The following is a 70,346-nucleotide window of genomic DNA, read 5'->3' as shown; positions in this document are numbered from 1 at the left end:
TCTCCTCTCCATCTAAGACCCCAGGAGCCCCCTCTCCTCTCCATCTACGATCCTGGAGCCCCTCAACAGCAGCAGGCCGGGTCTGAAGCGAGTGCAATAGCTACTCCTCTTTGCCTTCTGTTTACAAAGGCAGCAATTTTCCACAGGATGAAAAAGGCTGTTCTCCCTCAACAGGCCTCGGCCCCTGCTCCAGTTGGTGCTCTAGCACACGAGCTAGCTCCCGGGGGCAGTCTACACTGGCCTGGCCTCGGGACCTGGGCTAGCCTGAAGACAAGGAGCCACCGACCCCCACCCACGTCACGTGCCTCCCTCCAGGGCCTGCTCCAGCCTCCACATCCGGACCCCTTCCACCATAGGGCCCTGGGTCCTTGGCTCTGCCGGGGGTGGGCCCCCCTGGGTGGGCTCCCCTCCCCACTCCGCCCTGACACCCCTCCACACCATACAAGTTCCCAAAAGCCCAGCCCCCCAGTCACACTCACGCCCCACTCACCAGCCGCCCAACTGGAAGTGCGCCTGCGCAGACGGAGTCCGGCGCTTGGAGCTCTGGAAGGCGAGGGCCTGGCCACGGTGGAACATAAACACACCCACCGCGCCGCGGGACTCTTTCAAATAGAACCTGACCCAGGGCCGGAAGTGAGGCCCGCGCGTTTCTGGGAAATGTAGTCCGGGACTGCGTCTGTCGGCGCGCTGCGCGGCTCTTCTTTGGCTCTGACTCCTGCGCCCCCGCCCCGCCCCGCCCCCGCCCTCGCCTCTGAACACCTCTTCTGCAGGAAGACTAAACGGTCGTCCTTGCAAAAAGTAAGAGGATGGTCCAATTTGGCTGATTTTCCTATCTTTGTTTTCATTATTTCTATCTCCTCAATAAGCACATCTGAACTGTGATGTTAGGCCCAGGTACAGTAGCTTCATTACATTGGTGATATAGAAATGTAGTTTAAGCTAAACTTCATTTTTCTTCTGCTTATAGTCCTACCATTTCCATCTTCAAATGCCTTTGGGATGATTTACTTAGTGGGTTATCTTGCCAAGATCTCTTTAAACTGGTTTCACCCTCCACTGCCTCTCTCTGCTTTAGATTATGCTACTCAAAATCATCCATTATCTTTCTTCTTCATATGAATTTACAAACACATTTTTTCTTTTTTTTTTTGGTCTTTATTAATTTGTTTACTTTTACAAACACATTTATATTATAATCCATTGTCAGTTTTAAGTCAAATGTTTGCTGACCAAGTTCTTTCTGGGTTCCTTGTGGCAATTAATTTACAATGTACAGTTAACTTATTCAGTTTCCTCAATTGTAAAATGGGGATAATAACAGTAACTACCTCACAGGATTGTTGTGAGAATCAAATGAGATAACATTTGTAAAGCACTTGGTACAGGAAGATGCTTAATAAATGCTTTTTCTCTTTTCCCCTCTTTCCCTCCTTCCCTTCTTACAAAGCTTAAACTACTAGATGCAATTATTATAGCCAATGTCCAAATTTCAAGTTCTTTGTAGTTTCTCCATTGCTCCATTTTTTATTTTTAATTACTTGTTTAAATCGAGGTTGTCGCTTCAGTTGTATACCATGCCTTTTTCTAATCTTGATTCTGATCTTAGTTCTGACGAGTCAGTAGTCTGACCATACACAGACAGATGATTCAGGGACAACTCCCATATCAATATCAAAATTTTTCTTGTCTGTTAAAATACAATCTATTTCATTCTTTTAGAGCCAGTTGGGTAACAGTGCTGGCCCTGAAGTCAAATCTGGCCTCAGACACTTACTACTGTGTAAACCCTGAACAAGTCACTTAACTATTTGCCTCAGTTTCCTCTCTATCAAATGAGCTGGAGAAGGAAATGGCAAACCACTCAGTATCTTTGCCAAGAAAACCCCAAATGGGGTCACAGAGTTAGATGACTAAACAACAACAAAATTTTCATTCTTTGCTCCATATCCAGCACCTACTAATTCTTTTCTTAAAGAAATGATCATGATATAGCTACTGCTGTCATCCACAGACCTTTGGCCTCTCTCATTTTTATTCTTTCTTTGTCTTCCCATATATTTTTCTCCAAATTCTCCTTTTCCCACCTTTACATTGATGTAATTGAAAATTTCAAGTTCTTTGTAGTTTCTCCATTGCTCAGCAATTGTCTTTTTGCAAATACTTATCATCAGCATTGTAAAATGTAATGAATAAATATCCAATGAAACAATGTTTCTTATTACCCCGGGAACATTCTAAAAACCAGGTGCTAATTAATTCCTTTCTTTGCCTCTTTCAGAAATGCCCATGGGCCATCCTCCAATTTAGCTGCAACTTCATTCTTCTGGATTAATTAACAAAAGTCCCAAATGGAACGGGAGGGGCAAAAAAAAAAATGTAATTGTGGTAGCCATGTGGAGGATGGATTGGAAAGGGAAGAGATTTGGGAAGAAAACAACCAGAAATGTATTGCTGTAGTTCTGAGAGATGATGAAGGTCTGAGTTAAGGTGATGGCTGTGAGTGGAGAGGAGAGGATGCTCGAGACGTGGAAACAGAAAAGACAAGATTTGGAAACTAACGGGGCAGCCGTGAACGTAAGTGAAGGATCAAAGAAAGCTTGTGGTCCTGTGGACACGGAAGCAGAGACCCTAGAACGGCATGCCCCCAGCAGCGGTCCCCGCTTCCGTCACCCTAGCTCTGGCCACAAACACAGCCCCGACCAGCCCTGCAGACGGCCCCTTCAGTGCAGCGGACCCTGGGCTCCCCATTGCAGCTGGGAGGATCCAGGTTAGCCCTGCCCTCATCAAGCCCAGTCTGCAGACACACTTGGGGTTTTGAGGGGGGAAGGGGAAAGGAAGGTTGCCGTGCGCCAGAGGCGTCCCACAGCCACTTCAGACTCCGGAGTCTCGTGCTCCAAACTTAAAGGTAGGTGGAAGAGACGCTTAGCCTTAGGCATCCAGCCCTGAGCTTGCGCAAAAGTATACCTTCACTCCCTCTCCTATTCCGATCCTTGACTACATTTCCCAGAACCTCTCGGGGGCTCAACGCTAGCTTGGGACTAGCGTACTTCCGAGCCCAATGCATTCTGGGAATTATAGTTTCCGATTCACCCTGCGCTTGCGCAGTTCCCAGTGGGTGGGGCTTTTCGTTCAGCAGTTAGGTTTTTTTGGGTGGACTCGCCCCGCGAGTGTTTGGTGATTGTGAGAATAAGTGTGTGAACGGCAGAGTGTGAGCAGGGATGGGAGGAGGCACCGCGGGCCTGGAGCCAAGGATGGGAGGAGGGGGTCCGACCTTGAGCTGACCTCGGCGAGGCCGCGCCGGGGCCCGGGAGGGGGCGGTGGCCCTAAGCACGCACTACCCCCAGGGAGGACGAAAAGACTGGTTCTCCTCCGACCTCACCGGAGCCCCCGGGGTAGCTGCGCCCTCTTTGACAGATTGATTTATTCGTTTTTCTTTTACAGATGAGGAAACTAAGGCAGAGCCCTGAGTGACCCACCCAGAGCCAGCCGCAGCGTGTCTGGGGTGGGATTCGCAGTCGGGTCTGCTGACTCCCAGCCTGGCTCTGTGGGCATCGGGGCATCGGGCCATCTGGCGCGCGGTCCGCGTCCCCCAGAAGGGGGTGGGAGATGGCCAGGGTCTGGAAGGACCAGCCGAAGGGGTCCCGTAAATACGGCCCCATGCGCCTAGAGACTAGAGGGCTGTCTGAGAGGCCAGGCGGTGTCAGGGGCGGAACTCGAACCCAGGTCTGCCCGCCTCAGAGGCTGGTTCTGTCCGCTGTGCCCCGATGCGCTTCTGATTCTGAGATGACGAGACCTGAGGCCACAGGGCCTCCCTCCAGAAGGGCCCCAGTTGTAGTCTGCTTCTGATCGGTGTTGGGATGGGCCCGGGCCGTGCTCCAGATGGCTTTTTAGGGCTGTTAAGCTGCAGATGAGTCATCACTGGCGTAAATAGGGAGTTTCTGCCCCAGGAATCCCCCCTGCTGATGAAAGCACAGTTAGAGGCTTCTGAAGAAATGCTTGGCAAACCTTCAGGATGTGTCTCTGTAGTCATTAGCCCTACTGACCGTACAGAATTGTGCGGACCTAACGGGAGGATGTATGTGAAGTATGCTGTGTGTCTCTATTAGCTCTGAGCCTGAGCAACTCGGACCTTTCATCTTCCTCCTCATTTTATTCTACTCGTGAAAATGGCCCCCAAAAAGGGCACAAGATTGGTAGTCACTTGATTCTGTGTGTATGTATCTCTCTGCTGGCCTTCCCTTTTCTCTGCAAATGTGTTCAAATCTTCTCCATCCCCTTCACAGTTCCCTTAATTTGTCATCCTATATCTCTCCTTTTGGCAGCCAGATTCCTAGAAAATGTTGTGTATTGTCCCTGCCTAACTTGCCATCTCATTTCCGATCTCACCCCCCAACTGAAACTGCCCTTTCAACATCACTTCTCACCACCTAATTACTAAATCTAATCACTTTTTCTCAACCATTCTTCTTGGTCTGCAGTGACTTAGAAAACCACAAGTTAACATTATCTGTGTTGTGTAGTATTTTTATTCATTTTGTTAAATATTTCCCATTTACATTTCAGTCTGGTTCTGCCTGACATTCGAAGGCCATGGATTTGTCACTTCTGGCCTGCAATATTAGATGCTGACTACCCCTTCTTCTTGAATAGATAACTAAGTAGAAAAAGTATTTACTAAGCACTTAGTTTGTACCAGGCAGTGTGCTAAGCACTGGGAATACAAAAAAGGGAAGATGGTCCTTTAAGAAGCTTAAGTTCTAATGGGGAAGACAAAATATAAAGGGGAGATGGAGGATGTAGGTGCCCTATCCTCTCTTCTCTGGGATTTCATGACCCTGCTGACTGGATCATAGAGTTTGTGGAGGAGAGTGAAATGTGAGAAGTTGGAAAAGGTAGAAGGGGTCAGGTCATAAAGAGACTTAAATGCCCAAAAGAGGGGTTTATATTTGATCCTAAATAAGGAGGTAATAAGGGGGTTTTGGTGTTTATTGAGTAGGGTGTGTCATGGTCACACCTACACTGTAGAAAAATCACTTTGGTAATGATATTGTTCTCCTTTTTCAATACATTGTAAGCTCTTGTATGACTTGGAGCATAGTAGTTTGCAATAAATGTTTTATTAAAGTTTTATTGATACCTTTTTTCCTTTAGTAATTTCCTGACATATGATACTTCTCCGTGAATAAAATCCTTCCTTCTGACAAACAGAAACTAGCTAAGTTATACCAACCAACACAGTAACTGGGTTTTAAAAAGTAGGCAAATGTTTCTTACTAAAGTCCACAACCTCATGTAAGTGTTCTTGTCCCCAGCATGTTGCACAGTGTCTGGTACAAAATTATTAAATACTTGTTGAATTGGAAACCCGTGCAGAAGTGTTTTTCTTCAGCTGCCCTCCAAGATCAATATTTGTGGCTGTGTTAAGAGCTTGTTGAATGACTATCAGTTCAGTAAAACTCATTTTTTGTACCCATTTGCATATCCAAGGAAGTCTGATTATTTGTATAGTGGCTGTGTAACTGATAATACGGGACTGTCCTTCTTGGTCACTGTCTTGTGATTGATCTCCGTTCTGCATGTAGATGAAGGTCAATGCTAGAGAACAAGAATCAGTCCTAGGAGTAAACATGCTGGCCCTAAGATCCTCCAGTACAGAAACTGCTGAAAAATTTGCTGCTGGGACTACATTAATTTACCCATTCTGACTGAGGAGACAAGACTTGGGAAAAGTTAAAACATAAGGAAGGAGATGGCTGGAGTATTTGGGGCTAATGTTTGAGGAGAGAGCTGAAAAGTACAGAAATGATGCAGGAATACGTTTATTGTGAGGAAAACAAGATGATTACCTGGGACAGTATGTGAAAGACTTGTCAAGATGGAAGATATCAGTGTACATACCAGGTCCTGACTACTTTAGCTTCCTCCCCCACATATGCACAGACAGACCAGGGCTTTCTGGACTAAGCTGCCATTTCCCTCAATACCACCATACTGTATACACTATAGAGGTACTTTCCCAGGATGGGAAAAATCACTCTTCCTGTTCAATCTGGAGAATGCAGCAGTTTTTCACAAGAAAGGTTTAGTAAGAAACTAAGGGAAAAAAACCCTGCTAATCTCTTCAAAAGAAATAGGTAGAGTTCTGTTGCATATTAAGAAGGTGTACTCATAAAGAAATCCAGAAACCAAAAATGAGAAGCATCTTTGTCATTACCAATGAAGGGGGAAGCAAATGCATTCATTATCAGCATACTGTATACCACCTGGATAGAAAATAGAAATAGGACCTATACTGAACTGCTTATCTTCCTAGTAAGGGTGGGTGACAAGGGAGGAAGGGAATGCATCTGGAATTCAAAGTTTTAAAATCAAACATTCAAATATATATATATATATATATATATATACTATTATTAATACTATTTTACATGTAATTGGGAAATAAGACATACAGGCACTGGGGCATAGAGATCCACTGGAAAAGTCGAAAGGCGCATGGGAGAGAGCAGATTGGAGGAGGGGATATCCTGTGGGACTGCTATTTTGGGGTGGTGGGTAGGGGAAAAATGGGGAGAAAATTTGTGACTCAAAATCTGGCAGAAATGAATGATGTAAATCAGAAGTTAATAAAGCATTTGAAAAATTAAAGGGATGAAAACAACAAAAAAAGTAGAAATAGGGAATTTGAGAAACATAATCCTAGCACAAAAGCTGGATGTTGTAACAGGGAACTTCAGTTATCTGGATATCTGCTGGAATTCCTTGCCAGCTGCAGAACTGCTAATAATGTCTTGACTCACCATAATCAATGGAGAAATTAACTAGAGGAAATTCTGTACTGGGTCTCCTACTACTGAGCTACAATGAACTGATGGAAAGGATGTGGGAACCTTGGGAGAAGTGCCCACTTCTGCAGAGCTTGTGATAGAGAAAGAAAGTACAACTGGGCTTATAAGGTTTGATGTGTAGTCAAGATTTGAGGGCAGCAGAGTTTATAGGAATAGGTAGCGTCCCAAGGACTAAATTTATCAGGAGAACTCTGTCCAGAAAGGACAGGGAACTAAAGACAAATTCAAAAATTAGAAAGGAAAAAATCTTCCAAAGCAGAGGAAAAATGGGAACTGTTATGAGGAGACTTACGTGGGTGCATAAAAAACTCACCGTTACATTTTTTTCCCTTTTTTTGGTTTTTAATATTTATTTTTGTTAAATTTGAGTTTCTCTGAAAGTGGATAGCATCTTCCTTCATAGTTTCATAGAACTTCATAGTTCCTTTGTAGTTGATTTGAGTATTCATTTCAGAATAGCTTAGCCATTCACATTTATTCAAATAATATTGCTGTTAATGTATGTCTTCTTGGTTCTGCTCATTATTTCTTAAAGCACAATGGTATTCCATCACAATCATATGATGTACACCTGTGACCTCCAGGAGTAGTTCTAATTGTTAAGATGTTCCTTGTGTCTACTCTAAGGCCACATCCTTGGAGTTTTCACCCATTGTTCTTGACTTTGTATTTGGAGCCAAACACAGGTGTCTTTCTGACTTCTCTTTGCCTAATTAAACATCCTCACTTCTTTGAAGTGATTATTAAATGGCATGATCTCAAGACCTTCATTTGCCACCTGAGAATTTCAAAATTTGAAGGCATCTCAGAGGCCAATTAGTCCAACCTGTGTCTAAAGAGAAATAAAAGCTGACTTCTGGACACTTTCCACCTTGTCAGTGGTCTTTCTAAAATGGGGTTCCCAGAACTAAACACGGCCCACGATGTGGTCCAGCCAGAGTAGAGAGAGGAAAGCAGCATTCTCCCTTCCTATATACTAATTAGCACACCTCCTCTCGTGCATCCTGAGATTGTATTGCCTTTTTTGATGGTCCCATCACACTGCTGACTCCCTGTATTCTACTAAAACCTCAACATCTTCAGATGAACTGCAGTCTCTCCGAGGCTCCCACCTTAAACTTGTAACATTGAGATTTTGGACCCACGGGTAAGACTATTTTACACGCGCCCCTACTGAGTTTCCTCTTCTTAGACTGAGTCCCGTGTTTTCACTTTTCACAGACCTTTTGGATCCTGAGTCTGTGCGAGATGCTGGTTATCCTGCTCAGTTTTGTGTCATCTTTAGATCTGATAAGCGTGTTTTCTGTAGAGACTGGATGTGGGATTTCTTTGGTAGGAGGCACTGCCTCTTGATGCAGCTCAGCCCTCTCTCTGCACCCAGACTTAAAGGAGTGGCCTAGAGCAAAAGTGTCCAATGCAGTGAGACCTGAACCAGATTAAACTATAATTGGGAAATGTCTAACAAAATAAAAAATCCAACATAGACTGTGTCGGTTTGTAGTTTTTTAAGTCATTGTGCTGCACAGGGATCCTTCCCTACTTGAGTCAGACACCATTTCCCTAGAGCATTGAGAGGTCAAGTAAAGTCAGAGGTAGAACTTGAACACAGGTCTTCTTGGCTTGAGTCCAGCTCTCTGTCCATTTTGCTATGCTCCCTTTGTTCTGTTTATGCCTTTCTGTGTGATAAAGATGTTAAGCAGCACACATTCACAGTTTTATTACTGGGGCATTCCACTGGAGACCATTAATAATTTCTCCATCTATTCAAATATTTTCTAGTCTACCCAGCTGTACATGTAACTTCCCAATCTCGGGAGTCTACTGGAAAAGGAAGTTAGTCTGGCATGCCTCTGCTGTGAAGGAGCTGAGCACCTGGCTCTGAGTCTCTTTCCTAAATATCAACTCTCTCTTTGTTCCTATCAAAGTCAGGCTCAGGGGTAGCTAGGTGGTGCAATTAATAGAGTGTCAGAAGTCAGAAGGACCTGAGTTCAAATATGGCCTCAGACACACACACACACACACACACACACACACACACACACACAAGCCTAGCTGTGTGACCTTGGGCAAGTCACTTAACCCCAATTGCCCTACCTTCCCCCCTCCAAAAAGCAAAAAAAAAAAGTCAAGCTCATTAGCTTTGTATGTAGTTTGCAAACTCTGTTCTCTTCTTTTTTTGAAAACAGGGACTTCATTTGACCTGACCTTTGAGAGATCACTGCAGTCATGCCTCAGCCATCACATCTTCTATTCCTTTCCTCTGGCTGGCGTGTAGTTCCTCTGGGCCTCATGACTTAAATTCATCTAAGGTTGTAAGTTTTTTTTCTTACTTTCTATTTATCTTGGGTCTTAACTTTTAGCCTTTTTTTTCCTTTCCCATCAAATAAAATTTCCCAAAGAATCCAGCAAATGAATTCCTCACATTTCCTCAGTGTTGGAAAAGAACGGAAATATTTTTTCTTCATTAAATGAAGAGGTGACTGAGGTACCAAAGCCTCTCACATAGCACATGGGGAAGTGCCATAAATTCAGCCCATTCTTCCACTAGCACTCTTTCACTTGGAAACTGTTATGGGTAGAGAGAGGGATTGAGCCAGGGGTCCTTGGGAACTAGAATGTGTGACCTTTCAGATTCAAGGCAGAGGTTTGTCTACTCCTGGACTCCATTTGACCTCACCCTGGAAAGGACCATGGGACTCATTTTCAGATGGGGAATTCTATTCTGATTAATTTGGGGAGCTACAAAGCAGGATTTATTTCCCTTATAACATCTTTCTCCTTCAGTTCTGGCTTCTCAAGACTCTTCCCTTTCCCAAGAAAGGAGAAACGAGGAGGAGTAAGAAGAGGAGGGAATGGCGTCTGGGGTCTTGACAACTGGGTCCCAGGTGAGCTGGGCTGTTTTTCTTTTTCCACAATTCCATCTCACTTTTCCAAGTGTAGACACATCTTTCTTTTTCCTCTGTTATTTTTTATTGGCCATGTTCCATTCAGAGACCCAAACTTCAGTTATTCTTCTTTACATTTTTTGAATAAAATAAGGTTCATTGAATCATAGAACTAAAGCCACCTTAGAGGTCATCTAACATTAACTTTAACCCAGCTTTCCTTATCATGCATTAATCCCTTGCATGCACTTTGTGGCCCAGCCACACTAGCCTTCTTACTGTTCCTCCCTGGCTTCTCTGCCCAATGGTCCTGCAGGCCACACCACCTCACCTCCACCTCTTAAGAGTCCCTCAATTCCTTCAGTGTTTACATGGAGTGTCTCCTCCTACATGAGGGCCTTTATGATCCCCACCCTTGGCAAGTACCCCCTCCAATTACTTTATATTTTGTGTATATATGTACATGTTGTTACTGCCTAAAGAATATAAATTCTTTGAATGCAGGGACCATTTCATTTTTATCTTTATAGGTACAGTGCCTGGCACAAGGTCTGTTCTCTAAACAACTTGATTGATTACTGTAGTTCAGTGCTGTCATTTGCTAGATGAGAAAAGTGAGACCCAGAAAGATGAAGGGACCTTCCCAAGGTCACAGTGTTGGTCCAGTCCAGAGGAGGGATTCAAAGCAAGGTCCTCTGACTCCAGATCCAAGCTTCATTCCACTATAAGGTGCTGTCTCACCTATCCCTGATGTGTCCCTTAGAATCTAAGCTCCCTGAATACAGGAATTGTTTCATTCTTTGTGTTTGTATCCCCATCCCTAGCCCAGGGCCTGGAACCCAGTGGATGTTTAATAAATAAATTCATGTTGATTGTGGGATTTCTTATTCATTGTACATTCTTTGTATTCCTTAGTATACCAAAAGTGCAAAATTATGTATTTAGGAATACTTTCATGCCCCTATGGCATTCAATTTTAAAGTTTTATCAGTGCCTTTTAGGTTTAGGCTAGAATTACTTCCTCATATGCCCCTACCACCCCAGAAATTTCCTTTGTGACAAAGAAAAAGTTAAGTAAAACAGAATCACAAAGGAAAATTATCTGAAAGCACACATAATATTCCAAAGACTTAGTCCACCACTTCTTTACCAAAGAGAAGGTATATTTTGTTGGATTTCTGGAAGTAGGATTGGACTGTCTATCTAACCTAAGTTCTGGTCTTTTACTGTTGTTTTCATTTACATGATTTTAGTCATTTTTCCCACTCAGTATCGGCTCATACAGTCTCATGTTTCTCTACATTCCTTCTAGTCCTTGATAATTATGGGGCAGTAATATTCCATTATCTTCATATACGTAATTTGTTTATTCCTTAAGCACAGATATGACCATGTTGTTGTTGAGTCACATCCAACACTTCATGACCCCCATGGACCATAACACCCTTCTGTTCTGTAACCTGAGGGACTCACTTCTGATTCATATCTTTTAGCATTTAAAACTGTCCATGGGGTTTTCTTGGCAAAGATATTGGAATGCTTTGCCATTTCCTTCCCCAGTGGATCACTTTTTGTCAAAACTCTCCACTATGACCTATCTGTCTTGGGTGACCATGTGCAGCATAGCTCATAATTTCTTTTTTTTTTCCAAGAAAAAAAGCGGTTATTTTATTTTTCACTTAATAGCATTTTATTTTTTCCAATTACATGTAAATATAGTTTTCAGCATTTATTTTTATAAGATTTTTGAGTTCCAAATTTTTTTCCCTCCTTCTCTCTTCTCTGGCACATGGTAGGTACTAATAAATACTTGTTGATTGGTTAATTGGTTGGCAGGACCTGAGAATTATGCATGCACTAGTTAGTCAGCAAGCATTGATTGAGGACTTGCTATATGTCAAACATTCTGCCAGGCACTGGAGCTACAAATAGTCAATAAACATTTGTTAGATGCTTACTGAGCTGAGCACTGGAGATACAAAAGGAGGCAAAAGACAGCCCCGGTCCTAAAGGAGCTCACAAGCTAACAGGCGAGACAGCAAGCCAACAAATATGTACCACTAAGCTATCTACAGTACAAGAAGGAATTAATCAACAGAGGAAGGGCGCTGGAATTAAGAGGGGTTGGGAAGGGCTTCCTGTAGGAGATGGGATTTTTTAAATTTTAATTCATTTTAATTTTATCATTTAATTTCAGATTTAGCGATGCTTACCCTCTTCATTCCATTAAAAGAAATTGTTTCCCTTGAAATGCTTGGTATTTTGATCTTTTTGCTATTCTAAAAAGTGATGCCTTAGAAGATTGGTGTATTATACTAAATATGTGATTTAGATAAGGTCATCAATTTTTCTTACATCAATATGTCCCTATATCACTTTCCAGTGGTTGAAGCTTTCGTTTATTTCTGTAAGGAGGATTATATAATCAAATGTATCTATCATTCCAATTATTTTAAATATGCCTGAATATTATTTTTAATATTCAACAACACAAAATAATATATTTAATAACATTTTAATATGCCTATAAAATACTTTTCTATTTAGCTCATACCCCTTTCCAAACAAATCCTAGTTTTTTTGCTGTCAAAAAAGTGCTACTATGAATATTGTGTTATGTACGAAGCCTTTCTTGCTTGCTTTAATTTCCTTTGGGCACTTGCCCAGGAGTAGGCTCTCTTGAGCTAAAGGGTATGAATAATTTGATGACTTTTTGTTTGCATAATTCTAAGTTGTTTTCCAGAACGATTGCACCAAATTACAGCTCCACCATTAGTGTTAATGTGCTTGTCTTTCCTGAGATCCACCAACAGTGACTATCTCTGTCTTTTATAGTCTGACTTTGCAAAGATTGTAAAAGGCAAGAATAAGCTATGTCGAAGGGGCTGTGAGAAGGCAGGCACATGAATGGAACTATGATTTATCTTAGTCTTTTGTAGTTAGAGCTATACAAGTACCTTATATGTCTTGGCAGGTTAATTCCCAGTTATTTTATGCATATTAAAATTATTTTGAATGAAAATTTTCTGTGGTTCCTATTAATACTGAATGGAAGTGCTAATTTTTACGGATTTATTTTGGATCTTGCTACTTCACTGAAGCTATTAATAATCTCATTTAGTTTCTTTGCTGATACTCTGATTTTTTTTTTTTAATAAACCATCACATCTGAAAAGTGGAGCAGCTAAATGACACAGTGGACAGAGCTCCAGGCCTTGAGTCAGGAAGGCCTGAGTTCAAATGTGTTCCAGACATTTGCTATTTGTATGACTCTGGAAAAGTCACTTAACTCTGTCTTCCTCAATTTCCTTATCAGTAAAATGAGCTGGAGAAGGAAATGGCAAACTACTCCAGTATCTCAGCCAGGAAAACCCCAAACAGGGTCACAAAGAGCTGGCCACTACTGAAAACGACTAAACAGCAGCAGCATCTGAAAATACAGATATTCTGGTCTCCTCTTTGCCGACATTCAATGCCCAGGGGGTATTCTTCCATTGCCCCTAAATTTATAGTGGTAGAATTATTTATATATTATAAAGTTTGGTACCCAGTAGCTAAGTCTTCAAGAAATATTTGACTTGAAATACTGCAGACCTTTAATGTCATGATGCATCAAGATGGTACAGCAGATAAAGCACTGGTCGTGGAGTCAGGAAAATCTGAGTTCAGATCCAGCTTCAACACTTACTAGCTGTGTGACCCTGGATAAGTCTTTGCTTCAGTTTCCTCAAAACTGTAAAATGGGAATTATAATAGCACTTACCTCCCAGGATTCTTATGAGGATTAAATGAGATAATATTTATAAAACTACTTAGCACAGGGCCTGGCAAAAAGTAGGTGCTGTATAAAATGCTTATTCCTTTCTCCCTTCCCTTTCCCTCTACATTTTGCCAGTTTCATGTACCCCTCAAATTCATTGTTGGGGATGGTCCTTAGGTGTGCAAGAACATATTTTAATCTTTCAGAAATTGCTGACATTCCAAGATGTGGCCATGGACTTCTCCCAGGAGGAATGGGGACAATTAGAGCCTGCTCAGAAGGACCTGTACAGGGAAGTGATGCTGGAGAACTATGAGAACTTTGTGTCCCTTGGTAAGGAACGTTTCTTTCTCATGAGTCATCTGGGGTCTATTTTGGGGGGTTTCTCATGAGTGAATTTCAACTTGGCATGTAAGTATATTCTCATGAATAGATGCGAGATGAAGAGATTTCTAGTCCTTTGATTACAAGAGATAGAGCGTTTCTGTGCCCTCTTTCTATATGATGGTTCTTTGCTTCATACTACTGGAAGCTTACAGAGCTGCATTAACAGCAAAATATTTGTGCTGCTCCTAATGCTAAAAAACTTCCCACCTGTTTATCCAGAGCAAAGATTCTCCACTTGCAACCCAGGACAAGTCCTCAAACACATGAAAACTTTTCTTCTTCTTAGCAGGAAGTGTGTTAAGGCAAAAGAATTTTCTTTGAGCCAAAGTCAAACTCTCGGACCCACCCCCATACACGATAGAATCAGAGTGCAGACAGTCATCCTCAGGTTTGTGATACTACCCTTGGGGATCCTCCTAGGATCCCTTCAATTCCCTAAATAGAAAGGGGGGAAGGCGGAATTCTGGGATGTCTGTCTCTCGCATGGTGCCCTTATTTCTCCATGATCAGTGCTTATAGTTTCCAAACCCGATGTGATCTCCCAGTTGGAACGAAGAGGAGCACCGTGGTTCAGCACACAAGCCCCAAGAAACCCTCATGTGGGTGAGTGAGCCCAGGCAGCTGGGAAGTTGTGTGAGCAGAAGCTTAGCTGGTTGTCTCTGAAATATCAGACAGAGAGGTTTCCGTAAACATCAGCAGGCCCATGGAGAAGAGCTGTTGCTGCCCAGCTTCAGCTCCCTCCCAGTGACCCCATCGTTCACCTCACTTTACTTTAGTATCATTTTTCTGACATCTCTCCCCTCATGTTTCCTTCCAGTCGCTAAGAAATAGGGGGAGGGGAGAAGATAAGCATTCACATTGCTTCTGCTATAGCTCATTTATTCGGCACTACAACCCTTAGAGGTAGATGCTGTTATTCTCATCTTGGAGTCGAGGACACTGAAGCAAACAGAGGTTAAGTGACTTACCCAAGGTTACACAGCTAATGACGGAGGCTGGATTTGAACTCAGGACTTCCCAACTCCAGGCCCAGCATTCTAATCACACACACACACAAAAAATTTAAAAAGCTAGGTTTTTACAATACCAGAATTTATGTCTAGAATAAAAATTGTGTTTATTCTCACTACAGTTTAAATTGCCTTTTGCATAATTTATTACAAATTGGGAGAGGAAGCATATCCACAATTCTAATAGACTTTACATACTACATGGGTGCCACGATTCATTTTAGAGATTTTAAAGCTATGGTTTTTGATAATATTAAATAAATTTTGTATAAGCATTCCCTTCTATAAGCTGTATACTTTACTACAAGATTTCTATGGAGCACATTGGTCTTCAACTCTTACTGACCTTCCAATGAAACTTTCCTCAAGAAGGCAACTTCAGTTTTGTGAAGTGAAAGTCAAATTCTTGTCTAGACCCCCAACTAAAACTTTGGCTTTGGTTTATCTGCTAAGAATGTTGACTTTTGCTAGGAAAATTTTGAATAAACATATTCTTTCTTGTAGGAAATGGCGTACCGACTATGTATTTTGAATTGGAAAGAGGTATTTCTTCTCCTTGGTGTTAACATTTCCACCTCTGATCTGGATCCCATCCTTTCCTATGGCTTCCCATGATTACTTTCTTTCTGCATGTTAAATCTCTCCCTCATCCAGATTTCCCTTTCTTCCACTTTCAGAGAGTACAAAGATCACATAATGTGAGAGTTGGAAGGGACCTTCCTTAGTGCTCATCTAGTCCACCCAGATATGAAAGGAATTCTCACTTTAGCCACATCTCTCTTCCACTTCGAGGCTTCCAAGGAGGAGAAACCAGCCACCGCTCAAGGCAGCTCCTCCCGCTCAGTGTCACCCGGGACTACTCAGAGGGTTTTCTTGATATCAGGCCTAAATTGGCTTCCTCTTACCCTAATTACATTTATTTTGTTAGAGAATTAAATCCTTTTAAAATTCTTATAATTGAAAAATACCTATTTTATCTTTTGTGTTTGCCCTATATCAGCCATAGTTATGAAAGTCAGTCCATCAGTCAAACATTTATATTTATTAAAAACGTTCTACATTCCAGGAAATGTGCTAAGCACTGGCCATATACTGAAAAACAAAAACACAGTCCCTGCCTTCAAGGAGCTCATATTCTACCAGGGGATACTATAGGTATATGTGTATATGTGTGTACATCTATATGTACACATATACATATATACATGTGTGTATACCTATACATATGTGTACATTTTATATATAATTACATATGGGGCCTGTTGGGAGGGGATGCTAGGAAAGGCCTGATGTAGAAATTGGGCTGTTAGCTGAATTTTGAAGAAAATGAGGGAAGTCAGGAGGCAGAGGGGAGGAGGGAAGGCCCTCTAGACATGGGGGACAGACAAAGAAAAGGCACAATATCAGGAAATGAGGTGTGTTGTTCAAGGAACAACATCTCTGCATTGTAGAGTGGGTGGAAGGGGAAGTAAAGCGTAAGAAAACTGGAAAGATAGTCAGGGAGCAGGTAGTGAAAGCCTTTAAAAGCCAAACAGAGGACTTTTAATTTGATCTTAGAGGCAATAGGGAGCCCCAGGGGTGTATTGAGTAGGCGGTGCATCTGCATAGTTAGACCGGCACTTCAGGAAGATCACTCTGATAGCCTAGTGGAGGATGACCTGGGGTGGAGAGAGACATGAGGAAGAAGAACAAAGAGAAGGCCGTTGCATACATAGTCCAGATGTGAAAGATGAGGACCTGTTCTAGAGTGAGCATCCTAGAACGTCCGAGTAGAGAGAAGGGGACATTAATGAGGGAGATTGTGACAAGGCTTGACAGAGGAGTTGAGGATGGCACCAAAGTTGGGTGCCTGGGCAGCTGGGGAGATGCTGATGTCCTCAACAGACACAGGGAATCTGGGGAGAGGGGAGGTACTGGGAGAAAGGATAATGACAGTTCTAGATGTCTGAGTTTAAGTGAGTCTATGGGACGTGCAGTTTGAAACGTCCAATAGGCAGCTGATGATGCAAGAACAGGAGTCAGGAGAGAGACTGAGGCTCTGTGCAGAGATCTGGGAATCAATCATCTGCAGAGAGATGATCTTTGAACCTACAGGAGCTGGTGAGATCACCAAGCAAGAGAGTGGAGAGTGATGTTCTTAATGTGATCCCTTTGGCAGTCTAGTGAAACCTGTAGACCTTTCCTCAGTATAATTTTTTAAAAATCATAATTGAAGGAAATGATAAGTTCCATTTGAGGTTAGTAAAATTAATGGTTTCTTCTCCCATCCCATTCCACAGACCCCTGGAAAGCTATCCATGGACCGCCCCCGCCCATCCGGGGGTCTCGGTATAGAAGGAGAAGAGAAGAGGCCCAGGACAGAGCTTTGGGGGGCACTCATGGTTAGCAGTGTGACCTGGGTGGAGATCCAGCAAAGAGACTGAGAAAGAGAAGTCCACCAGGCAGGAGGAGAAACTTGAGAGAAAAGAGATACAGGAGCAGATAATGATTGATAGTGTCGAAGAAGCAGACAGTGGTTAAGAGACTTCCCAGCTAGTAAGTGTCTGAGTCAGAATTTGAACTCAGGTCTTCCTAATTCTTGGCCAAGTGCTCTATCCAGTGTACCACCTAACTGCCTCTGAAGCAGGAGAAGAGCTAAGAGAGGTGGTTGAATAAGTGAGGGGTTTGAGGGGACAAAGAAGTGAGATTGTTTGACAACAGGGAAGGAGTCAGTAGTTAGGGAAAGACTGAAAATTCAAGAGGTACTGATGTCCTCAACAGAAACAGGGAATCTGGGGGGAGGGAAGGTAATGGGAGGGAAGATAATGAGGGGTGACACTAGGCAATCTGCTGGAGAAGATGGCAGGGGAGGGGATCAAAGGGACACACAGAAGACTGGTCTTGGCAAGGAGGAGGGCCGCCTCTGTGTGAGACAGGGGAGAAGGGGGAGACTGGGAGGTCACCCCTGGGTGATATGAGATCAGAAGCAGGAAGAAGAGGCAGCAAAAGTCTCAGTGTAGGGGGGGGAGGGGCGGGTTAGGGGGATTCCTTGGGAAGTTTCAGTAGGAGTGAGGTTTACAGGAGCTGCTCTGAAGACTCATCGTGTTCTCATTGTTTTTGGTGTCAGAAAAATATGTTCTCCTGGGCTTTGTTAGTTACTTCATCCCTGGCCAAGATCCTGTGGTCAAAAAATTCAAAACTCTTTCCCAAATCCTTTCTTCTTAACCAAGTACTTACTTTCAATTAACAGGTTTCATCCAGGACCCAATTTCACATTGTCATTTTCCAAATGTACCTCTCTTCTTTGCTTTCTGTTAATAGCACCAATCAAAACACTGCCAGTGCCCCTTAGTTCTTGAGTGTTTTTTTCCCCAGAATTTCATAATCCCTAATAATATTTTCTTGGTTCCTATTGGGAAGTACCAACTTTCTCCACATGAATCACCAGTAGTGGATAGTAATCATGTATTTTGACATATTTTAAGGTCACCTATGACTTCTCAAATGCTTGCCCTGGTAATGCCATAAACTTCTCTATTGGGTTTTTTTTTCTTCTGCCTCACACTTAGAATTTTTCCCAATTGCTTGTAAAGATAGTTTTCAGCATTCACTTTTATAAGATTATGACCTCCAGACTTTTTCTTCCTCCTTCCCTCACCTCCTCCCTCCCCAAGACAGCAAGTAATCTCATACAGTAAACCTCTCTATTATTAATGTCGTTGGCAAATAGCCATCTTGTTACCACCTCGCTAGGGAGCTCCAGTAACCATAGCTTCTCTCCTAGCCCCCTGCTGTTTACTGAAAGCATGCAGGTCTACATCCTCACTCCTACCATGAGAAGCCATGACTATGATTCCCTGCAATAGCAGAAGAGCATAATTATCTATTATTGTTGTCCTCCCTCGTGCTCTACTCCTGAATATCTTCTACCCTCAAACCTCCTGACACAGTTGAAGAATACAGGTGTATTACTTCTTCGGCTTCTTTTCATGTTTTTATCTTCAAACTCTCCTTCCATTTTTTTCAAGGGAACTCTTATTCTCCATTAACCGATATAATGTATAGGTAATCCTCAAACCCTTGGACCTTTTCTAGGAGGGAAACCCAACTGTACTTTGAGTATAGGTTGTAGTACCTGGCTATGCCCAAAAAGAAAAACTGTATGAGTTCCCTGTAGAATTCTTAGTGCATTCTATACTTGCAGGAGAGACTTCTTAAGTCTTGACCCCTTTGTCTTTCCTGTTGGCCTCCTTGCAACCAGCTTTCACAGTAAACTGTTCTGAGGTTTGCATGTTGGCAAGGCCTCCCTTAGGGCTTCCAGAATGAGGCTTTATATATTATGTGGCTTTTTTGTAGGGCTAAATGATTCATCAAATAGGCCCCTCCTGCCATTGCCTGGTTTTCTAGACATAACAGTTTGTCAATGTCTTCTTTAAAATGTGCTTTCCAAAACTAAACAAAAAACTAACTGAGTAGGACAGAGTATAATAGTAGTAATAGTAGACCATGTTTATCTCTTATTTTACCCTAAAATGTATTGGACTTTTTAGTTTTCACAACATACTGTTTGTTTATATTAAGACTAAAATGTCTAGGCCTTTTGAACATGACCTACCACCATCTCAGGTGACTTCCATCTGATATTCAGTCTCCTGCACTCAAGTTCAAGTCTTTACATTTATGTTTCTTGAATTTCACATTGGACTATTCTTCCAGCATGTTGAGATGCTTTTTTTTAGAAATTTAACTTAGACATCTAATATAGTACATATCCCATATATCTTTGTGTCATCATAAAATGAGATCATTTACTCGTGTGATTTCCTTAAGTTTCATAAATAAGGTTGAGAACAGAATTCTAAGGCATAAAACTAAAAAAATTAGTAAAAGTTTACAAAACTCCATATTATTTTTTTGTAAGAGAATTTAACTGGCTCAAAGTATGCTGGCTATACTATCAGTCAATTTATAACTCTACATCTTATCTACAGATATATAAGGGACAGAATGACTTGCCAAAACTAAATATCCAGTTACTAAATTAAATATTTAGTTATTAAATCTCTTATCTATCAGTTCAGAAATCTTATCATAAGGCAGCTAGGTGTCACAGTGAAAAGACCGCTGGGCCTAGAATCAAGAAGACCTGAGTTCGAATTCAACCTTAGATACTTACTAGCTGTGTGCCTGAGCAAGTCACTTAAACCTCTATTTGCCTCAGTTTCCTCATCTGTAAAATTGGGCTGATAGTAGCGCCTCCCTCCCAAGATTGCTATGAAGATCAAATTAGTAATAATTGTAAAGTGCTTAGCACAGTGACTAGCACATAGACACTTTATAATTGTTAGCTATTATCAGTAAAGGAAGTTTTCTTTTTCCTAGGAAGAGCAATGGCTGTTGGCTTTTTTTCTTTCAGATTCCCTGATTCAGAAGAAAGGCACAAAACAAAACAATCAACTCTAAAGCAGGTTATTTCTGTAGGAGAATCACTGAAAGAGCAAACCAAGGACGGTTCTTGGGATTGTGATGTCAGGTTAGAAAGGCAACAAGGAGGTCTTAAAGGAGAAGGTCTCCACAAGATTGGTACCTTTGGAAAGAGCTTCAAACAATGTTCGTACCACAGGATGAACCACAGGAGAATCTCCTTATGGAAGAAACTCTGTAAATATAATAAATGCACGAAGCATTTTAGTTACTACTCAAATGTGAATCATTACCATAAAATGCATATTCAAGGGAAACTTTGTAAGTGTCATGAATGTGGCAAAACCTTTAGGATCAATTTATCCTTTAATCTGCATAAAAGAATTAATGTTTTAGGAAAACCCTATAAATGTGTTCAGTGTAGGAAAATTTTTAGCAAGAAAGGACATCTTAAAACACATAGGATAATTCATAATGGCAAGAAATTATCCAAATGTAATGAATGTGGAAAAGCCTTCAGCAGTAATAAACACCTAATTCAACATATAATGATTCATAAGGCAAATAATCCTTATAAATGTAATGAATGTGAAAAAGCCTTTAGCAGTAATCAATACCTAATTCGACATCAAACAATTCATAATGGAAAGAAACCTTTTAAGTGTAGTGAATGTGGGAAGGCCTTCAGCCAAAAGGGAAACCTTAAAATACATATGATAATTCATACTGGAGAGAAACCATTTGGGTGTGATGAATGTGGAAAAGCCTTCAGAAGTAATCAATACCTAACTCAACACCAAACAATTCACACTGGAGAGAAACACTTTGAATGTCATATATGTAAGAAAGAGTTTAGGCAGAGTTCATCTCTTATGCAGCACCAGAGAATTCATACAGGAGAGAAAACGTATAAATGCAGTGAATGTGGGAAAGCCTTTAGCCGTAAAGAAAGTCTTAATGCCCATAGTAGATTTCATACTGGAGAGAAACCTTATAAATGTGATGAATGTGGGAAAGCCTTCAGCCGAAAGGGCAGCCTTCATGCACATAACAGAATTCATACTGGAGAGAAACCTTTTCAGTGTAATGAATGTGGGACAGCTTTCAAATGGCGTGTACATCTTAAGAAACATAAGACAATTCATACTGGAAAGAAACACTTTGAATGTAATGAATGTGGAAAAGGCTTTACACATAGCTCATATCTTATGCAACATCAGAGAATTCATACTAGAGAGAAACCATATGAATGTAATCAGTGTGGGAAAGCCTTCAGCCAGAAGGGCCATCTTAATACACACAAAAAAACCCATGCTTCAAAAAAACCCTTTGAACATAAAGGTTGGAAAGCCTATAATCATCAACTAAACTTTATGGCTCTTAATAACACGCACATGCAAGAGAGATCCTTTGAATGTAAAGAATGTGGTGAAACCTTCTCACACAACTCATCCCTTAAGAAACATTACAAAATTCACCCTCAAGGAAAACACTTTAAATGTAATGAATGTGGGAAAAGCTTCAGGCATAGAACATACCTTATGCAACATCAGAGAATGCATAGTGGAGAGAAACCTTATGAATGTAATGAATGTGGGAAATCTTTCAGGCAGAAAGGGACCCTTAATACACATAAGAAAACTCACACTGGAGAAAAACACTTTGAATACAATGAATGTGGAAAAGGCTTCACACACAACTTTTATCTTATACAACATCAGAGAATCCATACTGGAGAGAAACCTTTTCAGTGCAGTCAGTGTGGGAAATCTTTCAGCCAGAAGGGAACTCTTAATACACATAAGAAAACTCATACTTGACAGTAATCTTTCCTGTGTAGTAAGTGGGGAAGATTTCAAATCGCATGGGCACATTAAGGAACATAAGGTGTTTGATAATGAAAAGAAATCCTTTAAATATATAAAATGTGTAGAAAAAGTGTCTGGAACGAGTACAAATTACCGTAAATCAGAGTTTTCATATGGGAAAAAGTATTTTCAGTATAATAAACGTTGGCAAACCTTCAGAGGAATAGAAACCTGGGCTCATAAGAAGAGTCATACTGAAAAGAATACCTTTGTAATGAAGGTGGGGAAGCCTTTACCCCTTCTAAGAAAATTCATGCTGGAGAGAACTTTTTTTTAATGTGTTACATTTAGGAGAACCTTCAGTTAGAGGAAATACCTACAGAATATTAGATAATAGAGGATCAAATGGGATACTCTCTGTAAAGTACTTAGCACAGTGCCTGGCATATAGTAAGTACTATATAAGTGATAGCTATTACCATTAGTGAAACTTCATCTTGATAATGCTGGAGCTCACACAGATGTCTAAAAGTGGAGGGAAGCTTCATAAAATTTCTTGTTAAATACTTTGGAATTGAGATGTTACTTTTTTTTCACCAGCATAAGTATTGTTTGTTACTTGTCACTCTATTCATGTGTTGTGAACAAAGGTAGAGAATACCACATAACCGTTCTGACGGGGTCTGCCATCAATTTATGTCACACAACCTCAAGTGGTCCCTCACTGCTGCCAGGAAATCCTCCTATACCTCCCTTATTATGTCACTATCCCACTCCCCACAGCAGCTCTTCTAAACCTCATCTTTCTTCTAACCTCACACCTACCCCAAGGCTCTCAGCTGAGAACTTTGCTTAGTATTTTACAAATAAAATTGAGACCATTTGCCAAGGGTTCTGGGGGGAGGAAGGGGGGGGCCCCAAAGGTAATGTGGTTTCTCAGAGACTATCTGCTAAAGTATGTGAAGCCTTAGGCCTCAGTTAGGTGACCTTGGGGGAAAAGCAAAACTCTGGAAATACCCTTGTCACCCCACCTGCCAAATAAGGGAATGTTAACAGAACAGCCAATCAATTTAAAAGATTACATGAGGAAGGGGAGGGTTGCAGTTTTCGGCTATATAACCCAGCTTTCACTTTTGTAAGGCTGCCTCCTCTCCCTGGATTTATTTTCCGGTGACTGGACCTCCTGCTTCTCGCAAGATTCTAATAAAACTTTGTACCTTCACTTTGAGAGGTCTCTGAGTAATCAATTTGGGTTAGGGTCTCTGTACCCCACACAGTTCCATTTTCTCCCTTCTCCCTCATTTTACATCACTCAGTTGCCTTCTGACACTATGTCCTCCTTCACCCCTTACGTGAAGAGGAGGCCTTACTCCTTACCAAGACTAACCCTTCTAGATGCACAAGGATCCCATTCCATCCCTTCTTCCCCAACAGATTGCCCCCTCTGTAATCCACATTCCATCACTTATTTTCAATATCTCCCTCTCTATTGGCTCATTTTATACTACTTAAAAGCATGCCCATGTCTCTCCCATGCTCAAAAACCCCTCACATCCTTCCATCCCTGCTATCATCCCATGTCTCCTCTGCTCTTTGTGGCAAAACTCCTTGAGAAGACTATCTACAATAGATGCCTCCACTTTCTTCCTTCTCACTCTCTTCTTAATACCCCTCACGATACAGCTTTTGACCTCACAACACCACTGAAACCATTCCCTCCAGTTACCAGTAATCTCCTCTTTATCCAGCGCAAAGGCCCTTTCTCAGTCCTCATCCTTCCTGACCTCTCTGCAGCCTCTGACACTGTTGATTACCCTCCTATTTGAATGCTCTGTTGTCTCTAGGTTTGGGGGACACCAATCTCTCCTGGTTCTCCTATCTAACCGATCACTTCTCAGTCTCTTCTGTTGGTCCTCATCCAGGTCACACTCACTTATTTTAGGTATCTCACAGGGCTGCATCCTGGATACCCTTCTCTTCTCCCTTTATATGGCTTCACTTGATCTCTTTGCCTTCTGTTGGTTCACTTATCATCTCTATGCTGATGATTCTCAACTCTCTCTATCCAGCCCTAACCTTTATGCCGACCTCCAGTCTTGCCTCTGCACTCACCTTTCAGACAACTTGAACTGGATGTCCAGTAGATGTCTTCAATCATCTTTCCTTCTAAACACTTCCCCCTTCCAAACTTTGAATACCACCATTCTTCCAGTCCCTCATCCTCCCAACCCAGGTATGGTCCTCAACTCACCACCATATTTCACCCCCCTGCCCCCAATACACAATCTGTTGACAAAGCCTAGCAATTTCACCTTTGTAACATCTTTCATGTATGCCCCTTTCCTCTGACACTCACCATTCTAGTGCAAGCCCTTCTCACCTCACACCTGGATTATTGCAATGACTCAATGATGAGTCTGTCTGCCACAAGTTTCTCCCTACTTCAGTCTATCCTCCATTCAGCCACTGAAGTCATTTTCCTAAAGAACAGTTTAAACCATGTCTCTCTCCTACTCAATAAATTTCAATGGCTTCCTGTTGCCGCCAGGATCAAATACTAAATCCTTTGTTTAGCATTCCAAGCCCTTCATAATCTATCTTCACCTCCCCCCCCCATACCTTTCTAGTCTTCTTACACCTTATATTCCCCCACCTTCCAGCCCCACTCATTAATCCAGTGACACTAGCTCCCTTGCTATTACGTGGACAAGGTATTCATTCCATCTCCCTGCTCTGGCTGTTTTTCTTGCTTTTCTCTATACCTAGAATGTTCTCCTTCCTTGTTTCCACCTACTCACTTCCCTGGCTTCCTTCAGGTCCCAATTAAAATCTCATCTTTTACAGAAAACTTTTCCCAGCCTCTCAGTTCTAGAGCCTTCCCTCTTTTACTTATTTCCTATCTATCTTGTCTATAGCTTGCTTGTACACAGTGTTTGCTTTTTGTCTCCCCTATTAGATTGTGTATTTCTTGAGAGTCGGCACTATCCTTTGCCTCTTTCAGTATACTCAGTGCTTAGCACAATGTTTAGTACATAGTAGGCAGTAAATAAATGTTGATTGATTGACCTTTCATTTAACCTTCTGGTAGACAACCCCTTTCTGTACTTGATGGTTTTGGTTCAAGACCTGCATTCATGGACCCCTTCTATCCTTTATCATTAGCCTCATCTTGTCCAGATCACCAGCCCTAGATAAATTCAATCATTGAAGATTTAAAACAGAAACCTAAGACCAGAAACCAAGGGGAAACTTTTCAATACATATGTATATATACTAGGGACTAGATTGCAGTATACTGAATGAGGCATAGATAGGCATGAACCCGCAGGAGGCAGCTCACAGAGCTGCTTTGACTGCTTCTGGGGAGGCTTGTGGATCACCATTGAACAGGCTCATTGATTCAGAATGACAGCAATCCTTGGGTTGTCCTTGCTCTCCTATTCTGTGAAGATGGCTGAAATGCTAGAGGAGGCTGCATCAAAGAAAAATCAGAGCAGGAATTTGTTTTACTTGACTATATATTTGTAATGAGTTTTGCTTTTCTTGGTGGAAATGGGGGAGAGAATTTGGAACTAAAAATAAAATAAAATTTTTTTAAAGATGAATGAGATGTGGGGAGGGAGGGAAATGGTTCAGAACTTAAAATGTAACCAAAAAAAATAAAAATTTTAAGACGGATCAGAAAAAATTGGCCACAAATCTCTGTCTCTCTGTCTCTGTCTCTGTCTCTGTCTCTCTCCCTCTCTCCTCCTTTTTCCCCTGAACTAGGTAAACAATATGTTTGACTGATTAAAGTAAGCTTGTTAACCCATTTTGAGTTGCTTTCCTTTATCAAAGCAGATCCAAGAACCTGTGAATTCAGCCACCCTGGGGACACTTGGGGCACTTGCTGCTACACCCCCATCATGCAGTAACCTCTCCTTCTTTGAGACTTATTCAATCCATATCTACCACCCAGTCAAAATCTGGATAGCTTTTGTCTGTTGATCTCTAAGATGCCCCACCTCCCCTCTGCCACCCTCTTTCTTCAATGAGTTCAGTGCCTGGCTCAGTCTTCTCTCCTCCTCAATTTCTGCCCTAATGCTAGGGGACTTACATATTGATACTCCCTCAAACTCCCTAATCTATCAGTTCTTCAACTTACTCATGTCACGTGATTAGTACCTCTACCCCACATCAGCTACATACAGAGATGGGCATATCTTTTATTTTTTACATCACCTACAAATATATCAGAAACTCCCTTACCTGGTGACAATCTATTGCTATTCCTCCTCTTCCTCTGCCTTGCAATGTAAAACCCTGTTCTTTGGATACCCCATGACCTCCAATCCCCTGACTCATCAATTATTTACTAAACTATCGCCTTGCACCAGCTACATTCATCTTGAGCTACGCTTCCCCATCTTGAGCCCTTGGTGGTCCAGTTCAACTCCACACCTTCTTCTTCTGGAGTCCCATCCCTCCTTATACTGTCACCAATATTGTCCTACTAGGCCTCACCCTTGGCTCACTCCCAGCATCCACTACCATGGCTCTTACATATATACTGGTAGAAGCTGGAGAAAACCAAGAAACTGCGACCACTAAAAATTCATGTTACCTAAACTCATATGGGCCCTAACTTCTGTAAAGCAATTCTTTTACATCTCCCAAATTAACCTACTATCCTATCCACTCACCACAACAGCTACGCCAAACCTTTTTACCAATTCTCGAACCTCCCATGGCTCCCCATCCCACCCCAACTCAGTTGACAATGTTGCTTCATATTTAACTGAAAAAAATTAAGAACATTTACCTAGAGCCTTCTCTTCCCCCTTCATTTTGTATCACTCAGAAGTCTTGTCCACTACCTCCTTCACCCCATCACAAAAGAGGTGCCCCTTCTCCTTGCCAAGGCAAACCCTTCTAGCTGCACAAATGATCCCATTCCATCCTTTTTCCTACTGATTGCTACAAACTGCTTCATGTTTTTGTTCTTAAGTCTCCACCTTCTAGGAAAGTATAGTAGTTTTTACTGTTTAAGTCTGTCAGTGTATGTCTATAAATGTCATGTTAAACATTTCTTTTGTTTGAAGGAACTAAATAACTGTCCCATACCTGATTTTTATTGTACATTGAGTATCATTCTACTCTCCCTCCTCGTCATTTTGAGAAAGGCTGCTTACAGAAAGATTTTAGTTTAGACTTGAAGGAAGCCAAGGAGGTCAGTAATCAGAGCAGAGAAAGGAGAACATTCCAGTTATGGGGGATGGTCAGAGAGAATTCCTGGAGTCAAGAGATGGGGCATATTGAGGACCATGTCACTGGATCAAAGGATAGTGGTATAATCAACAGAAGCAGAGGTAGGGTGGCTGTAAGCCAGAGACAAGAATTCAGAACAAAGGAATCGAGGTAGTAGATACAACTTCACAACCACACCCCAACTTGATGTTCTTGCCTTCAGCCCTCTCCCATTTGTTTGCTTGGGAGACAGGATTTTGAGGTGCTGAGGAGAACCTTGGTGCCTCAGACCACACTACTTCTGTGGGATTTTTGTGGTAGAGACCCCTGGAATAAATTGTTCACCATAGGATCCCTTCAGTGGGTTAAAGAGAGTTACAAGGGTTTTTCTAAGCCTATGTCAGATAAAGACTTGGGACAATGATGTGGTGACCTCAGAAAGACTAAAAGCTTAAGTTCTAATCAGCTATGCTCTGTGCTAAAGAGCCCATTTTTCCTATGAAGACTTCAGCTACATCTCAGCAAATAGCAGTGGAGAGAGGCTGTAGACGAGCCATAGAAAAGCAGCACACCACATAATGGGAAGTGGTAGGAACAACTTTCCCATAGGAGAACAAGGGGGATGCAATGCCAAGCAGGGGCCCAGCTAGGTCAAGCGGGGAGCAAACCCAGAAGACGCTGGTGGCCTGGCAGCTTCACAGGTATGACATGCCCTTCCATACGTCATCCACATGGTCATCTCACCTAGACTTTGCTCCAGGCTTATGGGAAATGTTCTATCGTGACTTTTCTTACCCGGCTGTTTCATTAAATATCTTTTCTCTGAACTAATTATGTCTTCAAGCTGATTAGTTAATGTAAACATCAGCAGACACTTGTAAACTATCGCTATGAGTGAATGTGAACTAACAGAGTACCTTGAACTCGAGATAGCATTTCGGGGGGGGGGGTCTATGTTCAAGTGAGGTGCCCCCAGGTGTATTTCATAGAGAAGCAAGTGGAGGGGTAGGTATTCTGCAATTATGGAATACTAACTTTGATGTGCTGAGTATAAGTGAAGCAATTCAGCAGGAAGTTGAAAACATTATTCTGGACCTTTTGGTGAAGATTAGGGGTGAAGGGATAGATGTGGAAGTCCTGATTACAGCAATACTGAAAACCATGAGAGTGGATTATCAGAGGTATCACACAACCCAAAGGCTGCAAGAAGCCAGCAAAACTCCCATGTAAAATCAGAACCAGAATAAAATGTTATTGAGAAATACTTAACAAAATATGTATACAATAGTATGTAGATGTTAATTTGTGGTTCTCTAAGTCAATAGTTTCTATTTGAGAATCTGCAAAATTTGAGATATTTGCAGGAATAAGTTTCTATTTGAGTTTGATGTTATTGGATTAGATCACTAGAAAGAAAATACAGAAAATGAGACCAAAGACAGGTCACACATCAGGGGTAGAAGAAGGATAATGGTCCAGGAAAGCAGAAAGTAGAAATGGGGGGGGGGGAATGGTCCTATGTTGAGTCCAATGGAGAGGTCAAGAAAGATCAGGACAGAAAAGAGCTCACTAGAATTTAGTGACTTTGCAAGGAGATGTTTCAGTAAAGTGGCATAGATGGAATCCAAAAGTACAGGAGTCAAAGGATTGATTAGTGGAGACAGTGGGAATAAATTATGCTTTCTAGAAGTTTATCAGCCAAGTGAGGGAGAGATAAACTCCATATGTTCAAGAAGCAGCAGGCTTAAGGAAATAATATTTTAGGATGAGATGAGTTTATTGTGGGCTGGGAGAAAAGACAAACAACATTGCCTCCTTCCAGCCCCCAAATCCAGCATTCAGAGTCTAGCAGCAGGGGAGTCTTGAATAGAAGGAAAGGGAATATGGTGGAGGGGAGGCTTCCAACAGGGAAGGGGGGGGCGTTGGGGGAAGGGGAGCTATCGCTGATCTTCCTCCTGTTTACCTCTCCTGGTCAAATCCCAAAGTTTGGCTATTCTGTCTGCCCGCTAAGTGCCAGCAGCTCTGCCGTCGCCAGAGGGAGCTCTCTTTCCTCATTTGCTAAAGCTCCTAGTACCAGGACCTGCTCAAGGAATAAACAGCCCAAATTGTGAGTTTCAGAAGCTTGGCTCCTCTGAGACCTCAGTACATACCGAGTTGCTTTGCATACTCCTCCCAATAAAGGTAGGTCCCTTCAGCTCAGGAGTCTGGATAAAAAGCCATCTCAGTTTCTCATTAACTCTAGCAGCGCTGCCTTTGAAGATGGTGTCCCCTACCCAGCTCCTGGGTTTGTTACTGGTCTGGATCCCTGGTAAGAGACAGAGAGATGGAAGGAGAGGACGTGGGAGGGAAGCAGACCCAAATCCCTTGGCCTCTGTCTGAACCCATAGGGGAATGGTAAAGGGAAATAAAGAAGGGAAGGAGAAAGAGAGGGAAGGAGAGAAAAAGGAAGAGAAGGAGGAAGGGAGGGAGGGAGCAAGAAAGGCAGGGAAGGAGGGAGGAAAGAAAGCAGGAAAGAAGGGAGAGAGGAAAGAAAAGGAGGAAGGAAGGAAAGGAGGGAGGGAGGAAGAAAAGGAGGAAGGAAAGAAAGAAGGAAGGAAGGAAGATGAGGTTATATTGACAATAAGTGCTCTGAGCTTGGTGGACCATAAGAGAATGAGAAGGTATTGTGAGGCTGATTTCATTCTGAATCTTCACTGTTTGGATGTGTTTCTGATTTCAGACTCCATGGGACAGATTGTTGTGACTCAGTCTCCAGCTTTGGTCTTTGCATTTCTGGGGGAGACTGTTAACATTACCTGTAGAACCAGTAAGAGTGTGACTGAAGAGGGAGGCTTTCATTCCCTCCACTGGTACCAGCAGAAGCCAGGACAAGCTCCTAGACTGATCATGTATGGGGCATTTAATCCCGTCTCTGGCCTCTCACCCAGGTTCAGAGCCCATTATGATGATCTCTTTGGCGATGATTTCACTCTCACAATACTGAGTGTGGAAGCTGAAGATGTTGGAAATTACTATTGCCAACAGGGTTTTAGTGGCCAGCACCACAGTGTTTCAACCCTGGACAAAAAGCTCCAGACCAACTTATTTGCTGTCCCACCTGCTTCCCCTTCCTCCTCTAAAAGCTCCAGCAGGTCTCCAGGGAAAGGCTCTCAACTTTAAGTCTTAAGCCTTTCACAGCTGTCATTGCTGTTGTGTGCTTTAGAATGTGGTAGCCATCATCACCCTAGTCCTAACTCCAAGCTCCTCCTCATGCTTGGCCAATGAGGGCAGAGCCAAATCTAACTCCCCCAGGATCAATTTTCTTGGGGTACGTTGGACTCACAGTCCCCAGGAACAGAGCTGAGGTCATTTCTCCTAATCCATTAATAAAACTGAAGCTTTATTTCCCAACCCTGCCCATTCACACTATTGACTCACATTCATTTGTAGTCAGATGTAGTGCCTTCACCCCAAAACGTAGATCTCCCCAAACACAACTCCAGGTTTGAGGCACATTGTGGGTATAAGTCAGCATCCACTCAAAACCATAACTCACAACCCACCAACCCACCTCCATCCAAAAGTAGGTGCTTAAAAATTTTTGTTAGAGGCAGGTAAGTGGTGCAGTGAATAGAGCACTGACCTGGAAGTCAGGAAGACCTGAGATCAATTCCGACCTCAGACTCTTGACACTAGCTGTGTGACCTTGGACAAGTCACTTAACCCCAATTACCTTGTCTTCCCCCCTCCAAAAAAAAAAAAAGTATTTGTTGATTGTGAGGTCAGTTTCATTGCCCTGAACAATGGTTGGCTCTTCCCCAACAGTCACAGACTATGCTGAGAAATCTGTGACTATGGCCCATGCTTACATATTATGTTTCTGGTTTTCAACAAATGTGCCCAGCTCCCATAAAACCATTCAAGGTTTTTGGTTTTTAAATGGTGTCAGGAATAGGGGTGGTCAATATTTTCACTCCAGAGAAAAATCAGAACCTAAAAGATTTCTAGGAGTCCATTAACAAAGGACGGAAACTCAAGGGGAAGTCAAAATAGCCGATGAACGATGCACACTTTTCTCTCTCTGAAGAATGCTACTTTTCTTCGAGGGTCTTCCAGCCATGCTCAGTGCCGTGGCGTGGTTTTGATTCCCCTCGGAAGGCAAATAAATCTGAAGTGGTTGGTTGGTGCACACCATAACATTCTCAGGAATCTCTCTCACAGGAACCCACGATGTTTCCCAAAGATTGACGCGGCCAGCCTGTCCTGCGGGGTGGGCTCGCCTGGATTTAAAAACTGACTTCCCCCAAATAAAAAAAAAAAAAAGATGCCCTTCTAAACCTAATCTGCGTTATTAGCGCTTTCTCCACCAGTCGAGCCCTCCTTTGTGGGTAGGCAGGTCTCTGGATTTCCAGGGTGTAAATGCCACCCCCGCCCCACGCTGGCTGCATTTGAGCTCCCCGTGGGTGTTTCCACCCAGCCCCGCACGCGCTGAGGCCTAGATGATCGCGGCGGCAGAGCCCTCGGATCTTTTCGTTGGACCGAGCCTCCTCTTCCCGGGGTCTGCCCCGAGTGCTGGGGGCGGGACCGAAGGGAAGGAATCGTAGTTAGACGCTCCCAGGACCAGGTGCGGTGCTGTTCGTTCAGGTTTTCAGCCGTGTCTGACTCATGAGCCCATGAGGGTTTTTTTTTTTTTTTTGGGGGGGGGGGGGGGGAGGGAGCAAAGATACCGAAATAGTTTGCCATTTCCTTCTCCTGCTCATTTTACAGATGAGGAAACTGAGGCAGACAGGGTGAAGTGATGTGACAGCGAGGCAGGACTCACACTCACGTCTTCCTGCTTCTAGGTACAAAATTCTATCTTCTGCACTGTCTAGCTGCCTCTGGCATCACTCACTGTAGATTTGTGTATCTGTAATGGTGGAATATCTACCTGGAAGGGACCTTAGAGATGAAATACGGACATTTTTTTGCATTCAAACCTTCATATGAGAAACTACTGCAAAGTCAAGTCAAATCAAGAAGCAGTTATTATGTTCCTACTATGTGCCAAACCCTTTGCAAAATACTGGGATTCAAAACTAGACAGAAACAATCCCAGTCCTCATTACAATCTAATGTAGGCAGCAATATACAAGCAATTATGTACAAACAAGATATTTCCAGGATAAATTGGAGAAAATCTAAGAGGGAAAATGCTAGGATTGAGGGGAACCAGGAAACACCGCCTGCTTGCGGAAGATGGGATTTTAACTGAGACTTGAAGAAAGCCAGGAGGCAGCAAGGAGGAGGCAGAGTATTCTAGGTGTGGGGACAGCTAGTGAAAAGACTCAGAATCAGAAAATGGAGTCTAGTTGCAGAAACAACAAGGCCACTGCCACTAGATCAAAGAGACAGATCAGGGAGTAAGATGTAAGAGGACTAGAAGGGTGGGAGGGGGCTAGGCTATGAAGGGCTTTGAATGCCCAACGGAACATTTTATATTTGCTCCTGGAGGCAATAGGGAGCCCCTGGAGTTTCTTGACTGACGTGATCAGCCCTAACTTTTAGGAAAATCGCTTTGTTGAGTGAATGGAGGAGGGACTGAGTGGGGAAAGATTTAAGGCAGGCAGACCCACCTTCAGCTGTTGCTGTAGTCCAGGTGTGAGGTGATGAGGGGCTGCTCTTGAGGGCTGGCAGTGTCAGAGCAGAGAAGGAGGTGTATTTGAGAGATGTTGCAAAGGTAAGATCGACAGGCCTTGGCACCAGCTTGGATATTGGGGAGGGGGATGAAAGACAGTAAGGAATCCAGTAAGAGACTGGAAGGATGGTGCTGACCTCAACAGGAATAGGGGAGGTAGAAAGGGGAAAGGTTTAGGGGGAAAGTTAATGAGTTCAGTCTTAGATATGTTGAGTTTAATATGTCCACTGGACATTCAGTTCCAGATGTCAATCTATCTTCTAGGTACAAAATTCTATCTTCTGCACTACCTAGCTGCCTCTGGCATCACTCACTGTAGATTTGTGTATCTGTAATGGTGGAATATCATACCTGGAAGGGACCTTAGAGATGAAATATGGACTTTTTTTGCATTCAAACCTTCATATGAGAAACTACTGCAAAGTCAAGTCAAATCAAGAAGCAGTTATTATGTTCCTCCCATGTGCCAAACCCTTTGCAAAATGCTGGGATTCAAAACCAGGCAGAAACAACAACCCAGATGGCTCTGGAGGAGAAAATGAGGCTTGTGACTTTGCCCAGGCCTCCCTCACTTAAATGCAATTCCCTTACAGGTCATGGCATCACCCTCCTGACATCATGGTCCTCTTCCAGAATGAAAGACATACAACAAGAAAATCACAGGCACCATCCTCAGCTAAAGAGGAGAGTGGAGGTGTGGGAGGCTAGAGGAAAGAAAAAAAATTATTGGTATAGCTTCTGTGGAAATTAATTAGGAAGGGACAAAAACATTGCCTTGCTGTAGTGAGCATCTACTTCAATTTTGATAATATGAATTTATAATGTATTCAGTTGGCACAGTTGTGTCTTTCTCTGTTTGGCAGTATGTGAGCAGAAGAGGAGATGAGTATGTAATGAATAAATGCAATAAAGGTAAACTGAGGTAACACTCTGAGTAAAATTAGTTTATTAACAGTGATGCATATAACTATTTTAAAAAAGAGTGAGTCAGGGGCAGCTAGGTGCTGCAGTGAGTAAAGTGTCAGCCCAGAGTCAGGAGGACCTGAGTTCAGATCCAGCCTCAGACACTTAACACAAAAAAACTAGCCATGTGACCTTGGGCAAGTCACTTAACCCCAACTGCCCTCCAAAAGGCAAAAAAAAAAAAGTGGGTCAGACTGGCCACCTGTAATGGCAAACAAAATTGTACTTAGCTCCTTGATTCAGTTTTTCCAGTGTCTTTGAGCCTTGCCTGTGATTATATCAAGTGAAAGGGGCCTAAACATCTGATCCAGGAATCAGGCTGTCCTTGATAAGTTAGCCCTGGGTTTTCCAGTGGCCAGTCCATACTGTTTAGTCCTGGTTTTCTCTGTGATACAGGTGTAAATCAGAGCTTGCCTGATATCCTGAAATCCAGGGCTCTGCCCTGTTCTGGGATGTTAGCCAGAAGGTGTTAACTCACCCATACATTTTAGATACTATTCATATGGCTTGGAAACCAGCAAGGACAAGATTACCATCAAGGCCTACTTGACATCACTGTCTGGCATCTTGAAACTGAACAAAGCAGTATTAGAAAACTTAGTGACCTATAATTACCTTCTTTGTTTCATTACTCTATAAAAACCTTACTCATGGTATCAATAAATGGAGTGCATTGATGAATCTCACTTGGCCTATGATTTCAAGTCACACTTTCACAGTCTTACCCATCATTTTAGAGCTGGCATAAGAAATCACCTAAAGTGAACCCTACAATCAAGTCTTTGTTAGAAACAGAACCTTTGAAGCCCACAGTGGGAGGAATTTGCCAAAGACAGGAAAAGGAAGAACATAAGAGTAAGGGTGGAACAGGAAAGAAGAGAAAAAATAAAAGCTCAAGCTGGGACTGAGCAAAACTAGGAGGAAGGACAGCTATGGTGCTGGCACTCTGTTTTGTCTGTGTTGATTTCACAGGCAGAAAGTGAATTGATTATGGCGACAGCAACACGTGTGAGTATTGTTGTAACTCTGCTAAGCTTCATGTGTGGAAGTGGACTGGGAACTGGGAGCTGCCTACCTGTGAATCCAGGTGGAGGATGGGTGAATTCAAACAAGAGCTGGGAGCATGGAAGAGGGACCATGGAGTCTGGGAGTCAGCCTTGATTCAAGATGAAAGGACCTCTACTTGGATGCTTAGTGCTCACTGACAAGGTTAGACAATGTGATCTAGGGGTAGGAGACCTTTGTACTTTGTACTCCTTAAGGATGATTGAGTTAAGGATGATTGGAAACCAGTCTCCAATCAAGATGAAAGGAGACTTTAGATGGGCGCTTTAGATTGATTGATTCAGATTGTGACTTACTGAATGATATCTTTTGTTTAATAATATGTTGCCACTTTAGTAATAAGTTGTTATGTTGTATCACTGAATGTTGTACTTTGGTTTCTGTGAATGTTTTGCTGTTGAATAGAGAGTTTCACTATATTATGTGATCACAACCTTAAAGTTATTCACAGCTGCAGTCTTCAGGAGAGCTGCTTGTGCTTGGCTTTACAGCATGGTCAGTAAGGCCAGTAGCCCCAATGAGAAGGAGGGGCCTTCTTTATTTTCATGCAGGAAGGGAGGGTGAATGAGTAATTTAGGAACATTACAATTGGCTGTACAAAGAAAAGTGGGTTGGCATTTAGGTCTGACTAATCGTGTGTGCCCTTCAATGATGAAGGAATGTTAATTGTTTTGTGGGACTCATTTGCCTCTTGTAATCTTTGTTAGGAGATCAGTACCATCTGCTGCTTGGAGGGGATAAAATCTCCCCCAATTTCACAAGAACAGGCAAGGACAGACAATACGTCTTTTGGGGGATGGGACCCCGTTGCTTGGGGCTTAGGGACAACAGGCAAGCGTCCTAGGGTCTAACTGCATGAGTGATATTATCATTCCCTTTCAGCCATACCTTTCAACTAATTTGGAGGGAAAACTACATTCCTGAGCAAGGTGAGTTTAGGCATATACAAACTAAATTATAAAAATCAATACAGTGAAAATCTTTTTATCTTTTCACACGTGGTATGAATAATCCAGGGCTGAGGTTTGTCCAGAGAGGAACACTTAACAGGACAAGGGGTTTGAGAGTAGAGAATGGTGTGGAGCCGAACTGAGTCCAAAGAGTTGAGTTTGGGGATGGGAGGAAAGTGAAATCAGAGCAGAGCTAAAAGTGCTGAGGAGGGAGGAAGAACGAGATATAGGGAGAGATGAAATGTTAGGTTATGTCAGGGGGCTTTATTAAGGTCATGTAATACTTGTGGGTGATGGTGAGGTCCAAAGTGTTTGACTGGGTCAAGTGAAGAAAAAGGTAGATCATGGCATTTAAGGAAACTGAGGAATTGGGAGGTTGGGGAACTTGAGGGAAAATCAATATCGATGTTGAAGTCCCCTGGTATAAAGCCAGAATCTGGGGAAGAAGAGAGGACAATGAGTCAGATACTGAATTCCTTAAGAAAAGAGAGCTGGTACCCAGCAGCTATCAGGATGTGGATTGGTTTTAACAGAGTGAACTTCAGAGGAAAAAGAAATTATTAAGAGTGATGGAAGTGGAAGGAGGGAGTGAGGAGGATTCTCATTTTTTTCTTCTAGGACAGTGTGTTGGGGGTGTGAGTGAAGGTTCACACAGTGCTGGAGAGGATGGCCAGATATGTACAGTTGTTGGGGTGACCTAGATCTCAGTGAAGGCAAATAGACAAAAAGAGCATAAGAGAAAGGTCCAGTGCCATGGGCTGCTCAGTGTCCAGCACTTAGCATGATCCGGAGACACGAATAAGAAATGACCAGGCCATGTGGGTAGTTCAAGGAAGAACAATGAACTCCATTTATTGGTTCTTAGGACAAGGTTTTTATAGAGCAATGAGACAAAAGAAGACTCAAGTATTCTTATCGTTATCTTAGCCTGCCATATCCTGGAAGTAGCACGGAATAGATAATGTGATAAGGATTTGTTATCTAGGAGACTAAAGTCTTAGGGTAAGACCTTTGACCTAGGCCTCAGGTACCTGCTAATGCAGCCGCAGTCATAAACAGACACAATTGAGAGCAAACTTCAAAGCCGAAGCTGCAATCCTCAAAAGACATCACGTTTAGAGCTGACCACCCAAAGATACCTGAGTGCAGAATCAAATATTTTAACTCTTAGTAACTAAAATCTTGGGGTATAGCCTATTGGTCTCAAATAACATCTTGATAAGTGTAACCCATAACAAAGAACTCAGGAGCTAACTTAACAAAAAGTTGCATCTCAAAGAGGTCTTGGATATTAAAGTCCGCTCTCATTGGGTAATTGTCTGAGTCCTGGATCAGGCCTGTTTGGATCCCAACAGTTCAGAAAGAAGGGAAGTTTGCTTGCTATAGAATGGTAATTCCAGTGAGCACAGTGGAAAAGGTGTGTAGGGTTGGAGTGGGACATCATTGGGGTAGGGGAGAAGATGATGGAAATGGGAGAATGGAAGGTGGGGACTGAACATAGTTTGTTCCTATATATAATTAATATGGAGGGGAGGGTGATGATAAGGAACACCCCTATAGAGGGAGAAGAAGAGAAACAGGTGGTGGGAGATTGTTAGGCATAATGGGAAGGGTGAATGGCCAATGAATGATAAAGTTCAGTCTCCCAGTAGAGTTATTGCTGAGGGTTAGGACAACCCAGACTCACGCACCATCCAGTGTCCTCTGCTATTCAGGAGAACTTGGCTTTTGTTTGGCAAAGGACCTAGAGAGAAAAATGTCAATGAGAGAAACTGATCATAATCCTGAATGATAATAACACTCTAACATAACATAACATAACATTTGAACTCTTTTTCTGTCTTCTGCCAAAAATAAAGTAGCCAATAACTTCTTGAGTTGCTTTCATGGAAATTCCTCCTATATAAGGTGGAATAATAAACAAGGAAAAAATCCTATTCTGGATCTAGTTCTCATCACCAAAAAGGACTAGACTACAAATGAGGATCCCCTGATTCTTCTCCCATTGTCTGAACCAATAATGACAATCCCTCAACCTCCCAGTTCTTTTGTATTAGGGAGGTAACTGTATTTCATGCATTGTATACCTGGAGAGAAAGGATATGATAGGAAAAGAGTCAGGTTCACATTAACTAGTGGTTGTAGAGAGAGAGAGAGGAGAGGATTTGTAAACCAATATTCCATTAATGGCCTGCCTTTTAAGTAGTAGTGCCTAAAATGTAGCCATCATTGATTAAAAGTGATTGATGTGATGTATCGAATTAGAAGAAATGCATGTTTTGCTTAGGGTTCAGCATAGGAAATTATTTGATTAATTAATGATTAATTAAGTTGACCTCGAGCAATAAAATAAAATTATTTCTGTCACACAGTCTAGTGTAAAGTAAGGGAGATGATAAATAGATCCTCAAAAAATATCTGACAGTTATTCCCCAATTGATAAATGGTCAAAGGACATGAACAGGCAGTTTTCAGAGCAAGAAATTAAAGATATCTATAAACATATGAAAAAATGCTCTAAATCACCATTTTGGGGGGAGGGCAATTGGGATTAAGTGACTTGCCCAAGGTCACGCAGCTAGTTTTTATGTTGTGTCTGAGGCCAGATTTGAACTCAGGGTCTCCTAAATCCAGGGCCAGTGCTCTATTCACTGCGACACCGAGCCACCCCTCTAAATCACTATTGATTAGAGAAATGTATCAAAACAACTCTGAAGTACTACACCTCACCAGTCAGATTGGCTAAGATGACAAAACAGGAAAATGATAAATGCTGGAGAGGATATGGAAAAATTGGAACACTAATGCATTGTTGGTGGAGTTGTGAATTGATCCAACTATTTTGGAGAACAATCTAGAACTATGCTCAAAAGGCTATAAGTAAGTACATGCCCTTTGACCCAGCAATACCACTTCTAGGGTTGTATCCTAAAGAGATCATACAAGTGGGAGGAAGACCCATATGCACAAAAGTATTTATAGCAGCTCTTTTTTTTTGGTGGCAAAGAATTGGAATTCAAGAGGATTCCCATCAATTGGGGAATGGCTAAATGAGTTGTGGTATATGAATATAATGGAATGCTATTGTGCCATAAGAAATGAGGAGCAGACAGACTTCATAATAACCTGGAGAGACTTACATAAACTGATGCTGAGTGAGAAAAGCAGAACTAGGAGAACACTGTGCACAATTACAGACACATCATATTTGTGATGATTGACTTTGATAGACGGGGCTCCTCTCAGCAATGCAAGGCTATAAGGCAACTCCAAATGACTCATGATGGAAGGATATCCACATCCAGAGAAAAGAACTACAGAATTTGAATGCAGATGGAAGCAAACTACTTGCTCTCTCTTTTGTGTTTAGTTTTGTTTCATTCCTTTCTCATTGTTCACTTCATTGGTTATAATCCCTTTTTACAACCTGACTAATGCTTAATGCGAAGGTATTTGTAGAGCCTATATCGGATTGCATGCCACCATGGGCAGGGGGAGGGGGAAAAAATTTGGAACTCAAGGGACTGTGGAACTGAATGTTGGAAACTAGAAGTAGATAAACAAATTTAATAAAATCAGATTGGGGGAAAACAAAACAAAACAAAAAAAAAACTTGACATCAAAAACTCTAACACTTAGTGCTGTGAGAACCAAACCCTGCATGTTGTACCAACTGCATACTTCCTAATACCCCCTTTGAGGAACAGTCACTGGGTAAACAGGAAATTTTCTTTAGTGTATTTCAGTAATTGCTGCCATTCTAATATATGACTGTGGACTTTATCCAGGAGGAATGGAGACTGTGGGAATCTATTCACAAGGTCCTATTCAGAAAGCTGACATTAAGAAATTATGACTTAATAAGGAAAGCTTTTCTCTCATGATATTCTGCCATTGGGGCATCTTTGCATTCTCCTTTCTTAAAGGTTGGGAGATGTCTGAAGTGCTTTGCAGAAATTTGAATGGGCATAACTTCTTATTAATGAATATAATGTAGAAAGACTCCTAAATACCTTGGTGCGAAGAAATATATTGTCTCTGTTCCTTTCTGGTTCTTAATAAATGTTTATTGACTGACTAATACAGGAGAGGAACTTTTTGAATGTAATGAATTTGGGGAATCTTTCTATACCAATTCTGCCCTTAAAGTACATAAGGAAATTCATTCCAAAGGATGAACTGAATGTATTGAAATTGGGAAAAGCTTTAGCTGGAGGGGAAATCTTGATGTGGGGAGAAGCCATATTCATGTAATGAATTTAGAAAAGGTTCTCACAGAGTTCAGGCCTCATTTGCCATTAGAGAATTCATTCTGGAAAGAAACCCTATGAATGTAATGAATATGGGAAAATTTTCAACTGGAAAGGAAGTGTTGATTCACATAAGAGAAATCAAACTGGGGTAAAACCATATTCATGTAATGAATGTGGGGAAGCTTTCAAACATAAGCAAACTTAATACATAGAAGAAATTTTTTCTCAGGAGAAATACTTGAAATGAAATAAAGAAGGAGGAGTCTATTCAGAACCCAAACTTTAATATGCCAATATAATTCAGAGAATACAGAAACCTTTAAAATTTTAGCAATTCAGGAAAACTGTGCAGTTCATCAGTTAAAAGATTTGAAACAGGTCAGAAACCCTCTGACTAGTGGATGTGGTAAAACATTCTCCTAGAAAGAAAACTTTAAGACACACAAGAAATTTCTTACTTGAAAGAAACCAAGTTTACTAGAATGTAATTCACATGGGAAAGCATTCACATGGTGTGGAAACCTTAAGGAATTTTCGATGGTGCTGGAGAGAACCCTATGAATATATCAAAGCCTCATGAGAAATCAAGATACATTATACCACAGCATAAGGCAAGTAAAGACTAAATGACTTTTGTGGATAAAATGTGTACACACACTTTGAAACACTATTAAAAACCTTGAGAACTGTAAGAGATTTAATACTGGAATGAAAAGTCCTTTGAGGCTGCCTAATCTTCAATACACAGAACAATTGTCACTGCAGAGAATTTTTTAAAAGATGTTTTTCAGAAGATAATTCATACCAGTGAAACTTCGTAATTATGCATGATTTTTTTTCTTTTTAACTTTTGCAAAATGATTTCTTTGCCTCCCACTCTAATGGTAGCATTATTGAAATTAGGGAGTCAGTTAAGAAGTTACTCCATCCTGAGAACTTCCACTTCTCAATGTCACTGTCGTCTTTATGTTCATTATAAGAACCAGTTCTCTATATTGCTACCTGTCCATCAGAGGTTTCCCCACATGCAATAGGCCCTCCTACTTGAGACCACTGAGGGTCTTGCATGTATACTAAGGTAAAGAAAAGACTGTCTTCCGTCTTGACTCATGTTCACCAGCTAGATTTTCCCTCAAGTTCTCCAACCTCCCAATTCCTCAGTCTCCTTAAATGACATGACCTACCTATTTTTTCACTTGACCCTAGTCAAACACAGGGATGGTCACTCAGGAATGATTGTCAGTGAGATCAGGCATGCTTCCCCCGGACAGTTAATGCCCTTAAATTTTCAATTAACGTCTTCAATATATTGGGCAATTAACTGCCAATATAATGAAATTGTTCATTAATAAATTCTGCCCAAATCACTGATAAGGAGTGATGTCAGAAATGCCCAAATCATGTTGCTGCTGAAGACTTATCCTGTGACCCTCACATACATCCTGGTACTTGTATTAGCCTGAAGAAGACTGAAATATTACCGGCCCAACCATAAACAATTAATATCGCTCCAGTTACTGGTTTTCCTTTATTGCTGTAAAGTAGCAGCTATGTGGTGCAGTGGATGGAGTCAAGAAGACTCAGCTTCGAATTTGGCCTCAGACACTCAGTAGCTGTGTGACCCTGGGCAAGTCACTTAACCTGGTTTGCCTCAGTTTCCTCAACTGTAGAACGAGTTGGAGAAGGAAATGGCAAACCATTCCAGTATCTCTGCTGAGAAAACTCCAAATGGGGTCACAGAGAGTCAGACATGACTGAAAAAAAGTAGGCAACAACAGCAATAAAAATGGACTAGAGGTGCAGAATGAGGCATACATTTTTAGACAGGGACAATGTATTGATTTGTGTTGCTTTAATATAATTTTGGTGGAATGGGATTGAGTTAGCAGAAAATGATAAAAACGCTCACCCTCCCCCTGAAAAAATCATCAATAAATCACTAAAAATAAATAGAAGAGGGCACAAAACAGGGCAATTTTATTAGTTTGTTATACATATATTTCAAGTATATTTTTCAAAGCATATTTACATTAAAATTCTTTTTTGTTCTTTGTATATTGAAATGTTTGCTTTTGTGGATGACTGATAGTCATAATAAAAACAAAAAAAACCATCCAAAAAAAGAACTATCCTGTGTGGGAGGATTGTGCTCCTTCTCTGGAATTACAGAGGAAGGGGATCTGGGTGGCTTTGGCACTTGACTTCATTTTTCCATCCAAGATCTGACTGGCTACATTTCAGATAACTTCAGTAAATCACAGTGGATTGTACACAAGTTGCTTGTTGATGGTTTTCCTTTTTACCTCTTATTATCACAGAGGTAATACTACATATCTTTATTCAGAGAACATTTGCTATTAAATGGTGGGGAATGAGTAGGAGTACATGATTACCTCTTCAAATCTTGAAATTATTCTCCTCAATCTAGGACACAAAGGTCCCACGAATTTCTTGGGGAATGCAATCAAAATGACAAAATCCTCCTCAACTGATAAAGGTTACCTTTTCTCATCTTTCTCTTCAGTGGAAAACAGAATCCATTATACAGTTACAACATTCAAAACTACTGATTGCCTAGCAACTGGATGAAAGAATGTGTTGTTTTCTTCTAAGGCCAATAGTAGGAATACATTTTTTTTTTCTTTTTGGAGGGCAGTTGGGGTTATGTAACTTGCCCAAGGTCACACGGCTAGTTTTTTTTTTTTTTTGTATTAAGTGTCTGAGGTCAGATTTGAACTCAGGTCCTCCTGACTCCAGGGCTAGTGCTCTATTCACTGTGCCACCTAGCCGCCCCCAGGGATACATCTTAATCTTAAGAAAAAAGTGTTGTTGTTGTTTTTTTTTAATTTTTATTCAATTTATCTCAACAAGCATCTGGTAATCCTATGTTAGGAGTGAGTAGCTCTTCCCCTTTAAAGCATGACCTTTCACTGGACACCATCACATCACCAAAATACAGCTGAAAATGGAGTAAAGAATGGTGAAAAGGTGACCAAAGTCAACTCGAGCCATTTTGAAGATGCTGTGCAGCTAACAGAAGAAGGCTCCTCCCAGTCAGAATAAGTTAGAGAATGTCCCCAGGTCCAGTCTCCAAGGCACTGTCATCATGATTCTCCCAGAAGGCCAGGGTCCTCTCTCCCTAGCATCCTCCGCATGGAGATCTGAAGGGCGTGTACATGGGCCAGGCTTCCATTCCACAAGGAACAAGAACTGCCTACAGAACTCTGAATCTCCACTACGCACAACTGGTTGGGTCCTTTGTATATTTGCAATTGAACACGGGCAGACCCAACACCATTCCACTCCTGTGTGTTTCTCCGTGAACTTCTCTGTCTCTCTTTAATGACTCACTGATGTGTTTTTCTATCACTTTTTTCAGTATCACTACCACTCTCTCATCACTCTCCTAGCAAGCGTCAGAACGCAGTCCCTTAGACAGGTACCATCCCAGCCCTGGAGCCCAACTGAAGACAGTGGGGCCAAGAGACAGCCAAAAGTCCTTTGGGGGACTTCCAGTCCTGGCTATGCAGGGCCATGAAAGCCCTTCCCTGGACCAGGTGTGGTCCTAAATGAACGCACGCGCCGGCTGCGCCTGAAAGCGAAGCTCGCGTTTTAAGCCTCAGTCTGCCCATCCCCCCTCTCTCCCCAAAAGGGGGAAGCTTGGGTCGTGCGATGGCGTCATGGATGGGTCCTCCCAAGTGTTTCATTAGCTGTTTTCCCTTACAGCCCCAGGTCATAGAAAGCCTTCCCTGGGTTCTGCTGGATTCACTCTGAGTCAGTTCATGCATTCTGAGAATTCTCGGGATTCGTCCTTTCCCTAGCTTCTCACAGCACAATAATATCACATTGTATCCATATGCCATGCTTTGTTCAGCTATTTCATTCCCAGCTGGGTGAGAGGAGCAAGGGAAGGGAATAAGCCTGTGCCCAGCACTTTGCTAAGCCCTTTACAATCATTATCTCATTTGATCCTCACAACAACCTCGGGAGGGAGCTGCTGTGATGGAGATCCATTCTGCGGATGAGGAAACTGAAGCAGGCAGAGGTGAAGTGACTTGTCCAGGGTCACCAGTGTCTCGGGCAGAATTTGAACTCGGATCTTCCTGACGCCAGGCCCAGGTGCTCCATGCACTATGACGTCACTAGCTTCCTACTGGCTGTCTACCTAATTCGTGTCCAAATCAAATGTCGCTTTTTTCCATGGTGCCCTTTTGATCCCCTTTATAATTTTCTCCATGTTTTCCATGATTTTTTCTCCGATGCACATTTTCAGTCCTGGCACACTTAAAATGAGCGGGTTGCTTCCGGACTCCATTTCCCAGAATCCTTGGGAACGAGGGTGGTTGTTGCTGTTGCTGTTTTGATTTTAAAGAGGGCCAGATTCCCAGAATCCGTTTCCCTGAGGTACAGTTCTCTCAGGACCTTAGTCCCGCCCCCCGGTCTTTCCGGCTCCGCCCCATTCGTCTTCCCTGTGCATTCTGGGAATCGTAGTTCGGCGCTCACTGTAAGCAGCCCCCGTTACCGTCCTCGGATTAGGATTAGAGTTGGACTTTTTTTTTTTATTGGAGTGGGGCGTAGGGGGGACAGGTGAGTGAGCGGGGCAGGAGCGCGCGTGCTCGGACACTCTGACCTCCTCCTGGCCGCAGGACCCTGAGCTGAGCCTTAGCCTCTCCGGGCCTCAGTTTCCTCCTCTGACAGATGAAGCCCCAGCGGGAGTGGGGGAGGGTCAATGGCGGTGGGGCGGGGCCTGGGGGGCGGGGCTGGGAGGAGAAGCCGACAGTCTAAGCAGGTGGGAGGCCCTGTTTGGGTGAGGGTGTTGAGTGGGGCGGGACCTGAAATCTCAAGGGGCGGGGCTTGGGGGGCTGCACTGGGCTGGGGAGCCGAGGACAGGGGCACGTGGCTGTACCTTCCCCCCTCCTCGAGGCCCAGCCCCTCCCCACCCCAATTGGCTGACCCTCAGACCATGTCCTTTCCGTTGTGTCCCAATTCTTGGCTTGTCATTCACTGGGAGTCAGGAGAGACCTGAGTACGAATTCTACCTTGACACTTGTAGCCACTTGTCATGTTTCCCTGGCCTCGGTTTCCCTCATCTGCCTTTCCCAGTGTAATCCTAACTCTAACTCCTCGTTATGATGGGCACATGACCTTGGTTTCTTGGAAGATAATCGTGGAATTTCTGAGCTGTAATCAATCAAGCGCCTACTGTGTGCTGGGCCCTGTGCTGGGCACTGGGTATGCAAATGCGAAGAATAAAAGAAGCCCCACTCTTACCAAGAGTTTCCGGCTGAAGCGGGGGCCAGCGTGCGCGTGAGTGCAGAGTACCAGCAGCATGCAGCTAAAGAGAGCGCCAGTCAGTCCGTGATCGATGAGATGGTTTAGGAGGGAGGAGCTTCAGGTCAAAGGTGGTGCTCGAGCTTCCTAGCAAGGCACATCACTGCTGTCTGCCTCAGTTTCCTCAATTGTAAAATGGGGGTGATAATAATAATTATCTTCCAGGGTTATGGTGGGGATCAAATGAGATATTTGTAAAGCACTAAGGAAAGTGAGTGTAGTAAGTACTTAATAAATGCTCTTTTGTTTCCTTCCTCCTTCCATCCCTCCTTCCTTTCTTCCTTCCTTTGACCTGATGACTTATTTGCTCTCCTATACCTAAATTAGCTGATGGCCTGGGCTGATGACAGCCCCCATCAGAGCCACCATCTTGCATTCCTAAGCCAGAACTTGCAGAGGGTCCCGTCGGGCTGGCAGTGTTACTGTGCTCTGTGAGGTGTCTGTGTACCTCAGGTCCAGCCTCTGTAGCTGATGTCCTAGACAGGAAAGTACTGACTGAGTGATCAGTCTAGTCCCTCTGCTTGCGCCAGTTGTTGGATTAGAGTTCACTGAGTCTTCACACTGTTCCTGGGCCATTTTTCTTGTTCAGACAGTCTGAAAAACTGGTACACAGTCTCTTTATCTCAACATCCTCTGAAGTAGGTGCCCTCATTCTCTTCCTGCTCCTCAGGGAGTCAGCTAAGTCTCCTGGAGGCAGTAAGTGGCCTTCACAGGCCAGTGTGGGGGACTATTCTGCAAAAGGACAAGTAACCCAGTCTCTGTAACTCATAAGGAGTCCCTTTGCATTGGTCTGCTGACATGTGTGTCCTATGAGCACCAAGATTTCTTATCGAAACTGTCTCTTGATTCAAGTTCAAGTTGTTTCCAGGGAGTTTCCATCTTCTTTGTTTCTAGCAAGGTGTTGTTAGTTACCTGTCAAGGGTAATGAGGTCCCCTTAAGCTGAAGGTGTAGAGAGGGAATCAGCTTCCCATCAAGCTGTGAGATGGTGTGCTAGTGAGTGTCTGCAGTCGATCCATCCTCAGCTTGCCTCATATCTTGTGAGACATTTTGGATGGTTAGTTTTGTTTGATTCTCCCCTCCCCCCCACTTTTTTTTGTTATAAGTGATGATTCAGAAAGGGAGAAGGGAGGATTACATTGGGAAATATGTATAAAGTTAAAATATATATATATATTTTTTTAATTTTCTCCAAAGACTTAAGTAAAGTAATTTCTCATATGTCTTATCAGATAAGGATAGATAAATGGAAATGTTTCTTAACTAAATGCAAGAATGATCAAGTCATTATCAACTTGAGTTGACTTGAATATTATGAAGAATATAAGGGAAAATTATTTTATTTCAGCCCATGTCTCCTAAATCCCCTTAGGAGTAGGAAAGAGTCAGTATCTTAGGAACAGAAATTCATGGCCCTTCATTATGTTTCTTCAAAAAGATGGGACTTCTTATGGGGGTTTGATTTCTTCTGAAGTGAAACAGTGAACTCACTTGTACACCAGTAATGCCAGTTAAGGTGAGTTAAGGATCTTTAAGAAAGGGCTGGCCTCCCATTTGCCTCTTTCTCCTTGTAGTGTGAATGTAAATTTTAAAGATCTTCCCTGCCCCTAGGCTAAAGTGCACCAGAAGCCTGGGGAGGGAGGCTTGTTTTTCAGTAGATACTTTTTGATTGGCCAGTGGGTCAATAAGGTTGTTACATTCTCTGAGCCAGGAGAAGGCTATATAAGCCCTGATGCGTAGCTTTGTTTTGGGACTCACTTTGAGAAGTGTTCTGTGATTTGATCTGAATTCTGGGAAGCCGTTGTTGAGAGTCCCCCGGCTTTGAAAAACCCAGAATGTGGAAACCCAGATGTTGACTGGGTATGGATGTAATGGTTGGACAGTTTGGAAATCTGTCTACTTGATGTTTCTGTCTTGATAATTATGCCTGTATACTTTGAGGTTCAGGGTGCTGACCTTTTCTCCTGAACAAGGTAAATGATATATGTATGACTGATTAAAGTAAGCTTGTTAACCCATTTTGAGTTGCTTTCCTTTAACAAAGCAGATCCAAGAACCTGTATGGGCAGCAAACCCTGAGGACGTGCTTGGGGTGCTTGCTGCTACACTCCTCCTCCAGTTCTGACTCGTGAAGACTCTGGTCTTGACCAAAAAGGGAGAATCAAGGTGGAAGAGAACATGGCTACTGGGCACCTGCCAGACAGTGACCAGGTGAGTAATCCTAACCCTAACCTCCTCTTTCTCCTGAAATGCCACCTCGTCCCTAGATGTGCAAACAGCTTTCTTTCCGTTGGCATCACCTACTCTGCTCTGCCAAGTTATAGCCAGAGACCTTTCTGTCATCTCTGCCCTCCCAGAAGCTTCTACCCTCTTGCCTGGAATCCTGCTGCCTGGATGACACTGTGGCTTATGTTTTTCTATGTTTACCCCTGCTTAGAGGCTCCCAGCGGTCTTTTGTGTAAGCCTGGACAAGATCCAGGAACCTACTGACTTCTCTCTGGTTTTCTTTGTCATTGTTCCTTCTGGTGAATTTTTGTTTTATTTTATTTTTTGCACCTTGACTGAACATTTTGTGAAAGAGCTGGGCTTCTCTTTGACCTTTCACCTTAACCAGAAACCCCATAATCCTTTTAAAGAGATAGTAGCATTTCCTTAGTTACTATAGAAGAGGTTATTGAAGCTGGTGTTAACACTAGTGTGAGAAGTTTCAGTGATATCTTGGAGATAATTCATTTATTAAATTACTCATTCAGCAAGTTTTTGAGTCATTGAATGTGTTTCACCCTATAGATGCTAAAAATGGATCACGGATAAAGGAAAGGATAGAACATGGACTGACACCATTTCCTATAGTTTAACAGATGTAAAGCACTTGCCAAAATGAGGAAGGAAAGAGAACTCGGAAAATACTCCAACCAGTAACCCCTTACTTGCCTATTTCCCTTCTGAATTTAATGTATTACTAATCCAAACTCTGTGAATGTGTGTTCAGCCTTCCTTTGAGTGGTTCAGATAAAAGTGAAGTCCATGGGATTCCTGAACCTCCTCCCTCTTCTCCTCATACACCCTAATGATAGGACATACAAGAGGTACCATCTTTTCTCTTTCATTTCTTCCCTGGTATATTTTTCCACTTCCTTTTAATTTCACTCCTTGTGTAAGAACATCAAACACAGAACAAGCCATCCCAATCTTCTTTTGTCTTACTGAACTCCCTCTGTGCTCCTTGGCGAATCTATAAGACACTTGTCTTTTCTTGTGTTAGAACAGAATGTAAGCACGTTTTCATCATTAAGCTCCTTGTAATGGTGCAAATATTATCTTCTTATGTATCTCTTGACTCCTATGTTTGTAATTCAGAGTTTCTGCTTGTGTTGACCTTTTCATATTTCAATGACTGAAATTCCTCTATTCAATAAATATATTCATTTCCCCCCATAATATGAGATTTAGTCTTATAGGGCAAGTTATTTTTGGTTGTAAGCAAAAGTTTGTAAGGCAAAAATTAAAACTTTTGCCTTTTGGTATATTATATTCTAAAAATTTCTCTCTTTTTTAATAATTGCCACCAGTCCCTTATATTTTCTTTCGTTATTTTAATATTTTGAATTTGTTTTCACATTTCTTACTATCTCATGGAATCATTGACTTCTGTTTGTTCTATTCTGTTTTCAAGGAGTTTGCTACATGGATAAAGTTTTACTCCTTCTGTTCTAAGCTATTTATTTCCTTTCTATTCGTTCTTTATTTCTTTTAAATGAGATTTTTCTTTTTTTTAACCTCTTGTGTTATTTCCTCCTGGTATTATATTCCTTGTGACCAAGTCATCTTCCCCCCAAGGCTTTGCTTGACCTTGTGCTAGAGTTGCTTTCTTTTTGGGGTTTTTCTTTTGGGCATCTCTTGATCCATAATACTTCTTCATAGTTCTCAGTGTCTTTTTTTTTGTTTGTTTTCTCATTTCTCCAACTTTAGCTTCTGATTTAGAACTCTGTGTCCAGTCAGGTTGTTTTTCTTTCCCCCACATTTGTGTATGAGGTAGTCAAGACTTGTTTGGTCTTGACCTCAGCTTGAGTGCTTGCCGCCAGCTTTCACCTCCTCTAGAGTTCAGAGCGAGGGAAGGCATCACTTCCCCAGTTAGAAAGCTGGGTTTGGTATCCCCAGTTAGGACTCTGCCATGGTCTTCTGTCCTTCTTGGGTCTTTTTTGGTAATGATCTGCCATTACCTTCTGGCCTCTTCAGCTGAGCCCATGCTTGTTTTCCTCTGACAGGACCTTTCTTCTAGCCCTATAACTTTTTGGATGCCTTTTCGTACAGCGCTTCTCTAGATAAAGCACCTTACTGATGTTTCCATATATGAATTTCTTGTTATATTTTTAGTTTCATGTCCTTTTAAGGTCATGGTTGGCATTTACACTGGAGAATTTACCTATTCACACTGCCATCTTAATGAGAACACCCAAGTCATGGGTTAAATTGGAAGGAGAACAACAAATGGGAGAACAGTGGAACAGATTTTTCATTGTTTCCATGAAAAAATTCACTTTTGGTGACTGCAAATCCATCCCCAGTGTGCCATAGGAAGAAATGAAAATAGTTCTGTAAGTGAAAGCGAGAGGAGTGCTTGTATCAGACGTGTGTTTGAGGAATAGAGATGCAAGCCAAAAAGAGCTGTGGGTTGGTTTTAGCTAACAGGAGATGAATCTGTATTAATGGAAGGAGGAAGGTATAGAATTGGTCGGTAGATTGACATTTAATCAGCACCTAACCGGTGAGCCCTAGAAAGTCTAAGTGCTTGTAACAGGCCTCTGAAGGTCTACAAGTCAAGAAAGACACACAGATATTCATACTCATAGCCTCACAAATTCACACTCGTACATTCACACAACATACAAGCACATATTCACACATATTTATGGAGTGGACCAGGAGTAATATGTGACACTCATTTGGCTTCTCACCCACTGTAACAGAGCATGTAGACACCTAGCCTCACTATGTCCTTGGGTGTGTCTGTAGTAAAGGCTAATATTCACATAAAATCAAATCTCCAGATCGCAAACATAGAGTTTTATCTTTGAGGTCTTCCATTAGAGCCCTGAGATGTAATCAGAGTAATAGCATGCTTTTAGGCTGAATACAAAGTACAAACAAAACATAAATAACTCCTTAATGGAGACAATGCTGATTTGAAAGCCTAAGGGACTGATTTATGACCTCAGTCTTTGTCTCTACAGTTGTACAATTATTGAAAATAGAGATTGCCAATTGCCTTGCTTATGTTTTGTTGACTTTGAAATAGTAATAATGATGACAGTGCAATTTTGGTAGAATTAAATGCATCCTTCAGAGTTTTCTTCCAGCCAGCTATCTCTCTACAGTCATATGCTCATGCACATGCTATGATCATATACGAATCCTTGATAGGAATAAGGAAAGAGAAAACAAACTTTACCAGTCCTCGTGCATAGGGAGCAGGCCCTAGAACTAGACAGACCAAGATTCACATCCCAAATCTGACAAACTTTGGCTATGTGACCCTGGGCATGCTATTCAACTCCTCTGTGCTCTAGGCAGCTCAAAAACTAAAGTGTAGAGAAAACACTGCCTGACGTTGGGAGAGGGAACTTCCCCGTTACATTGAAGTCATAGGTCTAGTCTCTATCCCTTTACCTGATTACTAACATCAGTGTAGCCATAAAATAGAGGTCCAAGATCTCCCTATGGCCATGGGAGATGGCCTCTGTAGAATTGAATCGAAGAGGGGCTTTCTCCAGATGGTTCAGGTTTGTGTAGTTGATGTACTGATCGCATCAAATCCAAGACACATCCTTCTCAGTGATTCACTGCACTCAGGAGATTGGCCTCCCTATTCGTATATGGGAAAATTAAATGGATGATGGATGCCTGTTGTTGGGAGTATGACGTCTATTTGGCTGGGCAGTCTACTAGCACATATCTCTAAGACAGGTTTTATTCTATAAATGGACAGTGAACCAGACCCAGAACTGAAGAGGAGGAAGAGACTGTGCTTGATGACACTTTGGAGATTCCATAACCCTTGCTGTGAATCCATCTTTTGTCTTGATGCTCTGGCACAAGCTGACTGTCTTCCGTGTCTGGAATGCACTCTCTCTTTGTGCTCGTTAGAATCGATTTTTCTTCAGAGCCCAGCTTACATGGCATTTTCTACACGGGGACATTCTTTATCGTTTTAACTACAGGGGCTTCCCCCCCTGAAATTCCCTCATATATTTGTTGTTTGTTTTTATCGATGTACATACTGTTTCTTCTGATAGAATACAACTCCTTGAGGACAGGCACTATTATGTTTTTGTCTTTGTATTCCTAGCACCTGGTACAGTATCTAGCACCCAGTAAGTAGGAACTCATGAGTGCTAATAATGGAGCCCAAGCTGTTTCTGACACAGTAACATATATTGGTACTATTGTGAGTTGGCTGGCACTAGGCTCTCCAAAGAATCAGACATGGCGAGGCAAATGGTGGATCTGAAGCATAAAGTCAAAGAAGCCTCATTTGAGTCATTGAGTTGTTCGCCCTTCATCTTCAGAAAGGACCAGTGACATCACAGATGATGTCTTGACTTGTGCTAAGACGTCTTTAAAAAAAGTAATGACTAGAAGAGAAGGGAGATAGACATCACTCAATCCACGACTGTAGGTTCGGATGATCATTTGTCATGAAGGTTCTAGTGAAGATTCTTTCATGTGTAAGTTGGATTAGATGGCTTCTGAGGACCCTTCCAACTGTCAGAGTCTGTAATTGTGTGACTTATGAAGCCTTTCTATGTGCCAGAGACTATGCTGTGTTCTGGGAATGCAAACACAGAAGTAAGCCATTCCATACCTTCCATACATAGGTATGGACGAAGTAGATACAAGTGATAACATCAGAGGAAGGCACTTGCAGCTGCAGAGATCAGGAAAGGCCTCCCAGGTGTGAGGGCCAGCCAGTAGTGCAAAGACAAAGAAAATGGAGTCTCATGTTTGAGGAAGAGTCAGAAGGCCAGTGTGGCCAGACTGGGTGTTATGGGGGGAGGGAGGTTGAGAAACACTTCAGATGTCTAACAGAAGAACTGCTAAGAGGGTATGGTAATTATGCAGGCTAGCAGCATGAAGGCCTCCATTGGGGTAGTTGTTGCGTGTGAGTAGAAGGGAGAGATGCTATAGAGGTAGAAATAACAAGATCTGGCAATTGTTTGGTTATGCAGAGTGAGGAACAGGGCGTCTAGGAGTCTTGGGTAACACTCAAGTTAGAGATCAGAATGACTGGGGGGATGGGGAGGAAACAAGAATGTATTAAATGCCTACTCTTCACCAGGCTGGGTGCTAAATACCTTACAAATATTATTGCACAACAACCCTGGGAAGGAGGTTCTAATAGCCCCATTTTTCAGTTGAGGAAACTGAGGCAGGCAGAGGTGAAGTGATTTGTCCACAGCTAGTAAGAGTTTGAGGTCATATTTGAATTCAGGTCTTCCTGACTCTAGGCCCAGTGATCTCTTGCCTGAGCCTCCTAGCTGCCTCTGTGTGGAGGAACCAGCAAGTACAGAAGAGGATTGAGTTTGGGGAAAGTCATAATGAATTCTATTTTGTATGTGTTGAATTTGAGATGCCAACAGGGCTTCTGTTTGAAATGTCCAATAAGCAGCTGATGTTGCCAGACTGGAGCTCAGGAGAGGAGACCTGGGCTGGGTCTGTAGATTATGGGAATCTTCAGCTTTGTGATGATAAAGAAATTCAGGTGAACTGATGAGGTCACTTGGAAAAAGGGGAATGTGTCCAAGCTCGATCTTCCACAGGAAGAGGATGTGTTTGGAATGAAGGAAGCAGCAGCTTGCTAGAAAGTAGTTTCATATTAAGTAGAGATTGCATGGGGGAAGAAGATTTGTATTTTAATCTTCCACTTTTGGCCAGCTTCTGAATAATACTGCCCCAAAGGGGGTGATCAGTAATGAAGAGTGAGTGATGTCTCTAGAAGGAAGTGTGAAGGGCACATTTAACTTGAGTCTAAGTGTGGGAACTGATTTGTAAGGCTGACCCTGAGTAATAAAGTACAGTTGTTTACAATCTAGCAAGAATAAAGGAAGGAAAAGGAAAGTAGATCCTCGAGAAATCCTTGACATGGAGTGCTCCAATCCCTTGATACCCATTCCCTTCTTGTAATACCAGCTTCACTTCTCCTAACTTTCTGACCAGCTTCTAAGTACAGCTGGACCAGAAACTGCCCTGGAGGACTTAGGCCCTAATCCCCAGAGACCTCCACTATCCACATTAGTGTATGTAGTCTCTATCCTCAGCCGGCCGACAATCTCATTTTACTCTCTGGCCATTTTCTTGCTGCCACACACAGGCCTGCTTCCCTCCCTGCCTCCTTCCAGTTCTTGGACTATGATCAGATCTTTTCTGTCATTGCTAATGGGATGGATGAGTGAGCCTGTTCCCCTGTGACTCCACTCACCATTCCTCTGTGACCTTCTCTCTCCTGCATGTGTTATCTTCTGCTAGTAGAATGTAAGCTTCTTGAGGGGAGGGACTATCTTTGTTTTTGTATCCCAGCACTTAGCACAGTGCTTGGGCCCATAATAAGCCCTTAACAAATGCTTTTTCATTCATTCATGTTCCATATGAGGAATGGTCCCCAGGTGAGAAGGAATGTTTTTTGATGTTTCAGACAATACTGAAATTCCAAGATGTGGCTGTGGATTTCACCCAGGAGGAATGGGGGCTGCTGGAACCATCTCAGAAGGACTTGTTCAGGGATGTGATGCTGGAGAACTATGGGAATTTTATCTCCCTTGGTAAGAATGGCTTTTCTCTCCTGAATCATCTCACCCTGGGATTTCTTGGCATTTTCCCTTTTTACAGGTTGTAGGATGGCTGAAATGTTTCACTGAGCTTTAACTTCATGTGAAGGCATATTCACATCAATGCCTGTAATGTAGAAAGATCCCGAAATCCTTTGGTATTGCTTCTTCTTTTTTTTTTTTAAAGCAATTGGGGTTAAGTAACTTGCTCAAGGTTACACGGCCAGTTATTTCTGGGTGTGGTGCTGAGTATCTGAGCCCAGATTTGATCCAGGTCATCCCGGAACTGGAGCCGGTGCTCTTACTCGCTGAGCCACCGCTCTTACTCGCTGAGCCACCTGGCCGGCCCTAAGCAATTGGGGTTAAGTAACTTGCTCAAGGTTACACGGCCAGGTGTTTCTGGGTGGGTGCTAAGTGTCTGAGCCCAGATTCGATCCCAGGTCATCCCGACTCTGGGGCCGGGGCTCTTACTTGCTGTCCTACCTGGCTGTCCCGGTATTGCTTCTTCTTACTGCATATTCATCCAGAGCAAAAATTCTGCACTCAAGTCCTAGTATAACTACTTGAAGACATGAAAGTTTCCATCTTTATAATAGAAAGTATCTTAAAATGAAATAATTTTCTTTCAGTCCAATTCAAACCCTGACACTTGCCACAGAATACAACAGAGTATCCTTCAGAGGTCCTTTCTAGCATGCCTTCTATTCCCCAAAGAGAAAAATGGCCAAGACTGAGTTCTGAAGTGTCTTTCCATTCTCAGCAATTTTTGGATTATTTTTCTCATGAGCAGGGCTTATAGTTTCCAAAGGAGACGTCCTCTCCCAGTTGGAAAAAAGGGAAGCACCAAGACAGCCTGAGAGAGAAATTCCAAGTAGGTGAGTGCACCTTTGGAGAGAGCTTAGATCCTGTTAGATGATTGCAAGTGTCACCCCAGCTGCCACACCAGTGAGGAGCCTTACCTTGACATGTTGGAGTGGTACTTCTCCTTGAAGGGCCCCAAGCCACAGGGAGACATTTCTGACCATCCCTCTGGAGCCACTTCCTCCTCTTTCCCCTGAAAAATCATTGTCCTCAATGTCCTTACCTCACGTTTACTTCCAGTGTCAGAGAAATGGGTGTTTGGGTTTTTTTCTGATGCTAATTCTTGTACCTATACTATATCCTTTCTTATTATTTTTTAGTCTTCTTGCAGCCGCATTCTTTCCCCTTTCTAAGGCTTTTTTCCTTCTGCTTTCAGATAGAGATAAGTCCGACTCATATTTAAAAGAACGAACCTTCACTTGTCCCCGTGGCTTGTTTTATCTGCCTTCCATCTCATCTCTGTTCACTTCTAAACCTCATAAACTTGCGATCTGCATCTTCTTCCTCCATTTCTTCTGGTCTCTTTCCTTCCTTGAAATTTTGCAATCTGCTTTTTATTCCTATTGTTTTATAGTTGATGGTTTCCTATATAGTAGCTTATATATCTATAATACTTTATGATTTATAAAGTGTGTTTCTAAACTATGAGGTTGGAAATGAAAATCCTATTGTCCCCAGAGCCTGAGTGAGACTCACTGAGATTTTGACTTACCTGTGATTCCTTGGACAATAATTCCAGGAACTCAAGGCTAGACTTTCTGTATCTCAGTATTAAAAGAAATCTTGGTTCAGGCCTTGCCCTGGTCCATTAGGCAAACTCAGAAAATAGAACAAAGGAGTTTATTATTAGCACACCAAGGTAACTTGCAGTTGAGTGCAGCTGGTAGATTCATACTGCCTACATACTGCTTTTATAGACAGGAGTCAAAAACTTCCATATTAGGGTTATACAGTCCTAATTGGTGCACATTTTCTGTGAAGAGATGGGATTAAAGCTGCCTCGCCCTTATAGTACCATAGGAAAATGGAATTAGTACTTTCTGGACCACCATCCCATGCAGGCTGGTTGTGCATTACCCAAACTCTAAGAAAGGTTTTTTTAAACTTGGGGTCACTCAGTGACTGCACAAGTGATTGACTTTGCACATCAGTCTAGCACTCTCACTCCCTGCCCCCCCTTCTCCCACCCCCAGCTTAGCTGTTCTGCTTTTGGCAGAGTGAGAACACCTGCAGAGGTCCAGATCATTGGAATTCCTTATCCTTACTGTATTATGCCTCTGTAAAATAATAACATGTCATATTTATATGGTGCTTTAAGATTTGAAAAGTGCTTTCTCTCATTTGACTCTCACAACAAACCACCTAGCTGCCTAACATGATCTGCTGCCAAACCAAATCTTTCATACCTGAGTAATTAATATTTTAACCCTGTATGTAGGACTTCATATTTCTCTCTGTTAAATTTCAAAGTTTGTTCTGGTCCATTTTTCTAGCCTACTGAGATATTTCAAAAATGTCTTTATTCAGTTTGAATCTGTTAGAAGTATACTCAGTCTAGGAATAAACAATAGCTGTTGCAGAGCCAGGAAGGTTTTCATTATCTTTATTTTATATTTATTCTTTCCTGAATAAATGGGTAACCTCAAAAGGCTACAGAGAATCAGATAAACGCAAGCCCTTTTATGCTACTTCTCTTAGAATTTCCTGCCTTGTTCCTCCCTTCAGAACTGGGATTAGTCCCAGCTCTTCTGGGTTATAATCTTTCTGACCTGCCCATTACAGGCATGTTCCCTCTGCCTACCAACATGAGCTACGTGCATCCCATGATTGGGATCTAATTCTGTGTGGGGTGTGTCAGTTACTATGCATAAGGCTAGTTAAGCATGCATGTTAGTGGAGGATCAGTGACCATCCTTTGACCCTAGCCGGTCTGAGCCAGCTTAGCCCTGGCCTCTTCCAAGGGTCAACTTACAGATTTCTTCCAGCCATGTGATTGGATAGCGTCGCTCTGCCCTTCCCTTATCCTGATTTACACTTTCCTGCACGTCCTGTGCAACATCTGGTTTTGGAACATCCTTTGTTCCTCTGGAATCTGTGGAAACCAAACTGCTAGCATTTCTCATGTATCTAAAGATGAAAACGTGCTTTCTGTGATTTCATCCACAGTATTACCAAAATTGTCAGATGAAACAAGGCCGAGGAGAATCCCTGATTGTGAAACTGGAAAATATAATCCATATGGACAAAATCCTTTATTCTAGACTATACTTTCACAAGGTTTTTTAACTGGCCGCGAGCTCAGCGCACATTTCTTCATCTTATCCAGAAAGACAGCTTGAAAGGTTTTATCATAGTATTCTTGGAAGCTAGATATCTGCTCTTCCCATCCCACATAAATCTTATTAATAATGAACTTTATTTTGTATTACCTGCTTTTATTAAATTACTGCTGGATCTTAGGAGTTATTACCTTCTTTTCTAATGCTCTAGCCATCTGTTTGATAACAAGCAACTAAATTTAAGGTTAGTTTGCTGAGAATGAGTTCAGACTTAACAATATCTATTTTTTCAGAATTAACTTGTTCATTCTTTCTGATAATTCAGCTATTTACAAAGTCCTGGGCTGTTAAGTGTCCTGTTCCTCTCTCCAAACTTAACTTAGGCTTCAGTTTCTACTTAAAAAAATGGTGTGTGGGCGGGGTGGGGAGGAGAGCTAGGTTGGTTCTACCTGTTTCAGATTAATAATCACTCTCCTTTATTGATTTTTTTCCTCTCCAGAGTTTCCTCAGAAATATAATACAGTTGAACAAAAGGGAAGTCAGAAGTCAGTCCTTGCCGCACAACATCAAGCTTCTGAAGCCAGCTTCAAATACTTTTCAGACTTAAGTGAATATAATGGGAGTGATATAGGTGAGAAACTTTATAATAAACACAAGAAACCCTTTGCTGACCACTCAAACTTTATTCATTACCATAGAATATATACTCAAGGAAAACACCCTAAACATAATGAATTTGGCAGAGCCTTTAGTATCAATTCATGCCATCCTGTACATCATAGAATTCATACTGAAGAGAAACCATTTGAATGTAATGAATGTGGAAAAAACTTCAGTAGTAAACAAAACCTAACTGCATATCAAATAAGTCATACTGAGAAGATACCATTTAAATGTAATAAATGTGGGAAAACTTTTAATAATAATCAAACCTTATCTCAACATCAAAGAATTCATACTGGGGAGAAACCATTTGAATGTAATGAATGTGAAAAATCCTTCGACCATAAGGGGAATCTCTACAAACATAAGAGAGTTCATACTGGAGAGAAACCATTTGAATGTAATGAATATGGAAATCATTCAGCCAAAAGGGAAACCACTTTAAACATCAGAGAATTCACAGTGGAGAGAAATGTAAAAAAATTCACAATGGAAAGAAACCATATTTATGTAACAAATGTGGGAAAGGCTTCAACTCTAAGCAACATCTTGAAATACATAAGATAATTCATTCTGGAAAGAAGCCCTGTGAATGTAATGTATGTTGCAAAGCCTTCCACAATAAACATTACTTAGGAAAACATAAAAAAATTCATACTGGAGAAAAACCTTGTAAATGTAATGAAAGTGGAAGAGCGTTCAGGGAGAAAGGAAGCCTTGAAAAACATAAGATGATTCATACAGGTGAGAAGCCCTTTGAATGTAGTAAATGTGGGAAAGCTTTCAGCAGTAATAGGTATCTAATTCAACATCAAAAAACCCATACCGGAGAGAAACCCTACAAATGTAATGAATGTAGGAAAGCTTTCAGCAGTAATAGCTACATAATTGAGCATCAAAGAATCCATACTGCACGAGAGCCTTATAAATGTAATGAATGTGGGAAAGCCTTCAGCAGTAATAGGTACTTAATTCAACATCAAAGAATCCATTCTGGAGAGAAGCCATATAAATGCAATGAATGCCGGAAAGTCTTCAGCAGTAATAGGTACTTAATTCAACATCAAAGAATTCATACTGGAGAGGAGCCCTATAAATGTAATGAATGTGGGAAAGTCTTCAGCAGCAATAGCTATATAATTGAACATCAAAGAATCCATACTGGAGAGAAGCCTTTTAAATGTAATGAATGTGGGAAAGTTTTCATCAGTAATCAGAAGCTATCCAGACATCAAAGAATCCACACTGGAGAGAACCCTATAAATGTAATGAATGTGGGAAAGGCCTCAGCACTAAAATGTACCTAATTCAACACCAAAGAATTCATACTGGAGAGAAGCCCTATAAATGTGATGAATGTGGGAAAGCTTTCATAAGTAATAAACAGCTATCCAGACATAAAAAAATTCTTGCCACAGAGAAGCCATATAAATGTGATGAATGTGGGAAAACCTTCTGCACCAATTCTCTCTTTGAAGCACATAAGGTACTAGTAAGAATTTCCATGAATGTACCCAAACTTGGAGAAACATAGACACACATCATTTCCAAGATATGTGTCAACTTTGGGTCAGGGCATAATGAGTGCGAGATAGGAGCATCATCTAAGCTATTTATGCTAAGCTACATTTTCTTCTAAAAAGGCAAGAAACTGTTCTTGGGACTTAATTGCTCCAGAGGACAACGTCTCAAAACTGTTATGACAGCTTACTGGTCACCTAAGGCAGAGGTGTCAATTATGGAGCCCATCCGGGACACTCTTAAGTGAACCACATTAAAATGTAATTGGGAAATATTTAACAAAATCAAAATACAGTTCAACATAGATCATATTAGTATGTCATTTTCTAAGTCAATATGCAGCCTATGGAATCCTTATGTATGGGTTAGTGGGCTCCATTTTTATTTGAGTCTGACACCACCAACGTAAGGCATAAAAAGCCCTGTGCACAAAGGAATTGGGTTCTCAAGGACTCTAAAGTGATCAGGTGGATCTCCATGTGGAGAAGAAGGGAACTAACAATGCTGACTCTTCATTAAATGTGGTTCCTGTAATATTACTAATTAAACCTCCTCTTGGAAAACATGATGGTGCATTAGTGTCTCATTTCATTCTGATCATAAGCTTGAGCCACTAAACAAACCTGCCTGAATGAGGCCTGGTTCAGAACATTTAACATAATGAGAACTGAGTTGGAATAACCTCACAGCTGAAGTTGGAGAAGGGCAATGAAGAGGAGGAAGGGACCTTGCTGCCCTCATATAGCAGCTTTGCACCCCATTACCCCCACACTGTTGTACTTCTGGCTGCATATCCAAGGCCTCCTAATAGAACAATGTTAGAGCTCCTACCATCTTGGGGGGATTAGTTCAGTAGATGTTTATTTTTTATTTTTAGTTTTCAACATTCATTTCCACAAGATTTTGAGTCATAAATTTTCTCCCCATCTTTCCCCTACCCCCACCCCAAAATAGCAAGCCTAATAAATACCCTTTCCCCCAATCTGTTCTCTCTCATATCCTCCTCCATGTCTCCCCCCCCTAACTTTCTAGTAGGGCAAGATAGATTTCTATACCCCACTGCCTGTATATTTTATTTCCCAGTTGCATGTAAAAAAACCCAATTTTTAAAAAAACATTTGTTCTTAAAACTTTGAGTTCCAGATTTTCCTCTTCTCCCTCCTCACTTGCCCCCACTGGGTAGATAAGCAATTCAATATAGGTTGTACATGTGTAGTTACGCAAAACATTTCCATAGTAGTTATATTGTGAAAGACTAATTATAATTCCCTCCATCCTATCCCACCCCCCATTTATTCTATTTTCTCCTTTGACCCTGTCCTTTTTCAAAAGTGTTTGCTTCTAACTACCCTCTTCCCCAATCCACCCTCCCTTCTATCATCCCCCCTTCTTATCCCCTTCCCCTCTATTTTCCTGTAGGGTAAGATACCCATTTGAGTGCATATGTTATTCCCTCCTTATGCCAAATCCAATGAGAGTAAGGTTGACTCATTCCCTTTTATCTTTCTGCTCTTCCCATCCACTGTAACAGTTTTCTCTTGCCTCTTTTATGTGAGATAATTTACGCTAATCTATCTCTCCCTTTCTCCTTCTCCCACTAAATTCCTCTCTCACCTCATAATTTTATTTTTCAGATATCATCCCTTCATATTCAACTCGTCCTGTGCCCTCTATGTATACATGTACATACATATGCCCACACTCACATATATATTCATACACAAATACTCCCTCCTATCCTTGTACCTGTTTTCCCATCCCCCAACCTCAGCCCTCCTTCAGGGAAGTGAGCAGACTGCCAGGTCAGTTCTGCCCTCTCCCAGCGGATGTCTGCCTTTACCTAGTCAGCTAACTCCTACAGAGGTGGGCGGGCTCTCAGGTCAGAGAGACGAGTACTGACCAATCACTGTTCTTGGCCTCTGCAAGTTTCTACCTGCATAATACCTAACTGTTGGTTGCATGATATCCCTTTAAAAGCCTGCACATTGTCTGTGCAGACTCACTGCTTGATTTGGGCCTGACCCGGAAAAGTCCCATGGAAAATAAAATCCACTTCCAAATTTTACTCTCGTGGGTCTCTTGTCTCGCTCCTTTCAGCACAACACTATACATATGTATACATGCATGTATACATATATTCCCTTCAACTATCCTCATACTGAGAAAAGCCTTATGAGTTACAATTATTATTTTTCCATGTAGGAATGTAAATATTTCAACTTTAATAAGTTCCTTATGATTTCTTTTTCCTGTTTACCTTCTCATGCTTGTCTTGCTTCTTGTATTTGAAAGTCAAATTTTCTGTTCAGCTCTGGTCTTTTCATAAAGCATACTTGGAAGTCTTCTATTTCATTGAATGACCATATTTTCCCCTGAAGCATTATTGGGCTCATTTTCTACAATGAACTCCCATGCATATCTCTATTTGCATGTTCCGCCAGCTTTGAGAGAAATAAATCTGCACATGCATCCTAATTTTGTTTGTCTTTCTTAGAATGAACTCGGTAATGGTTGACACCCTTGAGGTCTTCAAGTGCAACCCTTTGACTGAATTTGGATTCTTGAGGACCTGGAAGACCATGTGTGGCTTCAAGGCCCAAGATTCGCCACCCCCATAAATCACCTTTATGGGTAAACATTCTAAGCTACATCTGAATTTTCATGCCTTCAAGGAAAAAAATTAATACTGTACTCTGCATTTTAGGCACAGGTTTGCCAGAAACCATTTTATTTAACATTATTCAAATAAGCCTGAAGAGAGATATGTCCAAACTTGGCATAGTTCCTCCATGCCCTCCAGCATGTACCTCTATCCCAAGACAACTGATATGACGTTGGTAGGTATCTTGAATAAGCAAAAGATCATAATATAATAAAATGTCACTTGGGGGGTTGAATGTTCCAAAATAGCAGACAATACTCAGCTCCTTTCTAGACCACCCCTCTCCAGTGTTCTCCTGTGGTCAACAAAAGGACCTCCTCCCTGGTATATCTCTGAGTAAATAAATAGAATCATTAATAATTAAGTTAAAATAGTAATTAATGATAAATAATTAAGCACCCCCTATTTCCTAAGTGCTTGGGATATGAAGGGTAAAAGGCTGTCTTGGAAGAGCTCACAACATAACGGGGGGAAGACAAAACACAAATACCTATCTACAGACAAACCATGTCCTTGATAGTTGGAAATAATCAAGAGGGTAGGTACTAGCATTAAGAGGAATCCGGAGAGGCTCCCCGTAGAAGGCCAGATTTTAGCTGGGACCTGAAGGCGCTAGGAAAGCCAGGAGCCCAGATAAGGAGGGAGAACATGCAGTCCATGGGGAAGGGCCAGCAAAACTCTCTAGAGTCAGGAGGTAGAATGAAGAGTTGGAGGACTAGCCAGGAGGCCATTGTCACTGGATCACAGAGGACATGGGGTTGTACAAACATGGGCAGACGGGAAGGGAGGTGGGGGGAGCAGGCTTGAACACCCAACATTATATTTGAGATATATATATATAAGTGATCTTACAGGCAAGGGGAAGACACTAAAATCTAGGCCACTAGGGGGCGCCATAGCGCACAGAGAGGAATCAAGGAACACTCATCTTCCTGAGTTCAAATCCAGCCTCAGACACTTACTAGCTGTATGGTCCTGGGCAAGTCACTTCACCCTGTTTGCCTCAGTTTCCTCATCTGTAAAATGAGTTAGAGAAGGAAATGGCAAGCCCCTCCTGGATCTTTTCCCAGAAAACCCCAAGTGGGGTGATGAAGAGTCACGCAGGACTCAACAGTAGTAGTGTGTTTGTGTGTGGGGGGTAGACATTTACACAGTGCTTGGAGTTTTGCAAAGCTTTACATTCCTCATTCGAGCCTCAGCACAGCCCTGGGAAGGGGGTGCTGTTATGATGTTCTCAACAGTTATCTGAATATTGTCCCCCACTAGAGCATGAGCTCCCTGCGGGCAGGGACTATGTTTCTGTCCTTCTTTGTAGTCCCGATGCTTAACGATGAATATAGAAGGGGCTTAACAAATGCTGACCAGCTTAAAGGTAGGCAGGCAATCGCACCTGCGCAAATGTAGGGACTTCATTTCCCAGAATCCCTCACGAGCTTTCAGCCCGCCCAAGCTCCCCCCGCCCAGAGGGCTGCCTCCCAGTCCTCACTTCGGGCGGGAGAGGCGCATCCTGCGCAGTGCGCTTGCGTGTGGAGGCGGGCCCTCCAGCCTTCAGTCGTGATCGCAGCCTCCCTGCCCGGCCGGCTACTGAGGCATCCCGGCCCCAGGACTGAAGAGCGGCGTCACGCGCTGGGGAGGGGCTAAGGCTGCCGAGGGGCGGAGGCGGCGGGTTGACCCCGGCCCTGATGCTGTGTGACCCCGAGTCGTCCAATACCCTCTCTGGGCCTCAGCTGCCTCCTCGGTACGATGAGAAGGGGCGCCCGATGGCGTCCGCAGCCCCTTCCCGGCCTGCCTCGATGACCCCCCGATGGAGGGAGCCGGGCCCGGGGCGGGTCTGGAGCTGGAGCTGCAGCTGGTGCAGGGTCAGCGTCTCCAGGGGGACCCTCCTCCGTCTGGGGGACAAGGTGGGAACGGGGCTGGGGGGGGGGGGTCGGGCCGCTACCCTGGCCCGCTTCGCCGGCCTCCCCCGTAACTCGCGTCTCTCCCCCAGGTCTGGCTGGTCGGGACCCCGGCCTCTCCCCAGCGAGGTGAGCAGAGGGGCCGGAGGGTGTGAGCGGCAGCGGCTGGACCCTGGGCCCTCCCTACGTGAGTGACGCATCGTCCCCTCCCCATCCTCCCCGGGGGCGGGGCCATCCCCTCCTCCTACTGGGCCCTGGGGGGGGAGGAGGAGGGCCCACGTGACTGATGTATCGTCCCCTCCCCCTCCTCTCCGGGGGCGGGGCCACCCCTCCCCACCACCCAGCTGTGGGCCTGGAGACCGGGGTGTGGGGAGGACAGGACACGTGAGTGATGCTTTGTCCCCTCCTTAGGGGGCGTGGCCACCTCCCCACCCAGACTCGGGGGTCTGTAGGGGACTCGGGGGGAGGGGGAAACCGGGAGCCTCAGGTCGGGAACGTGAGTGAAGCTTTGTCTCCTCCCCAGAGGGCGTGGCCATCTCCATCCCCCTCCCCAGCCCAGCTCCCTGTGTATCCGGGCAGGGAAGGGGCTTCCACCCATGTTCTCCTCCAGCCTCTGAGAGGCTCTCCGTTTCCCCCTGTTACTCTTATTATTACTACTTCTGAACCCTGTTTTCCAACATTTATTGTCCCAGGCGGTTTAGTGCACAGAGTGGCTGGATTTGGAGTCAGGAAGACCCGAGCTAAAAATTTGGCCACAGACTTAAAATGTGACAGTCTTCTTTTGTTACCCTGGGCAAGCCACTTACCTCTCTGCCTCAGTTTCCTCATTTGTAAAATGTGGATAATAATAGCACCTACCTTTCAGGGTTGTTGTGAGAATCAAATGAGAGCAATTTATAAAGTGCACATAGCGCAGGTACATCGTGTTACAGAAATATTAGCTATTATTGTCCTTATGGCCACTTTTGAACTGTGTATTTAAGTACATATGATTTAACATGAAACTTCTCATTGAGCTCTTCATAAAATTTCTGTCTCATTTCTGCAGAGACAGAAGCTGGTCCAGAAGTTGCAGTTATCTTTTTGTTACATAGATGTGTATGCATATATGCATATAAAATTAGCTGGTCTTGAGTTTGCTGTGTCAAATGTATCCAAGCTTTTTTCTAGCAGTATTGATTAAGCGGTGACCATTTCAATTTTTTTGACTTTATATTATTTTATTTTTAGACAATTTCTTATGACTATAACTAAACATTAACAAAATGTTTCATTTTCATCAGGTTTATATTATAATCTTATTTTTAATTCCTTATGAACATAACTGTAAACCTTGTTGAAATGTTTCATCAAGCTTCTAATATAACTTATTTTAAGTACCTTGTGAAGATAACTAACTTTAACAAAAATACAACTTAAAATTATTTACATTTGAATACCAGAATTTCATTATGTTAGTGTTATAACAAATCATTTATTTTTTCCATATCCACCTTTGACATTTCCCCCATTCATTCTTTCATACTTATGTAGAGACTTTGGCATTTGTGTAATTGTGTTCATGACTTTTTTTTTCTGACTTTGCATTCTTTGTTTTATATTTTTCACATCTTTTCAAGTTTCTTTCTATTCCTAATCCTTTTGATTTTAACTATGTATTCCATAGCAAGGCCATCTCCAGTTGTCCCAATCTGTATCTTGCCAGTAGACCCAGATGGCTCTGGAGGACAAAGTGAGGCCAGTGACTTTGCACAGCCCTCCCTCACTTAAATCCAATCTACTTGCGAGTCATGGCATCACCTTTCAGATGTCATAGTCCTCTTTAAGAACAAAGGACCGACAATGACAACCACCTTCCTTCGACTCTCGCTTTCCATATGTGTATGTATGTACATGTTTGTATATGTACATACATACATATATACCTTATATGAACTTAATTATTGACCTTTTGTCTCCCTCATTAATGTGTGTGCTTCTTGAGGATAAGGTCTTTGTTTTTGTTGTTCAGTCATTTCAGTTGTGTCTGACTCTTTGTGACCCCCATTTGGGGTTTTCTTTGCAAAGATATACTGAAGGGGTTTGCCATTTCCTTCCCCAGCTCAGTTGACAGCTGAGGAAACTGAGGCAGACAGGGTTAAGTGACTTGCCCAGGGTCTAGCTAGGAAGTGTCTGAGGCTGCATTTGAACTCAGGTCTCCCTGACTCCAGGCCCAGCACTCGCTGCCCATTGTTGTTACCTTTCTTCATATCCCAGTGATTCAGAGGGCTCATCTCTGTTCATCCTGATCTGTGTCCTGCCACTGGACCCAGATGGCTCCAGCAGAGAGAGTGAGGCTGGTGACTTTGTACCATCCGCCCTTACTTAAAACCACTTTACCTGCAAATCATGGCATCACCTTCCTGTTGTCTTGGTCCTCTTCAAAAACGGAGGACAAACAGCAACCTATATTCTATAACATTAATTGCTCTTAATGATTCTGTCATTCTCTAACATTGAAATGTTGAACATTTCAGGTACCTTTTTTTTTTTCTCTCCAGTAACAACTAGTTGAATATACAGTTTTTTCTCCTCTGTAATATATGAGTATATTCCTAATAATGAGTCTAGTGGAAAAGAGCATGATTGCTTTTGTAAATCTAGCGGTTCACTACCAGATTGAATTTTCAAAAAGGTTCTACCACTCTAAAATTCATCCTGTCATTTGAATATTTGTTCTTCCATGTCCCTGCCATGGTGGAGTTTTTAAGCTATCTAATTTTAAGCTTTTTTCGTCATTTTTATTGGTGTTAAATGATTAAATGAAAGTTTGTGCTAATGAGTTTGAGCATTTTTGGGGAAGTGATTTATATTTACTCTTTTGTGAAGTTCATTCATCTCCACTGACCATCTATTAGGACTTGGGTTTGCCCTTCGATATTTTTATACTTTTAAATTTTAGTCCCCCAAAAGAGGTACCTTTCCTTACTTTGAAGGACTAGATGGGTTATGAAACATTGTGTGTATCATCTGATTTTAGGATGCATTGATCCATTTTTCTCAGGTTTTTTCTTGTCCTCTTTTCTTCCTTTTTTCTTTGCGATAATAGATGGCTCCCTGGGACACAAAGGTACCGAGATATGGGGAAAATTTGTGTTACGCAAAAGCAAAAAGATATCAATAAAATAATTTTTAAAGTGTAAATGCAAATTGAAGAGCTAGTATGTATAATGTAGAAAAACTGGAGCTTTCCTAGTACAAACAGGACTAAAACTAGGATGTTTGTTCTCCCTACTATTATTTAATAAGGATTTTTAAAAGCTAGATTTAGCCATTAGACAAGAAAGAAATGAAAAGTGACATGATGCTTTACTTAGAAAACCCCAAAGAATCAATGAAGAAACAGAGATGACTTAGAGCTTCAGTAAAATAATGGGATGCAAAAGGATGCACAAAAATCCTTAACATTTCTGTACTGTATAAGAGAATCAAGAGGAAATGATAATAGAAGTTATTCAAATTAACTATGAAATGCATAAACTTTCTGATGGTTAACTTTCAAAGACACATGGAAAATTTATTTAAATACTACTACAAAACAGCCTTTACTAAATTAGAGGAAAGCTAATAATAAGAAATGTTCAGTGCTCATGTTTGCACCATGCAAACATAAAAACAATACTGCATAAATTAATTTTTAGATTTAGTGCTATACTAATAAAGCTACTAAGGTGATTCTGAATAGAACTAGACAAAAAAAAGCTTAAAAGCATCTGGAGCAGCAAAATATCTAAAATTTTAGGGGGGTGGGGAGAAGGAATGAAGGCATAACATGACCAGATTTAAAACTGCCTTGTAGGGAAAGACATAATAAAACAATTTGGTACCCATTATAAGATGGAAAAGTAATCAGTAGAAAAGACTTGATTTTTTAAAAAGAATAAGTAGCAAATGAAAAAGTCCAGTTTTTATAAAGCCAAAAACATAAATTAGTGGGCATTATGACTCCCCTTTTGACAAGAACTGTTGGGAAATCTGAAGGGCAATGTGACAGAATTAGGCTTAGACCAACATCTTACATTACATTTCATAAGTTCCAAATGCATGATCAACCTAATCATAAAAGATTATGTAAAAGAACTAGAAGAAAATGGAATAAATTAGCCATGGAATTATGAAAGGAAATTATGAAATTAAATACTATTATATTTAATAGTATTTTTCCCCAGCTACATATAAAGATAATTTTTAACATTCTTTTTTTAAGTTTGCATTACAAACTTCCTCAATAACCTCCCTCTTCTCTGAGAAGGTAAGCAATTTGTTACAGGTTATACATGTTCAGTCATGTAAAACATGTCACCATATTAGTCATGTTGTGAAAAGACAGACCCAAATTAAAAAAACACCAAAAAAAATACAGAATTGAACAATAGTATGCTTCAGTCTGTATTCAGACTCAATCAGTTCTTTATCTGGTGGTGGATCGTATTTTTCATCATGAGAAGGGAAGAATTCGTAATCAAAAAGGCATAGAGATGGAGGCAACAGAAAGGAAAAAACAACAATATCAGTTACATAAAATTTTTGTAGAAGTGAAATTAATGCAGATAAAGTAAAAAGAGAAGCTGGCAGGAAAAATATTTTAATCAGTATCACTGATAATAGTCAATATCCAAGATTTATAGGCCATTAAAGTAGCTAGGAAGTGCAATGAATAGAGTGTTGGACTTGACATTAAGAAGATCTAAGTTTGAATATTGCTTCTGATATTTATTAGTTGTGTAACCCTGGGCAAATCAGCTAACCTTTCCAAGCTTCAGTTTCCTCATTATATAAAAAGGAATAAAAATAGCACTTATTTCAGAGTTGTTGTGGGAACCAAACAATAAAGTTATTAAACATCATTTATATAGTGCTTTAAGATTTGCAGAGTATTTTATATATGTTGTCTCATTTGGCCAAATGAGGTGATATGTTAAATACTATATAAATGCTAGCTCGTAGCTATTTTTAGTGAATTCACAAAAACACATAAAAAAGAGCCATTTCTCAATTGATAAGTGTTTAAGGATACAGTCAAAGAATTTGCAAAGGAAGAATTGCAAACTGCACATTACCATTTAAATCATATTCCAAATCACTAGTAAAAGGAAATGTGCAAATTAAAATAATTGAGGTTTTTCTTCAAGCTGGCAAAATAATCATCATTTAAGGGGCTTCTAGAAGTTGGTCACAACAATATTCTCTTGGGGAAGCTGTAAATTGGTATCACTATTTCAGGAAAAAAAAGTGAAATTGTTTGAAAAAAAGTGACTAAACTGTTTATTCCCTTTATTACAGCAATCTTTCTGCTGAACATTTACCAGTGGAGGTCAAAGACAGAAGAAAGGCTTCATATATGCAAAAAACGTTAGTAAGAGCACTTTTAATGAAAGCAAAGAAACGGAAACAAAGTTGGTACCCATGAGTGGGGGACTGGCTGAACAAACTCTGGTTTATTAACATAATGGAATGTTACTGTGCAATGAGAAATGACAAATGTATTCAGAGAATCTTAGAAAGATCTATATGAACTCCTGCAGAAGGAAAAGTATCAAGAGAACAACATACAGATTGATCACAACAATAATACAAGAGAACAGATTGAACCCAACAATGTAAATAGAATACTGAAAGACAACTAAATTCTAAGTAGTTGTTCAAACTAATCTTGGTCTTAGAAAAGATAAGCATCAGAGAGGGAGCTGACCATGGATTTAGAAGTTTGCAGACATTGCTAGACACCGTAACTGTGTTGTCGTATGTTTCTTAACTTCTAATATTTGTTTCAAAAAGGTTTAATTCTCAGGTTGAAGGAAGCAGAGCAGAGAAATATCCAGAAATGACTGTTACAGAAAAACCAAAAGGATAAATAAACTTATTTTAGAAGAATTCTTAGATATTCTACTTTTACCTGTATATTTTCCATATTTTCCCCAATTTATTTTTTGTTTCTATTTTGTTGTTTTTCTGTGTAGAGTTTTTTCATATTTAAGCAAACTAGTATATCTACCTATAGTTACTTTTTTTGGTTTGGTAACTCAATGTGTATCTCCTCTGTACATTTTACAGAAAT

General features: G+C 41.8%; 2 protein-coding genes, 2 long non-coding RNA genes, 2 pseudogenes and 1 gene segment (V, D, J or C); 6 read left to right on the top strand and 1 right to left on the bottom strand.

Annotated features, from left to right (window-relative positions):
• Positions 1-622, bottom strand: part of LOC138160788 (zinc finger protein 184-like) — a 15,685-nt gene extending 15,063 nt beyond the window's left edge. For 2 of the 5 annotated variants that reach the window (XM_069087527.1, XM_069087530.1), the window contains exon 1: positions 491-622. The gene's annotated coding sequence lies outside the window, so the exon portion shown is untranslated. Of the gene's footprint in view, positions 1-479 lie in introns of all 5 variants that reach the window. The other 3 variants (XM_069087531.1, XM_069087526.1, XM_069087529.1) reach the window with 3 other exon arrangements.
• An 87-nt stretch (positions 623-709) lies between these two features.
• LOC138160784 (uncharacterized) lies at positions 710-5,390 on the top strand. Of its 2 annotated transcripts, none has more exons than XR_011168210.1 (3): positions 710-798; positions 2,279-2,905; positions 3,442-5,390. It is a non-coding gene; the product is annotated as an uncharacterized lncRNA (long non-coding RNA). The 2 variants fall into 2 exon arrangements; XR_011168211.1 differs by having other exon boundaries at positions 743-894.
• A 4,310-nt stretch (positions 5,391-9,700) lies between these two features.
• On the top strand, positions 9,701-22,113 carry LOC138160754 (zinc finger protein 184-like; annotated as a pseudogene).
• A 7,473-nt stretch (positions 22,114-29,586) lies between these two features.
• Positions 29,587-30,486, top strand: LOC138160752 (immunoglobulin kappa variable 3-15-like). The segment is given in 2 exon segments: positions 29,587-29,635; positions 30,047-30,486. Coding segments are annotated over 2 exon segments (489 nt in total).
• Positions 30,487-42,179: 11,693 nt separating this feature from the next.
• Positions 42,180-60,274, top strand: LOC138160783 (zinc finger protein 665-like; annotated as a pseudogene).
• A 2,763-nt stretch (positions 60,275-63,037) lies between these two features.
• LOC138160781 (zinc finger protein 665-like) overlaps positions 63,038-70,346 on the top strand; it is an 18,626-nt gene continuing 11,317 nt past the window's right edge. Inside the window, 2 exon segments of the mRNA XM_069087517.1 lie at positions 63,038-64,255; positions 64,342-64,436. Coding sequence (XP_068943618.1) covers positions 64,159-64,255; positions 64,342-64,436 — 192 coding nt within the window. The 5' untranslated portion in view covers positions 63,038-64,158.
• Positions 64,459-70,346, top strand: part of LOC138160782 (uncharacterized) — a 6,150-nt gene continuing 262 nt past the window's right edge. Inside the window, exons 1-2 of the long non-coding RNA XR_011168209.1 lie at positions 64,459-64,633; positions 69,572-70,346. The exon at positions 69,572-70,346 is cut by the window's right edge and continues 262 nt beyond it. This is a non-coding gene — a long non-coding RNA (uncharacterized lncRNA). The remainder of the gene's footprint in view (positions 64,634-69,571) is intronic.

This window comes from Petaurus breviceps, unplaced genomic scaffold (genome assembly GCF_028583685.1).
Source record: "Petaurus breviceps papuanus isolate PSGF00001 unplaced genomic scaffold, PetGlider_PUasm1.0 182, whole genome shotgun sequence".
Taxonomy (NCBI): Eukaryota; Metazoa; Chordata; class Mammalia; order Diprotodontia; family Petauridae; genus Petaurus; species Petaurus breviceps.
Note: the sequence above shows the minus strand (reverse complement) of the source record. Positions and strands in the feature narration are given on the sequence as shown.